The 72,089-nt window shown below is 30.6% G+C and overlaps 1 protein-coding gene across 2 annotated transcripts; it reads left to right on the top strand.

The window, feature by feature from the left end:
• The first annotated feature begins 3,486 nt into the window (after positions 1 to 3,486).
• LOC129959515 (uncharacterized) lies at positions 3,487 to 60,178 on the top strand. 2 transcript variants are annotated; one of them, XM_056072381.1, is made up of 4 exons: positions 3,487 to 3,605; positions 50,769 to 50,972; positions 56,560 to 56,859; positions 58,789 to 60,178. In XM_056072381.1, the coding sequence occupies exons 1-4, from the start codon at positions 3,563 to 3,565 to the stop codon at positions 59,418 to 59,420; spliced, it is 1,179 nt and encodes a 392-aa protein (XP_055928356.1). In that variant the 5' UTR covers positions 3,487 to 3,562; the 3' UTR covers positions 59,421 to 60,178. The 2 variants fall into 2 exon arrangements, with proteins under 2 accessions (XP_055928356.1, XP_055928357.1); XM_056072382.1 differs by having other exon boundaries at positions 56,560 to 56,853.
• Positions 60,179 to 72,089: the final 11,911 nt, after the last annotated feature.

Genomic DNA, 72,089 nt, shown 5'->3' on the forward strand with positions numbered 1-72,089 from the left:
TCTATTCGTGCAACAGATCCATTAAAAATGCTAGATTCATGCCAAAGATCGATATTGCGTAACTATTGTTCGCCAATACTGTTCCAGCCGCCTTATCCAAGTTTCACAATTTGATGGGATAAAACCTTTATTGGAGATTATACGAGAAAATTCCAGGGAGACCGCTGGTTTGGAATGATGCCTATGAACACGGCTAGAAGGATGTGTAGATTTTGGTTCAATTTTCCATTCACAGAAAACCTGTCTGTCCGAGTACAAGTGCACTTCAAAGAAAAAAAGCTAGATGAAGAAAATTGATTTCACAGATCTGGCTTATACAGTGTGGCTGTGCATCAAATCCGAGAGGGGTTACCCATCTGTCTGTCGGTACTTTCACTTCATGGTATCTTAAAAACACAGCAACTGAAATGAAATTTTATACACTGTTTCAGTCTCCAATGTATAGAAACCAAGACCATCTGTCTGTCTGTATTGAAATATACATGTAAACGAGAAACGTAATGCTTTCAATATAGGATTTAATCGCCCCAATCAAAAATTTAAAAATAAAGGCACTTGTGGCGGTTTCTATGCGGGAGTTTAGAAACTGGTTATATTTACTGATATTAATCAGGATGAGAATATTTTGATGTAACAAAATTGTCACGAAACAATCATTTAAACATTACTAAACAATATTTAAGCAGGATAAAATGATCACATTAGATCCTCTGTTATTTAGTAGAACGTATATGCAAATAAATGTTTTTTGAAGGCATATACAGTAATTTTATGTGAAAAACGCTGATATGCGAAACAATGAGAATTTAATACAGAAATTAGGTTTCCAATTTTTGGTTTCAATTTATGGATTTTTTAAAATATATCTGCGTTATAAAAACTGAAAGATAGCATCATAAGTGTGACTGAGTTCCTATTTTCTGTAGGCAACCAGAATTTAATACAGAATTAGATTTCCAATTTTTGGTTTCAATTTATGGATTTTTTAAAATATATCTGCGTTATAAAAACTGAAAGATAGCATCATAAGTGTGACTGAGTTCCTATTTTCTGTAGGCAACCAGAATTTAATACAGAATTAGATTTCCAATTTTTGGTTTCAATTTATGGATTTTTTAAAATATATCTGCGTTATAAAAACTGAAAGATAGCATCATAAGTGTGACTGAGTTCCTATTTTCTGTAGGCAACCAGAATTTAATACAGAATTAGATTTCCAATTTTTGGTTTCAATTTATGGATTTTTTAAAATATATTTTCGTTATAAAAACTGAAAGATAGCATCATAAGTGTGACAGAGTTCCTATTTTCTGTAGGCAACCAGAATTTAATACAGAATTAGATTTCCAATTTTTGGTTTCAATTTATGGATTTTTTAAAATATATCTGCGTTATAAAAACTGAAAGATAGCATCATAAGTGTGACTGAGTTCCTATTTTCTGTAGGCAACCAGAATTTAATACAGAATTAGATTTCCAATTTTTGGTTTCAATTTATGGATTTTTTAAAATATATTTTCGTTATAAAAACTGAAAGATAGCATCATAAGTGTGACAGAGTTCCTATTTTCTGTAGGCAACCAGAATTTAATACAGAATTAGATTTCCAATTTTTGGTTTCAATTTATGGATTTTTTAAAATATATCTGCGTTATAAAAACTGAAAGATAGCATCATAAGTGTGACTGAGTTCCTATTTTCTGTAGGCAACCAGAATTTAATACAGAATTAGATTTCCAATTTTTGGTTTCAATTTATGGATTTTTTAAAATATATTTTCGTTATAAAAACTGAAAGATAGCATCATAAGTGTGACTGAGTTCTTATTTTCTGTAGGCAACCAGAATTTAATACAGAATTAGATTTCCAATTTTTGGTTTCAATTTATGGATTTTTTAAAATATATCTGCGTTATAAAAACTGAAAGATAGCATCATAAGTGTGACTGAGTTCCTATTTTCTGTAGGCAACCAGAATTTAATACAGAATTAGATTTCCAATTTTTGGTTTCAATTTATGGATTTTTTAAAATATATTTTCGTTATAAAAACTGAAAGATAGCATCATAAGTGTGACAGAGTTCCTATTTTCTGTAGGCAACCAGAATTTAATACAGAATTAGATTTCCAATTTTTGGTTTCAATTTATGGATTTTTTAAAATATATCTGCGTTATAAAAACTGAAAGATAGCATCATAAGTGTGACTGAGTTCCTATTTTCTGTAGGCAACCAGAATTTAATACAGAATTAGATTTCCAATTTTTGGTTTCAATTTATGGATTTTTTAAAATATATCTGCGTTATAAAAACTGAAAGATAGCATCATAAGTGTGACTGAGTTCCTATTTTCTGTAGGCAACCAGAATTTAATACAGAATTAGATTTCCAATTTTTGGTTTCAATTTATGGATTTTTTTAAATATATTTTCGTTATAAAAACTGAAAGATAGCATCATAAGTGTGACTGAGTTCCTATTTTCTGTAGGCAACCAGAATTTAATACAGAATTAGATTTCCAATTTTTGGTTTCAATTTATGGATTTTTTAAAATATATCTGCGTTATAAAAACTGAAAGATAGCATCATAAGTGTGACTGAGTTCCTATTTTCTGTAGGCAACCAGAATTTAATACAGAATTAGATTTCCAATTTTTGGTTTCAATTTATGGATTTTTTAAAATATATCTGCGTTATAAAAACTGAAAGATAGCATCATAAGTGTGACTGAGTTCCTATTTTCTGTAGGCAACCAGAATTTAATACAGAATTAGATTTCCAATTTTTGGTTTCAATTTATGGATTTTTTAAAATATATCTGCGTTATAAAAACTGAAAGATAGCATCATAAGTGTGACTGAGTTCCTATTTTCTGTAGGCAACCAGAATTTAATACAGAATTAGATTTCCAATTTTTGGTTTCAATTTATGGATTTTTTTAAATATATTTTCGTTATAAAAACTGAAAGATAGCATCATAAGTGTGACAGAGTTCCTATTTTCTGTAGGCAACCAGCCCGTCACTGTTTAGCAAAATACTCATTTATTATTGGTACTCTAAAGAAAGAAAAAACAAATAAATACATATCTAGAAATATGATAAAGATTATTCAAAACAAAGAAACATATTTTTGATAGAAGGATTATAACAAACAATGGAGAGAAAAACTACGCTCCGTTTCTTTGAATCTTCTTTGAAATTGCGTTCGAAACCTTGATAGCGGAGATCGTTTCGGATAATTCAAAATATAAAAATTTCAGAGTATTAAAAGATGTACTTTTGTTGGATAATGATTCCATATCATATTTTTTAATTGACGAAGAAAGATATATTTTTCATGTTAATACTGAATGAATAACCATGTTCCGTTGCCAAAGAGAAGGAATCCCCGCTTTCAGTTGAAACCAATGTCATGACAATACTCCCTCTGGTGAGCAATCCAGGGAACTAAGTGCCGGGATAAAATGCAAAAGGGAAGATACTAAGAACCATTTCTGTCAGACGATTTGGAGGCTCCGCTCCTTTGGGTTTTTCACTCGAAGATAAATAATCCATTAGACTTCATGGCAGCGAAATACGTGATTCTCGTAGTATTGGCATTGACAGGTGAGTTGCTTTTCGTTTCTCCACAAGAAATATATTTCAAAAAAACTGCTGTTTGAAATTTACTTTATAAAATAACTAGAGTAGGAATTGGAAGAAAAAAAAGAATTTTATAAAAAATGCGTATATGCTGCAATAATTTGTGACTACTGGAATAAAGATGAGCATTTGGAATAAAAAGAAATTTAGACAGAAGAAATGGAAACGAGACTTTTAGAAATGGAATTTTGAAAGCAGACATGTTTTGATCATTTGGCCTAATATTTCTACGAGATTGTGAAAAAGCCGCTTCTATAATTCTAAAGCGATCAAAGTGTGAGATTTCAAATAATTCTGATTTGTATGAAATATTTTGGAATTGTGTAAAATTTCGAATAACAAAATAATCTTGATAAAAACCCTACTTTTCCATTTCTTACCACGCCATCCTTTCAATACTAAACAATTTCTTCATAGATTTTCTTCAAAATACAATGTGAAAAGTTCAAGTGAATCAGATCATTAATTAAATGACACATTTTATCAGTAGGACTAATGTATAAAGATATAAACTGTTTCAAATCATTTTATTCCTTTTGAATTCACAAGGTTTTATTATATTTTGTCATTTTTTAAAAACAATTATAAATAATTCGGGAAAAAAATTAGTTTTGGGGTAATTTGGTATAATTTACAAATTTTATAGAAATTACGAGATTTAAAAGTTATTTGATGCAACTGATAATTTGATTTGAATTAAATTTGGACTATAATAAGATTTATAGTATATAATGTATTATTTTATATAAAATATTTTTACATTAAAATATTATATATATAATTTTCAAAAAATAGTGCTTATGTACTTATTTGTTGGCATTCCATTGAGTATTAATAAAAAATATATTGTTTCCTTTTACAACATTCGATAGTTAAAAGCAGATTTGACATGTGATACTGTAGCTTTTGTAATGCTGCATTTGCTATATTGTACTTCAAATTTTGCTCCCAAGTATTATTGCATAAAGACAAAAATTAATTAAATAGTTTTTGTTAATAAAAGATATCTCGGGTATAATAAAATGATAAAAAGTAACCGTTCTAAAAGGAAGCAAATGCATAGCACCAGAACTAATGATTGCTTTTCCAATTGAATGCTTTAATACTTCTCAAATATATTCAATTCGTGCTGGTTAAAAAATGGCATATTTTTAGAAACACTGCAATAATAATAATTTTTTTTCTTAATCAAAATGCTTCCTCAACATCAAAATCCCATCAACTGAATTTTATGTGTAAAAAGATGAAGCAATTAAGTTTTGAATTGCTGCGATATGAGCAATCTTTCTCAATAGGGAAGCTTTTCACTTTTAAATTACCAAAAAAGTGCTAATATTTATTATGTTGTCAGTTCCTTAGGAATTTTCATCAACTGCTACGTCAATACTTAATTATTTTTTTTTAAATACTTTGATCTTGGTAAAACGTTATTTTTTTTAATTACCTTCTGACAATCTCATTGAATTCGCTTCGCGAGTTAAAAAGTAACTGTTTCATGATGAACTTTACTTCATGAGTTTTTCATTACACATTTTTATGACTATTTCGTGAAGATAATATAAATTTAATATCTTGATTTCTTAATATTTTTACAACTGTTTATGACATTTTCTCTCTGCGTTTATTTTATAGTATAGTCTCAACTGTAGAAGATTTCATTACTAGTTATATACAAGGCGGATTATCAAATAAGCAAAGGACACAAATACCTAGGGGTGTCCTAATATTAAAGGGCCATGAATTTTCGATATATTTATTCTTTTTGCGATATTCTTTGAATATAGATATTGATATATATTTGGGTTTATTTATTCAACAAAGACCATGCACGAATTGATTTAAATTAAAATGAAGTATCATTTAAATTTTAAAGCATTATTATAATATTCCTAATTAAATGACAATATGTTGTTTAAAAATTTCAAACAAAAAATATATTTCCTTATAACTTAAAAAGTGTCTTATTCTATAATTAGATGATCTTAGATGGTGCTCATTTTTTTTCATTATTTCCTTTCAATTTATATTTAAATTTGATTTTTTTTAAATACGAAATACAGAAATCAATTCTCTCAAAAGAGACATGTAATGAAATGTTTTTTGCTGCTTATATGGCAAATTTAATTGAATTAAAAAAATTCTTTGGTATAGGAGAGGGAGAAAGAGTGTCCTGCGAATGCACTCGACCTTTTTCAAGATCAGAATATTAAAGTTACAAGATTTAGTGGCAACCAAATGAAATTATTTAAGACTGGTGACACTAAAGATCAAATAATCTTTTCTGTACGAAGGACACATCATGGTAATCCTCCTGGGTCAGGGTTTTTTTTTTTTTTTTTTTTTTTTTTTTTTGTAAACAAGATTTGCTTTAATGCTTTATGGATGTCAACATCCATAACTGCAGATTTGAGACAAACAAATCTCTTATGTTATCCACTCAGTTCCATTGCATTCTTCTAAAGTCACCGAACAGTGAGTTTTCAGAACTGTAGTTATGGGTGTCCATTCAGGTAAAAAATGGGTCTCATTCCCACAAGAATTAGTTTATGGGAGGAAAAATCTAATATTCTACTGTAAACCATTACCCATTTTGATAACATTTTATCTAATAATTTTCCTTTTATGGTATTTCATAATGGAACTTTAATTAGGAAGATCCTGTATATTGGATTTGAATGCTATTTCTTATCATGACCTTTAGATAAATATTCGAGATCTTTTAGCTTGAAACTTCCCTGACATTTAAACACTTTTATTTAACTTGAATTGTTTTATCCTAGAGTTTTGTAAGTTGGAATTTTGTAATCGATTTTTCACTTACTTTCTAATGTGCTGGAGTTTTGAAATTTTGTATTCTTATATATTCTTGATGGTTATACGATATTTTAACATTTTCAAAACATCAGTTGTTTGATAAATTTCATTGAGGTTTTCTACCGAGAAAATTTATTTCAGGTTGCCATAGATCAGGATTAAATTAAAAATACAAAATAATTCAAATAAAAAATCTACTTCTTAGTGCATTAGTAATGTGTGCTTTTAAAAACGATTCGAATTCAATGTATTGGATGCGATCTCAGTTATTTTTAAAACGCAAGAAAACTTTATAAATTGAACGGGGCTTTTTTACTTATTTTTCTTTCATTATTAAAAAACATTTTTGATCAAAAATGTAAGTGTTTGAGTAGTTTGAACATATCCCGTCAGCTTATTTTGCCGAGATATTAAGTGCTGAAGCACAATTATTATCTCTTGCATGAAAGACAGATTCATTTTGCTTTCTTAATACTGTATCTACCCTTTTCATTGAGACATTTGAGTTGTCTTAAATATCTTACGAAACAAATTTAAAATTTTGATTCAGAATCTTTTCTCTGAAAGATTGGACTTTAATTAGGGTTTCGATAAATAATTAAACGTCAAGTAAAAGTCTTTCTTATCTAAATTCCGTAGCCGTAACCTCTTTTAGTAGCTTGACAGATTTTGAAAAATGACTCAAACTCTTTGATTTTTTTGTTAAATCTCCGTCTTCTTTTTCCTCCGTACGTAGTTGGAAGTCTCAGCTAAAACGATAATGATGCAACTGAAGAAGAAGAACGATTTGGTTTACTTTTTAGACTTCGTCCTTTTTTTAATTTCATTAGAAGTTGCAGGTCGGAGAAATATTTCAGTGTTTGTCGGAATTTTCAGTGCTTATTTTTATCATGATACTTATTTCGGTTTGAGTGGTCGCTGGTACAAATAAGTTCTTTTTAACATAATTTATTAAAATGCTTTTTGAGTGCTTCAAAAAGCAGAGCATTTGTGTCTCCTTCTGCTACTGCTGCACTTCTAAATGGAAATTTTGAATAAATAAATGTGTTAATATATGGAATAATAATTGAAGTCTATTAAGGAGAATCAGACAGAATTTGGTTTATTATTACGCATGAAGCAGACAGAATATATCCTTTCAAAATACTTGTCTAATTAAAGGGTTTCTCACTAAGTTTGGGTTCACTAATAACTATTAAAAAATTTGGATATTACTGACAAATCTCCAGGTTTAAAAGGAGTATATTAACACGTATATATATTAACATTCATAAATGCTTTTTCTCACTTACATTCAGATTAGAGATTGCAATACCGGTATACCGGAATACCGAATACCGGTATTTTGAGCCATTTGTACAATTTTGTAATACCGGTATTCACAAGTTTAAATACCGGTTTAATTAAAATTGTCTCTACTATATGTTCAGAAATCGCCAACATAGCAAAATAGTATACGTTTTTGTTTTTATGTCTCCCTAACGGGCGAAATTAATTAATTAATGGCTTAATTAATTGCTTAAATCTAAATCAGCGAAACATGGATTATCCCTGAAAGAAGATATTGTATCCATAATGACTGATGGAGCAACAGTTATGAAAAATGTTGGAAAGTTGATTGGTGCAAATCAGCAATTGTGCTATGCTCATGGAATTCAGTTAGGAGTAACCGATGTTATAGTGGGACAAATGCGTACGGGTCATAAAAAGTCAATAAATCACGCGTAGCTCTTTGAAAAAAAGGGGGTAAGGAGAGATTAGTCTAAGTTGCTAAAACATATGTTATCTGTTGGCAAGAGTATTTGGCGAGAAAATGTATTGGTATTTTAACTAAATTTTGATAAAAACAAGGAAAAAACTTTTGTCTCTATGTGTATATACTGGCTCTGAACACACCAGGCTGTCTGCCTATCAAATTTGGCAAATATATACTTTTGATGGTATTAAAGTAATTATTTGAACTTTTAATTAGAATTTTAATGAATCAAAAATTAAGAGAAATATTGACTTTTTTCCATGATAACTTTCTAAAAATTTACAGTAAAAAATAATTTACTTTCAATCATATAAATTCTCTTCATTAATCATTCACAGACAAAGTATACTAAGTATAGTTCTGAAATGAAAATCAATAAACTTTAAAGGAAAATCTGAAATAGATATTCCATCTAAAAAATGACACCTGAACTTAACTTTTATCATCACAAACGATTCCAATTGTTTTAAGATATGTGGATTATTTAAATGTGCATTTCAGCTAATTAATAACACACATCAAATCATTCCAATACCACTAACCTCATTTAATTGTACTTAAAATTTAATAAACAACTTTTTTTTAAGTTCCTATATTTAAATAACATATATTTTAATGTTCGAAATTATTGAATTCAATAAACGAAGCAAGAAGAAATTAAGCAGAAACTGAAACGCGAACTCTTTCGTTTAATGCAAAACGTTATATTTATGTAAAGTAATGCATTTATATCTAAAATCTAGAAGAAACGATTATTATTTCGAAGTGGATACACTATTTATATGAGAAGAAATGTCATTCCTCAATGATTTTTATCATACATTTTTGAATAAATACATTGAAAAGCAATCCATCTTTCATAAAAAGCAAAGTGAAAATTATTCATATAGTATTAAAACGCATGAAATTGTATTAATGAACGTATCGTTAAGTATTCGAAATTGTGTCAAACATCATGCTAACTCTTGCCAAATATGACACTTTTAGATAACGTTTAAAATGTTGTAATCTCTCCTGGAACAGACCCGTATCAGTAACACAACTGCATTGTAAATGAGATTATTGATTCACAGTTTTATGACTGGCACGCAAAGTGTACTGTACGCAATTGTCATACAACCAATAGATGTATTATACCAAAAAAAATAAAGAACAGAAGAATTCAAATACTGTGTATATAAAAACTTCGGATTCCAACTTTGAAGAGAGTGAGAGTGATATTGGCAATGAAGATAATGACAATGTAATTGTTGAAGAAGATATTGCTAATGAAGATGAAATATTAACCCATCAAGAATTGCTTCTTATAATTTATAAATTTCGAAAAATTGTTAAGATATTTAAACGTTCCCCTATAAAAGATGACATATTACTAAAATACATACTAACTGAAAATGAAACAGAATATATGTTAATATTAGATTTTAAAACACGTTGGAACCGTTTACTTCTAGCAGCACACATCACTATCTGAAAATTATATATTACATTGAAAAATCGCACAGAAGAAAGGCATATCGAAATAGAAAATGTCTTATTGTATTGACATAATTATAATGATTTTAAAAATAAAAATGAAAAAGAAGAAAAGAAAATAACTAATTCAAATCTAATTAAGTTTATAGTAAATTTTCTTAAAATTTTTTACCCACAAACCTATCCACATTTAAAAGAATTTGGTTCAGTTATCGAAGATTATGATGACACTAATGTCGATAGTGAAAAGGAATTGCCTCTTGAACAAAAATTAGAATTAGCGATAAATAAGAAAATTTCAACGAACCAAAATACAATACAGAAATCAGTTGCATCCAAAATCATCCGATAAGAAATCGATTTATTTGAAGATGAGGGATTTAGAGGTAAATACTTGGAAAAAGTATATCGCGCATTGCTAACAATACCACTAACTATCGTAGATGCCCAAAGAGCATTTTCGACTGCTGGTAATTTTTGCACAAAATTACTTTTCAGGCTTAATGACAGTGCAATTGATGCATTATCTTTTTTAAGATCACATTTCAAAAATGTGTATTAGTACCACAGACTGAATAGTGATATTTACAATTTTTTGTGATTTAAATAAATAAGTTGTTCCTTTACTTTTTTGTGATTCTTTATATACTGTTATAATTTATAAGTTACAGATTATTTTTTGGGATATTTACCCTTTCTAATAAAACTGGCAGATAAAACAAAGAAACACCTGTGTTTTCTTTCATTTTCTAAAATTTCTAATACCGGTATTAAAATCGGTATTAAGATCTAAAAAATACCGAATACCGGTATTGAAATTTGGGTCCGGTATTGCAATCCCTAATTCAGATGCTCGAAAAACTGGTAGAAACGATTTCACGCAAAATATGCACCTCTCCTCTGTTGTACCCGCCTGTTTGTATATAAAGCTATATATGAGCGTCACTTCGTGCATGAAATGATTTAAGCTGTTTTCAAAGCCGTTGAGATCATTTCGGAAATAGAAAGAAAATACACGGAGTACAAGAGTCTATCGTCATTCCGACAAATCCTTGTCAAAGGATACTGAATTCGAATGTCATTTCAAATGATAGGTGTGGAACACTCCCGTAGGGAATTCAAATCAACAAGCAAGTCTAACTGTGCTACGAGATTGAAACCATCAATGATGACTGTAGGAGGGAAATGGCTCATGACTGTAGGAGGGAAATATCATACCACTCGATGGCTGAAAACAAGCAATAGGTTCTAAAAAGTTGCCTTTACTACTGCAGCGTGTAGGAAGCATAAATCCAGTCTATGAAGAGAGAGATGGAAATACTTGAGATTTGTTTAGCTGGAAGTCATTGGGATAAATGTCCAATGGTATGCAATCATCCTTTCTGATGAAGTATATATTTTTTGCTGATATAATTAGCAAGGTTCAACAAAATCCTCCCTCTGCAAATGTCGCATTATGGATACAGAAGTATTACTCCGGGATGCGCGTTTTTTCTTCGCATACAAGTCCAAAATCTCAGGATTATAGAACACCTGTCGGGTACTACGCAGTCTACGAAAAAGAAAAATATACTACGCTTGAGTCAAATCATAGGTATGCAGCATTCTACTAGATATATAGCGTACATTATTTGTAAATTATTTGCAGGAAACCATTGTGTTTCAGCAGTTCGTTGTTCTCGCTGTGAATCTGCCAAACGTAGAAGGGATATAAGTATGCATCAATTCTTATAAATGCTATCTATCTATTGCAATGTAGCCATATGTTATTACGAGTTAGATATATAACCTAAGTTTTATTAAGAGAACTTTTCTTATTTCCTTGGAAATAAATAAAATTAAAAATAGTCAAAGGAAGCATTCTGTGAGTCTTTAAGTGGCAGACTATTACTATCTTAATCATTGGGACCTGAGCAAACGAGTAAATAAAATAAGGACAATTTATTGAACCTTCGAGTGATTTTAATGAACCTTCGAGTTTTCTTTTAACTAAAAAACGTTAATTTATTTCGAATTTTCAGATTTGACATTTGTATCGCAACGTCACAACTAACCAAGTCTCTTAATGCATTTTTTCCATGTAAGATACCAGAGAAATTTAGGCTCTTTCCATACTTCTGAAGCATAAATACGGAGTAGAAGTTTATAACATTTTCAAGTACACTTATAACTGAAACTAAAGAGTACTTACTACTGTCTGGTAATTAATAGACGTGTTTTGATTGTCAATATGTTGGAGTTTGACTATAGAATAACTGAAAGATATATGAGATTCAAAACCACCTAATAGTGTACAAGAAATTGAATAATAGTTTGTATAAGGATAATTCTAAAATTACTATAATAAAATTATATGTTTCTTATGAAATTAAAACCAAAATGGACTTAGGGAACTAAAATCTTCTGAATTCATTGATCTTTAATTTGTTTGATTTCCATTAATGATGATATCTATTAATTCTTAGGTATTTTGATTCTTTTCTTGTAAATGGATCCTTCTCATATGATCTCGAGTGATTTATATTTATATAATTGTTGAGTTTTTATATTCAACAAAGTGCGATAGTTTTCAAGAATAGGTTTTGGTTAACATTCGAGAAATTACCTTTTTAATTCAAAAAGTAAATTGTACTTAATTTTTCTCATAAATAAATTCATAATTAAGAGAATGCTAAAAGGGTGATGATAAAAACAATAAGAGAAAAACGCTAAATATATGAGCATGAAAATAAATGATGCTTTAAGTAGCAATCTATGAGTAGTTTTTAAATCCAAAAAGTAAAATATCTTTATTTTCGTACAACTATAGAAATACAAAGTTGAAAAGGTTTTAAATATCGATGATTTGATCAAGACTGAAAAAAAAAACTTTTCTTAAAATGTTGTTATACACGAATTAAAACGTTCTTCTTTCCTTTCTTAATATATACGATTATATTAATATACGAAACATACAAAGAGAAAATACTTAAATCGTCAACATTTCCGTTTCGAGATTTTGATAAATCTCTCTCTCTCTCTCTCTCTCTCTCTCTATATATATATATATATATATATATATATAGTGTGTGTGTGTGTGCATTTTACATGATGAATAAGAAAGGAAATTACATAAGGAACTTGAGCAGTTAATGAGCCGTTCATGTGTGTTAGCACTTCATTAGGAAAATTCGTATACCCAGAATACGTGAAAGGCTAATAAAGCCTCATGGCTGTCATCATTCGATGTTTAAAGAAGCTTTGTTGAAGGATCATTGGCAATGAAATTGTGCAAAGGAGATTTGATTGAACTAAACACAACCCAAATTTGTAGTGAACCAGCTGGTCTCCAAATACGGCTGTTCTAAATAAAAATAATTGATATGTACTAAAAGTAATTAACAAAATTAAGTAATAAGCATTTAAAAACGATCCTGGATTCAAAGAATTATTTTGTCCTACGGAATTCCCGTTTCATGGCTCAAGTTGATACATTAGTGGCAAAAGATTTTATCTAATAAATTTTCGTCTGATTTCATTTTTTTGCCTGGGGGATTTGAATTGCATAAAAAGTTGCAGCCGGTTCAATACAGCTTTTATATTTACTGCATTTGTGGCGAGTCTTTAAATTGAACTAATATTCGGCTTGTTAAAAATAACATTTCTTTTTCTTTTCTGTCAAAGGACCGATTATTTATTATTCAGAAAAGCCATTTCATCTCGTATTGGTGTTCAACTCGCTATTTATGAAAAACCAGTTTCACATCTTCTTGATGTATTGCTTCAAAAAGAGATTTCTGGGATGAATGGCCTTGGTGTAGTATGCAGAATCAATGACTTCTATCGTCCTTTCAAAGACAGTAGCAGGTACTTGACTCATTCGAATGGTCTTATTAAGATAATCTATACAAATATTAAAAATTCAAAAAAAATATTTCAGGATTGTTACTATTATCCATTGAAATACTCTCAAAACAGCAATAAAAAACAATGAACACTTGAGAGGTGAATCATGCTATTCATCTTGACGTTGTATTTATTCAATAAAAGTTGCATTGAAAATGCTATATATTGTACGTTGACAAAAGCTAATGACTTATTTACTAAAGTTATTATAACTTATTAAATGTTTAATTATTAATATTAACATCTGATCAATGAAGATTGTTAACTGCTAATTTATTAAAACTGTTAAAAATAAAACTTTATTGGCATTTTTAGAGTAAAAATTATTTTTTATTGTAAACAGTTTCAATGTGACATATCAGATTCGAATGAGCCAAGTTCCTTTATGATGGAGCTTATTTTCAAACACTTTCTTATAGCATTTAAAAACCAAATTTGTACATCAAAGATTTCTTTTTGAAAGAAGAAGTAGGAATTCCTGTTGTTTCATTTCTTTTCGAGTTGAGAAGGAGTTTACTCACTTCCTGGAGAAAAGAAATTTGGTATACTTGTATATTCACGATGGCAATCCATCATTTCAATATTTTCAGACTATTTGAATGACATTTTGATTCTCTACTAGTGACACTATTGAATCTGAGAAAAAAATTTATTCTCTTTACTTTCAGAGAAAATCCTTCAGTATGTTTACACTAAGCAGACGAAAAATATCAAAATCAATGGATTCGGAGTTGGAGTATTTGAGATTGAATATCAAAGGCATAAATTAGATACATTTTTTTCAACATGAATATTTAATATAGGCAAATACCTTTTATTTCAATCTTTTTAAACATCGGCTACTGATAGCGAAACCTGTACCCTCTCCATGTATATTCGTTTCTACATAGAAGGTGATCATATGTATCTAGGATTAGGATGAAATTCCCCATAGGATTGCATTCTATACTATATATATACTTACTATTATTAAATATACCTACCATTACATTTCAGACAATTTTGAATGATTTACAGAGTTATTTTGTAAAAAGCAGTTATGAAATTTTTAGGAACTAAAGAAACCAAATTTCAAACATTTTGCATTCAATATAAGTTTACATTATTAAAAATATCTATTCATCTCATTAAAATTATCCAATATCCAATTATTAACATTATCATGGTAAATGATAATGTTTACTAAATCTTTATAGAGGCATCATTGCATTTCTAGATTTGAATGCTATATTGCAAACATGATTTTATCCCTTTCGCTGTCCTCTCCTGTCCGCAAAATTTCTGATTTTCCTCTGTTTTTCGCCGCATTAGAAAAAACAAAAATAAAAACTCAAACAAGTAAACATTTACAAAGCGTTTTAAATGTTTAAAAGTTTGAAGATGTAGAAAAACGCTTGAAGCGCACCCTGCAGAACTTTCACTTGAATTCGCTGGACGACGAAGAAGTTAATGTGATGTATAATTCTCATTCAGAAAAAGCAAAGTTCATTCGTATAACTAAGCAAGTATCTGAGATTTTAGAAAACTATTAAAATCAAATTTATTTGAATAGTTAGTATTTCCATGTATATTTTATTAAAAATGGTAGCGAATATATTTATGTGATTAAGTTCCTATTATTAATAACCGAGTTAGTATTTTTTGTCAAATTTCTTATTAAATTTGACAAGAAATTTTATTCAAAAATTCCATCCACTTGAATTTTTTGGCATAGATTTTATTTAAAAGGTGTATATATGACTCATAAATTGCAAGTTTAATTTGAATGAATGATTTCGTCTTAAAATAAATTTTAAAAATATATAGTGTTAAAATTCTTTCAACGAAATTGGATCAACCGTAATAAAGTAAGTAATATTCCGTATATTTTCTTCTGGCTGCAAACTGAAGTTGTTTGGCAAATTCACAGCAACTTTTATTACGGTAATCAGAAAATTAATCTGAAACAGATTTGGCTGAAGCTTCGAATTGAATATGCAGATGAGTTACGGGCAGATAATGTTTCAAAAGTTTTCATTACATTCAAAAGATAGATATTTCAATCTAATAAACTATAAAAAAAGGAATTCAAATGGAAGGCGCAATTATTTACACCAAACGAGAAAGAAGTGGCATTTTTCATTCTTGATATTTACTGACTGATGAAGAAAACATCTTCAGTCATTTAATATAAATAAATTTAATAAAAACCGTTTCTTGAAAACTTTTATTAATGTACTGAAAGGTAGTTCTTTTTTATTTTAATGATTTACAACTTTTTAATAGTTTACTTCTATTTCATTATTATAACTACTGAGGAATGTTACAGATAGATTTATCTCAAATTCCTATGTGCTCTTTTTTCATATCTGAAAAAAATCAAAGCTGAATCTGAACGTTTACGAACTACCTAATGGGCAAAAATGACGAGCATCTGACTACATTCACTTCGACGAAAAGTGAAACTAAAGCATGGGAATTTTATTAAAAATTTCCAAGGACATTTTCTAGGTGAACTGAACATAAGGCACTGAAATTTACAATGATATCAATTCTTGTTTGAAGAAATTGTCATATATCTGTCATTTTTAGTCGACGTGAGGATGGATTTGATTCTTCTTATCAGAAAAATGGATTGCAATTCAATCCTTTTTGCATCCTTTGGGGGGCACTTTTCAAGATATTACACGTTTTATTTGTTTGATTCGTTTCATTTTTCCTCCCCACTTTTAATAAAAGTAAGTGCTGATTCGTTAGTTACAGATGGAAAAATAATCAACGTCTTAATGTATTTAATTGTCAATTGTCTTAAGAAGTCTATGTGTTAATTGTCTGTTACCTTCTTCTAACTCCTTTTATTCGAAACTCCCCATTGCAATGATTGAAGGGAACTGATAAGAAATTCGTAGTAGATGGCAGTTTTAGAGATCTTCTGATTGATATCTTTTTTCGAAATGAAAAAATCATTACATTTTAGCAATTTGAACTGAGAAAATCATATTTCCTTCCAAAATTTTCATTTTGTAATAAAATATAAAGTGCATAAAATAGAATTGAAAGTGAATCTGATCTTTATGTAATAAATTGAATTGATTCACGACTTCATTCTTCTCATCAATGAAATTCCAAGATATAGAAAGACGTTCGTTTCCTGCTCCTTTCAAAACCTAATAGCTGCAACTTCATATCCCGAACCAGTCATACTTTCGCTTCACTTTTGAATGGAAGGGAACCCTCTTTCTGACTGTATTGCTTCTTTTTTTTCTTTGGCTAACATTTAGTCAAAATGATTGCCGATAAAAATGTGACTCACTTCTCCATGTCATATTTCTTGATGATATTATTATAATAACGCACACATATCTATTTTGAAAAGTGAATTCAAATTTTTCCGTTCATTCTGTTTCCAATGATTCAAATAATTTTTATCCCTTGTTCATAGTGTTATTATATTGTACCCCTTATCATGCTACCAAAATGAAAGAAACACATTCATTTGGGGGAAAACAATGATCTATGAAGGATCAAAACTTTCCATACTGATTACCAAATCTATTGGCGTCGAACCAAGAAAGATACAATCATTGTCAATAGAGATGAAAAAAATCCATAAAGATCTCATTTACGATAGAAATATTAAATACAAAAAAATATTTCTCAAACGGATGGGAGGTATGGTCTCTTTCTTTCTAATAAAGGTGCAATTCCCCCACCTCTCGCAAAAATTGTGTGGAAGACAGAGAACAACTTTCATAGAATTGGCGAAATAATAACTTTTAGCGTTAATTAAGCTTTTTTATTGAATCCTTGGCGAGTGCTTTGGCATGCGATTAATAATATCCGAAATCGGATGGGTGTTTTTTCCCACCCGATTGAAACCAAAATTTGGCACAATTGTAGTCACAAAATCACGTACCAAATTTGAAATATTTATGTTTTTCAGTTGTTATGTTTGCATGCTTCAAAAAGCACAGAATAAAGAGATGGTCAACCCCTTGTTAGATTTGGCTGAAAATAACTCAATCTATATTGATAGATGTTTACAATATAGATATTAAATGTGTGTGCTAAATTTTAACTATCTAGCTCTCTTCGTTTGTTGTTACAGTGTTCATTTCTATTCAAACAGCTCTACAGACAGACAGCTCTTAATAGATATTGCTCAAAATTTCATAAAACTCTGCACATTCGATCTTCTCTCCAATTTGACTCTACAAAGATCATTTACCAAGTTTCATCCTTCTAGCTCAGAGCATTTCTGAGTTGTCACAGACGAACAGAGATATATATTCGGAAAATTTGTTTTTCGAACTCATCAAAATCTCGAGTTCGAATTTTTGCAATCCTTTTCTCTACATATCGTTGAAGAAAAACTGTTGAGGAATGCTTCTTTTTCCGATGATTATTAATAAAGTAATTTAATGAAAGGAAGAATTTCATGCGAGATAAGTGGATTTTATGTGAGACCTTCAGAAGACATTGAGCCTAACATTTGGAGCCTTTAACCTCCATTCGAGTCAAATCAAGAATCTGACAGAAGCTTCTTTCCCTCATTTTTCGGGACGGAAATAAATAAATTCACTCCTTATTGTTTAATTTACACACGATTGTTACTTTTCAGAACTTTTGCTCAGATCCCGTGCAACAGACTCCTAGAAGCGAGCTAACAAATTGTCATTGATTTACCTTCATTTGTTCACCGAATTTTAATTTTCAAGAAGGAAAATGACTCGTCAAAGCTACACATGAATATCATGCATGAGAATGAAAGATACTTTTCACAATAACAAACTTTTTAAAAATCTGTTATTTAACAATTTTTTTAAACATCAATTTCACTATAGAGTGAAAAAAATATGTAATATAATCTAAAGCCTGCGAATATTATAAGGAGTCTTAAAGGGTGCTTCCTTTGTAAGAATACAATCATTTATCTGTTAACCAGATATGAAACGAAATATATCACTCATTCTTTACAAAAATAGTACCAAAGGGTACATTATTCATCTAAATTTGATTCATGGGTTTAGCTACCAAACGACAAAAGAGAGCCACCCACACCCTGCCATAGCATCCATAACAAATGAACATCAGTTTTCACTATAGCTATAAGGCGGGAACTTTGATGGAGTTCTAATGGAAATCACCGACCACGGTATAATCTTTCCAGTAGGAGACATGCCCAATCGTCATCGAAGTGGGGACGACTCCACCTCACATCTTACTTTGCCCTCTAGGAACGCAAAAACCAACCCCCATATCAAAAGCTTCTTATCCTTATTTTTGAAGTGGGGACGGGTTAGCTAATCCTAATGATAAACTGCTATTCTTTGTTCATATTTTGATCTGATCCTTAGTAATAGACTATAGAGAAAAATCAATTTCAAAAGAATTTTTTTACTATAAAAGCTGCAAAAAAAGTCATTTCAAATGTTATTGAAAATAGGCAAAAAAATAAGATTCCATTTATGAATTCCTTTATTTTCAATTACTTGAGGGGTGCGATACAAACTGTATCATCATTTATTCATGTTCAAAATTTTTATTTTTGGTTAAGTAATATTTTTTTACTATAAAATTATTGATTACTAAATTTTTAAGAAAAGAATCTTTATGAAAGATGAAAATTATCGCACATCACAACAGCAATTTTTAGTCTTCAAAATTTTTTATCTTCTTTACTCATTTCTTAGTAAAGCTAAATGTAGTAGAATGTTTTCAAAATCCAAGAAAAAAAATCATACCCAATATGCAGTTGACAAAATAATTGATTATTGCCAAATATCTTTCGAGGGCTAATCACATTATTATACTCCGAAATCTCTTGCAAAAGACATTTGTTTTCATTCCAATACCAAGTGAGATTAGAAACCGGAATGTCAAATGATCTCGAAATTTGATAAGAACTGTCTTTCTCGAAAAAATGGAGCATTATTGATTCTTAAAGGAATTTGAAGGCAATACAAATGACTTCGCGCCTTTTTTGATTTCAAAATCCAAGAAAAAAAAATCATACCCAATATGCAGTTGACAAAATAATTAATTATTGCCAAATATCTTTCGAGGGCTAATCACATTATTATACTCCGAAATCTCTTGCAAAAGACATTTGTTTTCATTCCAATACCAAGTGAGATTTGAAACCGGAATGTCAAATGATCTCAAAATTTGATAAGAACTGTCTTTCTCGAAAAAATGGAGCATTATTGATTCTTAAAGGAATTTAAAGGCAATACAAATGACTTCGCGCCTTTTTTGATTTCAAAATCCAAGAAAAAAAATCATACCCAATATGCAGTTTACAAAATAATTGATTATTGCCAAATCTTTTGAGGGCTAATCACATTATTATACTCCGAAATCTCTTGTAAAAGACATTTGTTTTCATTTCAATACCAAGTGAGATTTGAAATCGGATTGTCAAATGATCTCCAAATTTGATAACAACTGTCTTTCTCGAAAAAATGGAGCATTATTGATTCTTAAAGGAATTTGAAGGTAATACAAATGACTTCGCGACAAAATTTCCATTTGAAGGGTTGTCCCAGGCACAAGCAAGGCTACTTCATTGTTGATTTTATCTCAAAATATTGAATGCTTTTGAAATCTTTAGGAGAGATCGAACGTAAAAGACTGGAATTTCTGGGAAAGTACATTTTTCTTATTTGAAGGAGTATTCTGCTGATATTTAAAGGTATCATTATTTCTGATATTTGATGGCTGAAAAGAAAGTTCAAAATCTTTGAAGAAAAATTTAAATAAAACTAAATGGTTCTAAAGCTTCAAATTTTGTTTCCCATTTCAGAATTTTATCACCCTCATTGCTTGGAAAAAAATTTGACTGAAAATCCCTTTTCCAAAATATGCCCCACTTCTGTCCCAAATTGGTTTCCTAACAGCTGCTCTCCTCGCTTCCTTCGGAAGTTCTATTTAAAGTAGACGAACAGCCCTTTTATTGCGTCTTTTATAGTGGCATGACTCGGTCGTTTCTTAACCAGTTTTTCCTGATCTTGACAAGTTTTTGGACGGTGCTATTACTGTAACGAAATATGCAACAATTTGATGGGATAATTAAAGATAATAATGGCATCATTTCTACTAGGATTTTTTCATAGGAAGTCATTATGAAATGGTTTTTCTTAAATGAGTTGAATGTCATCTTTCTTATAGGAGAGAAGGAAGTAATCATAAAACGTTTTTGATGCTTTGAAGGCATTCTTTAAAGAGTTGAATGTAAGGAATATAAAGACTTGATCGAAAAAAAGTAATTGCGTCACCATTTCATTACATTTGATTTCAAATGTAGGAAATTTACAAATTTATAAGTTCCTGATTTAGTATACAGCATACATTTTCAGGATATCATATTTATCAAAAATATTACATTTTTCAAGCTATTGTTTTTATGTTAGATTGCTTTGTATACGGAGATTCTGCCAAATGGAGGATTTCTTCTCATCGGAATTTGTATGTAATGACATGATTATCATTTCAATCATTAGCATGAATAGAGTCCATTTCAACAAGTCATTTTGCAGAAAACAAAAATGAATGATCAAAAATATTTCACAAACCCATTTAAGCACTACATTCAAAATTAAATGACAAATAGAAACAAAATTACTTTTATCTATTTTTAAGCAATGTATCATTTATTTCTTATTCTGTCTTGCGGATATGGACTCGGGCTTCGAAACTAAATTTCAAACAGAGAGAGAGAGCTGTCAAAGCATGAAGAGGCTTTCGCTGTCACAATAAATCTACGTTTATTTTAAATCAATCTATATGTATATATTTAATTCAAAATTGCATGACAGCTAGAAACAAAATGGCTTTTAATTATCTTTAATCTATATATACGAAACGCTTTAGACTGGAAGAGAACTATGAAAAACGAAAAGGCTTATTCTGTTTTTCTTCTGTTATGACATATTAATAAATTCTCATGCGCAATCTTTTTAAAAAACCTAATCCGATAGTGGAATATGAGTCCAGATTTCAAACGCCGCATTCTTGAATGAAAAGACTCATTAAATGATTTAATATTCTTATTTATTATTTCTTGTCGAAAAAATAATATCTCTGCTTTGGGGTGGCACTCTTTACCACTGTGGTAACGAAGATTGCAGTGGTATTAATTTGATGCAATAAAGCGTTTGAATGATAGCCAAATACAGCTTCAAACAGTTGACGTAAAGTTCATTTCTAATTACAACATGATTTGTTTTTATCAGTAATTCAATTTAGAAAATTTGGTGGCTCAATTTATATTAACTACATGAATGTGCAACTTTGCTCTCAATATTTCTGACATTAATAAATTCGAATTCAATTGATATTTTCAAATAATAAAACGGAGTTATCTAGCTTGAAAATTTCATCACAATTTAAGATAGATTCATTGCGCTATCGCTAATGCATTTCTAATTTTCTGAAAACAATGCACGAAATTAACGATTTTGTAAGTTTGTAACTGTTTCATCCAAAAGCTTTTAATTTAAGCAGCTTTTCTTCATATTATTCATTAAATTTTCCTAAATTTATTAACTTTTCCTATTCCAGTATATCATGATATAAAGTTCCTCTAACAAACGTTTCTTCTAAAATCTATCAGTTTTCGATGAAAATATCAATTTTTATCGTAGATCCTTTTAAAAGATGAAAAAGTGTTAATGTCAAACTTTCTGTCTCAAATAAATCTTTCAAAATGTCAATTTTATTAGATAAGATAACATTCCAATTAATATCTAAACAGAGAGAGCGGCCATCTCAGAATTGATACAGAAATATTTCTCATTCTCTGAATCTTAAATAATATTGATCAAAGCTTTTCACATCAAACGAAATCAAATTTTGAATCCCAAATGATACAGAAATGATATGTCTCCATTTCTTCAAAAGTTTCGATAAAATAATGAATTATTTGAAAACTGATAGAAAATTGGTACATTTATATTTGGATCAAAGCTTGAATGAATGATTTCAACTAATATAATACACGATCAAGATCTGGCTTGAAGTAAATTTCGACATAACCTTCATTAATATCTACCTACCAGGAACCAACTTCAAAAAATAAATTTTCATGAAATTTCACTATTTAATGAACATTTTCATCCAACACTTATTTCAGTTTTTTTTTTTTTTTTTAAATCAGTGCTTTGAATTATTTTTCCATTATCATAATATACAATTTGACTCGCAGTATGACACGAAATTTATCTACAAAATACTCAATTTAAGCGAGAAATTCATTCTAAATATACACCTCTTCATTCTCGAAATCAATTCAGAGGACTGAGATGTTTCCACATCAAGGGAAGCTGCAATTTCTTGACCTGGGAATTCTTTTTTGCTGAATTTACAAAATATAACATTGATTTTATGAAATTTCGAGATCTTAAAATACAGAATTTGTCTCTTGTTTAATACTGGTATGAAGAACTCTTTCATCAAAACAATAATAAATATAGATACATATATGAGATAATAAGTGATTTTATATCTTAAGAAGATTCGATTCTTTCTCTTACACGAATATTTGATTCTCCCTCTCTTTGATTTTAAGATATTTTTTTTATTTTAAGATTAGATTTATTAATTGTGCAGTTTCCCAACTTCTAAAGCTATAATTATTTTTCCTATGCACATTAAATAATCAAGCAAACAAAGCCACAGTTACAGAATCTTCAGAAGAAATACAAATATCATAGAAATTAAAAAGATTTGTATTTATTAAAGCTTTATACTTAATTATTCGCTTTATTTTTATATGTACTCATTGTCTTAATTTATTTTCAACGTAATATTTTGTACTTTTTAAAGAAAACTATTTCTGTTCATATAAGATTTTAATCAGTATTCTATTATCATTTATTATACTTTCAATTATTGTGGTATCCACTTTCTTACATTGAATCCGATGAAAAACAAGTCTCTGCGCACAACGTATCTCAAAGGCTCTTTAGAAAGATTCTTTTAGGAGTACCTTAATGAGCAGAATTTCTTACGTTCGGCGAAACAATATTTTCAATGTGAAATAAGATAATGCGTTTCTATTCTGAAAAAAAATATTCTAATAAATTTAGAATAATATAATTCATTATTTTTAATACATGCTTTTTTTAGAAGAAAGTTGTCTGTCAAAATTTACCGAAAATGCGATCATTAAATAAACATTTATGAAGAGGAGTATTAATGAACAGCAGTTTGACACTTAGTATACGGTTCAACAGTTTTTCATGCTTTCAGCATCTGCCATATTCATTGGTTCAAGATTGTTGTTATGCTGAGATTTCTCCGCCTTTCCTGTCGAAATCTTTTCCGCATTGTCTTGCAGTGACGCAGAATGCAGCTCCATATGCTTTTGGGTAGTCAACTTCTAGCTATGTTCTTCTACAGGCTGTAGCTATCCACCTCTACCCCCCTAATCTTGGGCAGTCATCGATTCCAGGCTCCTCAGCAGGTCCTTACTCAAACCCCATTCGTTAAGGGCTTCTTTTATGTAGATATAAAGTTTGTCTTTATCCCTCGTGTCAATGCTATGGAAGTAGTCTTCCCAAAATGCGAGATGAGTTCCTTCAAAGAACACTTCAGCATAAAGCTTTTTCAAATTTGAAATGATCTGCTAGTCCATGAGCTGCAGTAAAGGGATGGTATTAAAGAGGCATGAATTGAATCTTTTTGAATGTAAATTCTTCAAGGAGGTCATCTATTAGACCTGGAAGGAGCGTTGACCATAATAAGCAAGATACGGAGTCACAAATTTATCTTCAACGGATATTTTGTTACGGATGAACCAAATGACTGGTCCAATCTGTAAAAAGAGAATATGATTCCACCCGGGTTTTTTGGTTGCACCTTCTCATGACATTTGGGGAGCTCTTCTGGACTTTATACTTCTTGAAGGCTCGTGGATTACCCAAAGGGTAAACGAGCAGCAGTTTTAATTTTATATTCATCTCTTGCATTTGCACAAAACAACAGCGTAAGATGGTTTTTCATTGGTTTGTGGGCCGGTAATGCCTTCTCCTTTGCTCTAATATAAGCTCATTTCGGCATCTTTTTCCAGAAGAGATCTGTCAATTCACAATTAAATTCTTGCTGTGACAGAAAATTCTCAGAATTCATAAGCTTCTTGAATAAATCAATAAAGTTCTCGGTTATCTTTTTTTTTAAATTTAATTTTATTATTATTTTTATTTATTTATTTATTTATTGAGTTTGCTATTTCTCCGTGCTTTACAGAACTGTGGATGCCAGTTCGTTTCTTAATCTTTTCAAATCACTAATGGTTTGACGTAAATTCTTTTTTTTTCTTCCGTTGATAATCTTAGCATTTTCTTGATGATGTCCGCAAAAATTATTGTTGGCTTTGTATAAATTATATTTTTATTAATAGTTTCAGCTTGCTTTTGTTTCTCATTGAACCAAGTCAGAAACAATCTTTCAATCTCGTTGAGAGTTTGTGGTTGTTGCGTAGAAATTCTACTAACATTCTTTGAAGTATCAACGTTTTTAACCGTATCCTTGTTTTTTAGGATAGAGTAAATCCCTGAAGTGGATTGATGGTATGTGCGTGTTAAGTTAGCCATGCTCACATCTCATTTTCGCTTCTCAATGACTTGTGCTTGACTTTTATGGTGATTTTTTTCTTTTTCCTTTGCCATCTTATGGCTTCTTTTTTTTGGAGAGAGAGGGCAAATGTGTGAGCATATTTAAAATTTGGACCAAAAATTTACACAATAATGGTACTGAATATAGTTTTCACCAGCGATAGTAAAAGGCCATCTAAACGCCCTCTGGTGACGCCAACGAATTAATGTATGACTGGCAAACCAAAAGATTGTTTCTTTGAATGTCTGTTTAAATCTCAGTGCTGTTGTTCTCGTACATTACTGAAGTACTTCTTTCTCATATCACAATATGAAACCATGACATTTCTCAAAGTGTTTCTTTATTTTTGGATGAATTAATTAATGATATATTTTACTTCTAATTTGAAAGAAAGATGAAAATGTCACCATATAAGCTTTAAACACAGTCCAAGGATCCTGTGTGAGACGTTACGACGTCTCCTCCTCACTCTTTAACAAACGTTGAAGGAGTCTTTCTTTTAACATTTTGGTTTGCTTGTTGGACGATTCGCGCTATCCGAGGTGCTCGTTTTCAACGAAGTTCGTCTGTATTAAGATGAGAGAAAAAAAAATCGTTTTTGTTTTCATCATATTTTATTTTAGACCTGGGCTGCAGTTATTAAATTCAACTAATATATGCCACGATTTTGCACACCAGCGCACTTGCCATGCTTGCTCTGCCCTAGTTATGCCATTGTCAATAAGAAGGATGTAATGGAATATTAAAAATGGATATTAAAAATGGAATATTACATTTTCGCTATAACTTCTGAACTAATCACCATATAAACATTGCTTCAACAGCTTCTTAAAAATAAAAACAATTAACTTTATAGTGACAGTTTTAATTCCGTACAATTATTTTACGAATTTTTGTCTATGAAAATAAATATTACGAATGACTAGTATATACACTTTGCTTTCTCTTGCATTCATGTAGGATAAATAGATACCATGGATACAGCGGTTGGCTTTGAATAAAATTCTTCACAAAAATTAGAATTTATTTAAAATACACTTCAAAAAGTTTTTCCACATTTTACTAACCATTTCGAATTACTCCCCCACCAGGGGCTACATTAATCCAACTAATACCATTATTTTGACATAATATACCATAAAACATGACAACTATTTCAGAATGAAAAATGATGCTAATTCTGTTCCTACGATCTCTGATGTTTTTAAACTACAAACTGTATATTGAAAATTATTCATTCGTCAAGAAGACAAGAATTTCGGAAAAGGATTTTCTTCAAATGTATGAAAAATATATTCTTTCATGCAACTGTCTTCCAAACCCTGAACTCTAATTATTTCAATTAATATGTAATGATACCTCTTAATCTAATTTAAATCCTCATTAATTTCCTAATTTTTATTTGAAATTCGCCCATGTTACTTTATTCTAGAATTTTTTTCTTATTTTCTGATCCATATTCCACTTTTTATTTAAATATTTGTACTACGCGCGCTAAAAAATGGCTGACGCTTTTGTTTCTTACACTCCGAGCCAAGTGGTAAAAACCCTATCGCCCACGGCATAACTTCAAAGATACCTAAGATTCCTTCTCCTAAATCGACATTTGTCAAAGAAATTCCTATCAGAATCTCTTTGTAAAATCACGGGAAAAATTTCTGTCACTTTCCGCTTGTGTCCCTGTGTGAAAGAATGTGTTTTTCGCCTGGAATTCCATTTACAACTCATGCTCTCCCGTGGAAAAATATCACATTGTTGTGGTGTGGAAGCTTGGAGAAGGGTTCCCTCTCAGGTGCCATCCTTGTCATCTGACCACAGTTCAAAATTGCGAGGTACGTCCCAAAATATCCTTAGAGATGCTTTAAAACGGAATGTTAATATAACTAAACTAAACTAAGCCTGTGAAAAAATAAATTGAATTTATTTCCAAATTTGTGTTCTTTTCGGTCATGCATTTGTAAAATTATGTTACATATATTTATGTGCAAGATTAGACTCTGATGTTGTTGCTCCCACTTTTGTAATTACAAAATATTACTATGCTATTAGGAGTAATAATACTGTTGTTATTAGGAATAAATTTATTTCTTATATGATAATATTCAGTTAGAATTCCGTTAGAATGATGTGAAAAGTCTGATAATATTCTACCAATGATAATATTCTAGATAATGCTTATTTGGGCATAATATCAGTTGCGTAGCTGGCAAAACAAAGTGTATAAACTTAAGAATTCATTTCTAATTCATTTTTGTAAAGTTTTGTGAATTAATTCATCAATATTATTTTAATAAATATAATTAAACGTCGTTTGCCCTTTTCTTGAGACTGTCTTTTACAATTTTATTTCTTTTTTCTACCTGATTTCAAATAAACCTTCGGGAAATGATATGATTTTATACATAAAAAACCATCATTAAGATAAAAACAAAAGGAAAGGAAAGCTCACATGTTATTAACTGCATATTAAATTAAAATAATTAATTCATTTTTGTTTTTCAAAAGGTTTCGTAAATGAAAATAATTCAAATGAGCCGTTTCTAGTTATGAATTTCATCAACATAGGATGTAAATAATCATTATCTCAATGTTGTTCTTCGTGGCCTGAACGGTGACAGTGACCGCTTCAAGGACAGGTCTCACCACACCCGATATTCGAGTTCAATTCGTTTCCTCATTCATTTGTCACACGGAGCAACTCATGTTGATTAACGAGTTATTTTTATAACACGTTCGACTATCAAGCTGTAGCTGACTTTCTGACCTACTGGTGGCAATGGGTGCAAATAGTCTGAGCAGCTTTTCATAATCAGTCGTTTTGAAAAATCTGCGTTATTCAATAAGGAAGAAAGAATTCAATCAAGAAAGAATTATTTGCAAATGGAAGTCGAAAACTTCTTTAGCGAATCTTTTCTTATTAACAATTACAGACTTTGGTTTATTTCCACTTGGTTCATTTTCTCAAAAATGGGAATTTTTTAAATGGTTTTTTCTGATGTTTCCGAATTTTGTAAACTTGTTGTCGATAACTATATACCATTTTAATATTTTCAGAAGTTAATGATCAGATTATCGATTCATTTAATGAACTCCTCCATCTGACAGCGCATTTGTCTGTGAGAAATGCTAGATTCTCATTAAAAATCTTTATTTTGTAATTGTTGCAAGGCTTTCGCGGTCGACAGTTTGATGCGAAAGATAATATCTTTACTGGAAAGTATGCGAAAAAGTGGCAAGGAAGTCATTCCCAATGGTTATCATTGGATTCGAATAAAAGTTGGAGAAAAAATTTGGGGTGAAGTAGAAGTTGAAGTAGTTTAACCCTCTGAAATTTTTTAGAATTATTTTCATAGTTCCTTTATTTTTTTATTTTCTTTAAAATTGCTATTTTATAAATAAACTGAAAATGTCGGAGATATTTAATCAAAGCTGAAGCAGAATCCATATTGAATAAATATGCAGCTATTCTATAGAGAAAATAATAATCATTTAAAACCGCAAATAATGTATTAGATTTTACTTTGGCCTTGATAAAAACAATAATAGCTATTTTTTGGAGCAGATTGCTGTCGAATTTTGTCAAATATGCAGTTTATTCAATGCAGTTTTTTTTTGTTTTTTTTTCGTTGAAGGGTTTTTACTAAATAATACTTTGTATAGTTATACTCACAGATTTACTTTCCATATGTGAAAAATTCAGAACCTTTTCATATCTTTTATTTAACTTTTACCTGATTTTTAATGTTTAGGCAGTTTAGTGTCATAAATAAAAGAAAATTTAATATCATAAGGGTCAGGACGCAACGGGCATTTTTTTTTTTTTTTTACATCAAGATTGTAAAATAAACACACTTTGATCGCTGACAAAAGAAGTTGAAAAGGATGTTTGGTTGTTTCTTCTTAATGTAAACCAAAATTATTTTCTACTTAATGTTTTATTCAAATAAAAAATGTTATTTTTCGTCTAGCTAACTCCCAGGTAGTTAGTTCCACGTGTATGAAATGAATTGATAAATCAGTTCTGAAAGTATTAAATTTGTGTGATGTCACTAACACAAATATCAAAAATCGTGAATGTCAGGAAGTGATAGAAATCTCGATTACAAAGAATTCAGATTAAATAAAAGACTCCGAATCCAAATTTTTCCCCATTTGATAAACATTTGTTTAAGAAGAAGTTTTCTTAAAAATGAAAGGTTATTCACTCCAACTCCAGCCACAATGAACTTTTTATTGCTTGCAAATGCGGGAGGTCGCTTTTTATGGTCATTGTGAACGTCTTACCGTGCTTGCTACACCCACCGCAAGGCACTGTCAATCTTGGATTCATTGCTGTCAAGTGAAGAGAAAAACAAATAGAGTAGAAAATATGTGTGTAGGCAGGTAATAGAAACGACCTCAGGGCTCTTGAATCTCAGACCGGAAGGAATCTTTGATTATATGTGGCGTTGTTTATTAGGTAAACACAGTTGAACTAATAAACATTAGTTAATTTTCATTTCATTAAACAGTCACTTTTATAAGAGTACTAAATTATTTTTCTTAAATAATTTACTGCTAGTTAACAGAGACATTAATTGACTGAATTGCTGCACCTGTTTTAAAAAACACTCAAAAGCACACATTTATTAATGCGACAAAGCGTAGAAAATTAATATTTCGGTATATTTTTTTTTTTTTTTTACTTTTGAATCTTTAATTTATAATACCATATTATAATTAACGTGGAATCTTGGTAACAATTTTTCTAAAATCAGATGATGCCACTGGTGTGAAAATAAAATTTTATTATATTAATTATTTAAGTGATAATTAAGTTTCAAAAATATTAAAATAGCGTATTGTCATCTCGAGCATATAAGTGCACAAAATTTCAAAATTCTAGGGCAGCAAACAATGAAGAAAAACCGATTACCACATTCAGTTTCATCTTTACAAACATAAAACAATACAAGGTAAATAGGACGTAATCAGGTAATCTGAAAACTCTAAGTCAAAATATGTTAAAAGCATTGGCTATTTAAAATCAAGCGTGTTTGTAACTCTTGAAGATTTTCAGCAGTCTGCGTGGCAATTTTGAAGCTTTTAATATCATTGAATTAATGTTACCATTAGTTGCTCTGCTAGATTTTGCTTCCCTTTCGAGAACTTTGTCTTGATCTACCATGAATGCGTTTCCTATCCTGCTTTTGTATATGAATAGAAAGAAAGAGCGGGTCTTTTAAAGTTAAGTGTCGACCGCAACATACGACTATGAGAGCTAACAGGTCGTATCGTATAGTGATTTCTGAACCTGGGTTTGTTTTAGGAGGAAGGAAGCTACGTTTCCAATGGATGATGTGCAGAATGTATATAAATGACACAATTTTAACGTTTGAAAATTCCCAAGGCAAAAGACAACTTTGTGTTCAATACGATTTCAGCATCAACGTTTATAATAGCACTGGGCGGGATAATTTGATTGCCCTATACCTGCTCTAAACTGAACGTGTTGGGAGCAGTAATTAGTAATTCGCCCAATGACTATTCATTGAAACATGAGTGTTCTGTAATTTCTGGTTTCCAGTTCTTTTCGTTATTGCATTCTCTTCGTAGACTACATTTTCCTACTTAAAAATCACTTCTTGGACAATCCGTAAATTTTGTTTAAGGTTCGACTGATTTTCCTTACCCCCTCCCCGTCTCCTTTAAACTTTGATGTTGAGACATTCCTTGTTTTTAACTAATTCACATTTTAGGTATTTGCAGTCTCTATTTCACCAATAATTACCTTTTTTAATTTTATTGATTGCTGAAGATATTAAGTAAATTTTAGAATATAGTGCGAGTTTTAAATCTAAAGTACATAAGAATGGATATTTGGTGTATTTTTGGAGAATGAACTGAAAACAGATGCTCTTAATTCTTCAAAGCATTTAAAAGTATTACATGTTGTTCAAACATGTATTTGAGTATTCTTTTATCAGATTTTAAATATAAAGAACTTCCACTTGGTGAAAAGGAATCACATCTCCAAGTCACTTTTGAACTCATCTCCTTTTTTTTTTTTCTTTTTTTTTTTTTTTTGTTATATTAGTAATTTGGTTTTGGTTTCTTCCATTTTATCTGTCTGGTTTTAGCGACAAGGGATGTCAATGCCAATTGGAAATATAAAAGAGTATTTCAATTCAAAAAGATTCTTATATTGACTTCAAAAAATTATCTGAAAAAAGTGCGAATGACTGTCTTTTTCGTAATTTCACAGTCACTTTTATAAAGTACAATATGGGTAGGATTTAGCAACTTGTTTGTAATTACCTATTCTGTGTTATAATAAATAATATATTGTTCTTCGCACATCAAAATTTTTGCACTTTAACTCGTTTCACACACACAAAAAAAAGTTTTTTACGAAGAGAAGTATTAATGAGCAACAATTTAATGTTTAATAATAACTTCTTTTCCTTCCTTGACGTCCAAGAATAAGAAATCGAAAAAAAAAAATGTATATCAATCGAAAACATCATTTCAAAACTTAATCACAAAGAATCAATTCTATCAATTGAATTTTTAAACGTTATCCTAGTAGTAAAAGAATATCTGTAGAATACATGATTATTTACCAAAATTTCATATTGCGAAATTATCTCTTATGGTTTTTATTCTCTTGAAAAATAACTCTAAATTTATTCATTAATATTTTTCTTTTCATGGGTTTAAAAATTATTCAATATCTCCAAAAGCCTTCCAAAGTAAATTTCTTTTACGTAATTATTTTAAATCATAATCGTATATTTTTTTATGAGGAAATAGTACTTCTTTTAGCACCATTCAAAGAATGTAGAGAAAAAAAGTGCTATGTTTACCTACTGTCAATGAACAGTTGACACTTCTGTCTCTCAGGATTTGCCATAATCTATTACTATGTTTCTGAACTTTTTAGATAGTTTTGAAATATCGATTAATTCTACCATTTCTCGCAGAACTAAATAATCTTATGACTCCGAAATGGTTCCAATGAGTTCATGATTGCAGGCAGATAGAAACACATCGGAGAAAGCCCAGTTATGAGTAAGCTGATGTCACTTTCCCATAGTTCTAGCTTACTTTTTCCATTCGATTTTGTCCTCGCAGGTAGAATTTTCTTAAAGGGCATCAATTCTCAAGTTTCAAAGAAGTGCAGCGAGGAAAACATGATAGAGGAAGCTGGTTTGTGATCTGCATTGCATATGTAGTTTCACTGAAAATTACTTCGGATAAAGAAGTTTGATCTATGTTCATTCTTCAGTATTAAGAAAAGCCTCGGAATATTTTTCTCATAAGCAGACTAATAAACAGCACTCCCGACGATGTGTAAGAAAAGAGTTCACTTTTGAAAGATTGTTTCTCATGTATGTATCTGAACTGGTTCTATTAACTTCATTTGCAGTGTTATTTGGACAATTTTAATGTACTTTCTAATGTACTATAGTTTTAAAATTTTGTACACGTATATGTTCTTAGTGATATTACATTATTTCTTTATTTTCGAAAATTAATAGTAAGTTAATCAATTTATTTAATTAAATTTTGTTTCCATAGGTAAGGCACCATCTGATAGGGAATTTCAAAAGATTTCTCAAAATTCCATAATATTTGTAATAAAGAATTAAAAATTAAAAATCGGAAAGTAGAAAACAATTGAAATCTACTTAATAATGCAGAAATAAAAAGGTAATTTTATTAAGATAATCAACTGTAAGTCAAAGTGAAAACCTTTCCGATCTGATAGGGAACCTATCTAACCTATCTAAACCTATCGATTTAGAGTATTTCTTCCAAATGACAGAGAATCAGATTTTATTTATTTGAGGGAAATTAGCCTATTGAAACCAAAATGTCCTTCGGCTGTGATCATTAATTGAATCCAGAAACCCTCATTATGGTAATGAGTGAAATTATCTTCCTTGCTCCGAAAGAAAGAATAATTAATTAATGAAGTAAAAATAACCTTCTTCTCAGTATTTTTGAAACCAAAATCCAAGGAAAAAGATGAAAAATTGGGTTCCAAATACAGATTAAGAATTAATAACTTTTTCCCAAACATATAAAAACTACAGAATAAGATGCTTTCACATCAACTTATTCATGAAATATCATTTTTCTTCTTTTAATCGATTTAAGCACCCAAGTATTTCATTTATGTATTTATGCTTAAGTAGTCACTGCTTTTGACAGGTTTAGTCCAAGCTTTCACACAGTTTTTAATTCTAGTGATGTTTCGCTCATCTGTCCTATTCGTATGCACATAGATGGGCACACTATCAAATATCTTCCAACATTTGAGAGAAATCCACCTTTTGGATATGAAGTTATTTTGTTTTCTCTTTGAACAAAAAAGAAAAATTTAATTATATTAACGCTCGGTTTTAAAGCAACCTTAGGGCTATTTGGAATGGAACGACGTAATTTTGAACCACGACGAGATGAAGAGAATGAGCCTGGACTGACCTCTCCAAGCTTCCGCACCATACCAGCGGAAGGTGTTTGGCCTCAAGGGATTCAGCGCTTGCACGGAGGTTCTTTAGTGAAATCGGGTCTCGAATCTGGAACCTTCCGGTTCCGAAGCCACGACCTTATCACCAGGTCACCATGGCCGAATAAGAAAGGAAAAAAAAAATGCAAGTTTTCGAATAACAAAAATTACGTGTATTCCAATTCAAAACATTTCTAATTGAAAGATTCTATCGTAATTAATTAGAATATTATATCCTGATGGTGATTCGAAGTGAGCAGTGGACTGTACGTTTGCTTAAACTTCTTTATTTACACTATATACACTCCTTTTGCGGTGAGTAGTTCATATAATACATGGCTGATTGCGGTATTGCATTGCGGTTGGCTTTGCTAAGCCTTACAAACTGAAGTTGTTTACAGCTTCTGTGAGGGCTGGGGAGCCGATGCGGGTCAACGTTCTAATGAACCCCTGAAAGACTCGACCGGAAAGGCGGGTAAAGGGGTTGCCGTAATTTTAAGATTGCCAAGTTTGGCCTTAAGCTACATTCGCGTGAACATACCGCCCGACCGTGCAATGTCTCTCAAAAGTACAAAGACGTTGCTCACAGTACATATAGAAATGCAATAAATCTTAAATTGATAGTTAAATTAACAAATGCAAAATTCAATATGAAAGAATATATACATGAAGTTCAAATACACATTAAAATACAATGAAGACACTAAATACTACAGAATAACTAAATTCAAACTACTAGATATATAAGCATGCAAAATACAATACAATAAACACAATATAAATGAACATTTAGGTTTCTATTGGTAATATCGCTAATTTCGTAATTGGACGTTTATAAGTCCCTTTGACTGTTTTAACAATGCACACTCGAATAATATTATCTTTACCATAAAAACCTTGACAACACGTCCTAACAACCAAGAATTAAGAGGGACATTGTCGTCTTTGACTACTACCATGGTACCGACACTAATATTGTCCTTTTGAAAGTACCATTTTGACTTTTGCTGCAAATGATTAAGGTAAACTCTATGCCATCTAAACCACATATTTTGGGTCATTTTATTTACCCTTTTCCAACGTTTTAACACATTATCAGAAAAATCTATTAAATTTTGTTCAACAATTGCCGAAATAGGTCTACCAACTAAAAAATGTGCGGGGGTTAAAGCTTGCAAGTCATTTGGATCTGAGGAAAGCGGTGTTAATTGTCGAGAATTTAAAGTTCCTTCTATTTGATTTGCTACAGTTAGGAATTCTTCATAAGTCAATTTTAGTTTGCCTACTGCTCTTAAAAAATGAAATTTAAAGGACTTAACTCCTCCCTCCCAAATTCCACCGAAGTGAGCCGATAAGGGAGGAATGAAATTTCAATTAATTTTTTCTGAGCTTAGATAATCTGCCAACACATTATCTGGGTTACTAACTATCTTGTATAGTCTCTTCAATTCACTATGCGCACCGACAAAATTACGACCATTGTCTGTAAAAATAGTAGAAATTCTACCTCTTCGTGACATTAATCTTTTTAGGGCCTCTATGAAAGAATCTGATGTTAAGTCTGAAACAATTTCAAAATGTACTGCTCTCGTTACAAAACATACAAAAATTGAAACATACATTTTTTAAAGAGGTCCATTTTTTTGAAACTTATTTTTAATAAAAAAATGGACCACAGAAATCTACTCCAGTTATATTGAATGGTAACGAAGGATTACAACGTTCTGAGGGTAAATCACCCTTTTTTTGAATAGACAGCTGAGGATTATATCGGGAACAAGTAATACAGTTATGAACAATACTGCGAGCTATATCTCTGCCCCCAATGGGCCAATACATCTGTCTAGTTAAATGAAGTAAAGTTTGGGCTTCAATATGACAATTTTTAAGATGAATACTTTGCATAATTAATTTAGTAAGGATATGAGTTTTAGGTAAAATAATAGGAAATTTTACCTGAAATGGTATGTCGGCATTTCTAAGTCTGCTTCCTACTTTAATTAACTTAGAACCTTCTTCTAAAAAAGGGGATAAACATTTTAATTTCCTAGAAGGGTTTACCCGTTTACCACTTGCTAAGTTTTTAAAATCATCAGCAAGAACATTTTGTTGTACAAGGAAAATTAATTTAAATTCTGCTTCCTCGATTTCCTTTGAGGAGAGCGAACCCTTCATCTTCTTGTTTCTGCAGTTTCCTTGAAATCTGAGGAGAAAACTGAAAACACGTATGAATTTGTCATATTACTAATTTTGAAAAGGTTAGTAAGAAAATCTGAATTTAAAGTCACTAAGGTGTGAGTGATATTGTCCTTGAGTTCCAATATTGGGAATCTTGAGGTGCATCAATCATTTGTTGGTCAGCAGAGTTCGCAGAAACAGATAGTTCTTGAACGAAAGTTGGTCCATTCCACCATAAATAGTTGTCAATCAGTTGTTCTGGAACTAGTCCTCTTGATATCCCATCTCCGGTGTTTAAAGTGGAGGAATCATGCTGCCAAATGTTGTTCTGAATCAGTTGTTGTATTTTTCCCACTCTATTTGCAACAAATGTCTTGATACGATGTGGTGGTGTTTGAATCCAGGCTAGGGAAATAGTAGAATTTGTGTACATCACTGTGCTATCAATTTGTAGATGTAAAGCTTTTTCAACCTTGGTCTTTAGTTGAGCTGCGAGAAGACATCCACAATGTTCTAATCTGGGAATGAACACAGTCTTTAATGGGGAGATTCGAGATTTGCTGCATACAAGTCTAGATGTGACTATGTCATTGGCACTGATGCATTGTAGATAAATAATTGCTCCATATGCGGCTTCACTGGCGTCTGAGAAACAATGAAGAATTAATTTTATAGGATTTTCATTTAAAATCCATCGTGGAATTTTTACTAGCTCAAGAGCCTTAAAGGATTGAACTAAATGACTCCACTCTTTACCAATGACAGGAGGAAGGGGGTCGTCAAATGTAAGTTTTTGCAACCACAATTTTTGGAGAAAAAACTTCATTTTAGAAATAACTGGTCCCAGTAGACCCAAGGGGTCATAAAGTTTGGCAATGACTGAGAGTACGGCTCGTTTTATATGTTTAGATTCATTTTCATACTTGACTGTGAATATGAATAAATCCTTCCAATGCATGCCAAGAGCCTTTGAGACCTGCTCATCTATGGGAAAAGTGTTTTCAGGATTAGAAGTTGGAAAACTATTTAAAAGTTCCTGTGTGTTTGAAGTCCATTTATGTAAGGACATTCCTGCTCTTGCGAACATATTTATCAGCTGTTGTAGAATTTGAGCATTTTGGATATCCGGGGCACCTGCAATTCCATCCTCCATGTAAAGGTCGTGTAAAACCATTTTCGATGCTAACGGAAAGTCCGATGCTTCATCTAAAGCTAATTGTTTAATGGTGCGTATGGCAAGATGAGGTGCACATGAAGTACCATATGTCACAGCTTTTAATCTAAATGTTATTTCTTGATGGGAGTTTTCATCAAACCGTAAAATTCGTAAATAGTCTATTTGATGTGGCACAAATAAAATCTGATGAAACATCTTTTGAATGTCAAATGTAAAGGCAAACTTGTGTGTCCTGAACCTTAATATTAATTCAAAAATGTCCTCAACAACATCACCTTTACACAATAAATCATTTAATGAAACTCCATTAGAGCTAGGGGAGCTAGCATTGAAGACTACTCTTAGGGGGGTGCTTGCGGAACCTTTCCGGTAGACTCCATGATGAGGTAAAAAATAATTGGTTTCTGGTAATTCATCTTCCATTACTCTTTCCATGTGACCAAGAGCTTCATATTCCTCAATGAATTCAGAATAGAGCTTTTTCATTTGCGGGTTTTTGTTAAACCTTTTAATTAAACTGTCTAGACGATTTCGCGCTATTTGCTTTGATTCACCTAATACAGGGGGATTCTCCTTTATTGGCATTTCCACACTATATCTACCTTCCTCATTGCATTTGTATGTTTGCTTGAAATGTTTCTCACAATAAATTGAATTTTCACTTAAAGAAAATTGATTTTCATGTAATGTTTCGACTTGCCAAAATTGTTCCATTATTTTTTCTAAGTTATCATTCTGCGTAGCAAGACCACAGAATTTATGATTAAATTCTGACTCTCCTTCCCTTGCAGAGCTAGCAATAAATCCGAAACGCGAATTCAGCAAAATTAGATTATCTGAAATATATTTCCCTCGCATTAATATATCAGAATATGAAAGAAGCTGAAAGTAATATATCAATTGCCCTTTGCATAGGATCAGCCAAATTGAATCCATCAGGTAAACTTTGCTTTTCTAATTTTTTTTATTTATTGAAAGAATACATTCTGTAATTTTTGGAATGACGAGCAACTGAGCTATTGTGACGTATGATTCATCGCTATTTGAAATCTCTGCAAACACTTTTGAATGTAACTGAATCGTTTTTCCATTGATACCGGAAATCGTTACATTATTTTTATATTTTTTAAGAGCTAATTTATTCGCGACTTCTGTGGTGATAAACGAATTCTGAGATCCAGTATCACAGATGCCTCGTAAAAGTATTTTCTGACCAGCAGCGTTTATAATATAAATAATAATAGTAGGCAAAATAGATGAATTTGCATTTCTTGTCTTTCGTTGATCTTGCGAACAGAGAGAAGGAGATATTTCTGTTGAAGCTAAAGCTTTTGAGTTAGAGTCTGAAGTGTTTTGATGATCATTAGATTTATTGGTTGAGGCTTGTTGCTGTTGTTTTTTATTTCTTGTAGAAGAATCGATGTGAAGAAGGCTATTATGAAAGCCAGAACAGATCTTACAACGGTGATCGCTGCGGCAATGATTCGTTTTATGAGAATTTGATAAACAATTAGTACAATGAGTACCTTTGATCATATGCAATCTAGACACAGGATTTAATTTTAAAACTGCTTCACATTTAAATAAAGTATGTAAATGCTTATTACATGCGATACACACTTTCTTTGAATCGTTTCCTACAAAAAATGAATGTGATTTTTTTATATGATTCTTTTTACGGTTTTGATTTTGCGGTAATGCTACTTTGAATGTTTTCAAGGACAAGACACCTTTTCTCTAAAAATTCAATGAATTCGCGCCATGTAGGTAAATAAGATGACACCAAAGAAGGTTCAAATTGTCTTCTTGATTCTCTATCTAGTTTTTTCATCAAAATATTGATCAATAATGATTCAGAAAATGTTTTGTTCTAAATCCATAATTTTAAGAGCTCGAACATGTTTAATACAACTGTCTACAAAGGCTCGTAAACCTTTTGCTGAATCGGATGTATGAATTTCTAAAGCTAATATGTCATTGAAATGCCTTTGAACGCATAGTCGTTTATTATCAAAACGTTCTTTCAAAGCATCTTTCAAACTGGTATAGCTCTCTTCTACAGTCACTATTTCTGCGGCTGCACCGCTAAGAGTTGATTTTAAATAATATAACTTTTGACTTTCAGTCAATTTATCATTATTGTCAATGATATTTTCAAACTGAATTTTAAAATTCTGCCAGTCTTGGTAATGACCAGAAAACTTAGGCAGCGGAATTCCAGGCAGTCTGAAACTAATGCTTTCTGTTTTGCTTGATGCTTCATTAGAAAGAGAATTACAGTTCGAAGCAAATAAAACTTCATTATTAGAGGCTAATATTTTCTTAAGGCTTACCTCTAATCTTTCACACTGTTCTTACAATTCTTGTAATTCGGAATCCTCGGCTAAGATGAAGTACTCTTCTTTTATCTGTTCTAGTTTTTGTTTAATCCTGAGAAGATTATCCAGTGTAGTTTGATACACTGTAGAGTCCTTTGCATCATCCGTTTCGATAAAAGAGTTCAGCTTTGTTAAAGAGGATTTTATACTACCTCTCTTTCTGTTAAGAGAAATGATTTTTGCTCTTTGAGCATCAGCCATGATTATTTTTACTAGTAATTCCTCCGGTTGCACGGACCATAAATATGGTGATTCGAAGTGAGCAGTAGTCTGTACTTTTGCTTAAACTTCTTTATTTACACTATATACACTCCTTTTGCGGTGAGTAGTTCATATAATACATGGCTGATTGAGGTATTACATTGCGGTGGGCTTTGTTAAGCCTTACAAACTGAAGTTGTTTACAGCTTCTGCGAGGGCTGGGGAGCCGATGTGGGTCAACGTTCTAATAAACCCCTGAAAAACTCGACCGGAAGGACGGGTAAAGGGGTTGTCGTAATTTTAAGATTGCCAAGTTTGGCGTCAAGCTACATTCGCGTGAACAATTATATTCTTGAAGTATGGTTATGGGGAAAAAAACTGTCACGAAACCTTTCTTAAGCAGCAGCATTTGTAAACTCAAGTACTTGTAACGTAAAATTACATGATCAATACTTGAAATTAGCTGTTGATGACTGAGTGGTGTAAACATCATATTCACGCAAGTAAAAATCTATTAGTAAAAATTATCATTAAATATTAGCACTCGGCGGAACGTCAAAACACATGTTTATGAACACATTTAAAAAACTATATATAACATTTTTAATATAAAAATTTCTTTTATACAATTTATTATAACACATAAGATCCTCCGTAGTCAGCAACTTTCCTTCCAATTAATGAAAATATCAGTTACACCTAATGATTTTTAAATTCAGTCGAAATTAAATTTCTCGAAAAATAATAAATTGTACAGAACACTCCTTCGAAAGTTAATAGTTTTATTAATTATTTTTGATTAGTGATTTTTAAAATTTAAAGCGAATTTTTTAAACAATGCGAACCTGCAAGCAAACAATTACAAATCTATAAAAATGAATTGGTAAAATATTTATTAATATTTTTATTCGATAGAATTTTAACGCTATAGATGAAATGATATTTTCTCTTTATGGAATTTAGGCTTTTAATTGGATTCTTTTATGCTTTTAATTGGATAAAGAATTAATTATTTAATTAATTGTCCCTAAACCTTCACTCAAACTTTCCTTTTGTTTCATTCTAAATGTGAATACAGTTTGAAGAAAATCCAGGCATTTGATTTTTTTCTATCTCATAAAATATTTTGAATTTTCATTTCAATTCTATAGAAATATTCGTCTTCTGGACGAAATTTTCATAATTGTTCTCATTAAGTGCAAATACTTTTTGACGAATAGCCTATGTATGTATCAATAAAAAAGTGAAATATGATGATTTGATGCAAGAAAGGTATTTTGATTCCTTTTTGCAGTCGAAGAATATGAAACCGTTTCAGCACCGCTAATGATGGAATGAAGCCAAATGCTTTTTTAAGCCAACGCGGATTTTCTATTTCATTTAATAACAATGGAAGTGGCACTTGATTATGACGCGATCATAAAAATACATCTCTTTGGCCGAAAATGAAAAGCGTAGGCGTCATTCAATTAAGAGCAATCTGAAGCCACAAGTAGTATTTGTGTGTTACAGGGTAATTGAGTTAGAATAACTGATACTTTGTTCCTTTCACTGAAGAGGAAAAGCGACACTTTTTTGAGAATTTCTCTAATCATACAAGAAGAACTCTCTTACCTGGAGTAGCTGTTTTAGAACTTGAAAAACATATTGCTTCTATTTCTGGATCTAAATGAACGACATCGGACAAATTATTTCAAAGAAAAATGCATATTTTATATTTTAGAAAGATGACATGAAATAACCGTTTCCAATAACTATACATGCTGTGACATGCATTCCGTAGTAAGATGGTATGGATTTTGGAATTCTATTTGTTTACAAGATTGCCACAAGAATTTTCAAAAGGCACATTGAAACTTTATAACATCCTTTTCTCATATACACTGCTGGACAATTGCTATGTCCGGATCACAAATTACAATGTAGCATGGTATTAAGCTAGGATGGAGGCCCAGCAAGATAAAATATTGTTGCCATATTGTTCGGAAAAAAATAAAGGTCATTTATTGTTTCCGATAATATTGAAACATTTAAAATAAAATAAAAGTCTTAATTTGATGCTGTGTAAGGAAAAAATTGAAAAATGTATATGGATAGCAGCAATAGCTTTGAAAAAATTTTCATCTTCGGATATGCCCTCCTTTTTGTACAATGCAATATTCCATACATTATCATGTTTAACAACACAATATCTGATAGCAATTGCAGCAATTTATTGAGCAGCAGAATTTATAAGCAGAATTTATTGAGTCGTAAAATAAATTGTGCCAAACATGGATATCAATTAAAATCATTGGTTTGTCTCTTTGTTTGAATTAGTCTGACCGATGTCAGTTTGCTGAGACAATGTTACATGACTCAACCCACCTTAATGGGAGAGATCCCGACGTAACTAGGGATCTACATGGAATGGAATGAGATTTAGAATGTTCTGTAGAGAAACCATTTACATAGCTCCATGTAGGGACCAGACTCGTCTATATTTAATAAAAAAAACTTATTACAAAAAAGCAAAATTACCACAAAAACAGCGATTCAAGTCTGTGAATATATAGTCTTCCTTCTACCAAATGTCTGGCTTCAGTTTTTCAGAGCATCCATCTTCTGTGACAACAAGAAACTCATTTGCCACCTGCTGAACTATGTTCCTTGCAATAAAATGTGCTTCTTTGTTGCTAGCGTCGTACTTTTAATGCGGCCTCACCTGTGACGCTTGCTACACATTCCAGCTATTTTAAATGCTTTCCATAATCGTAAAGCAACATTGTGGGCGATATCGAACTCCCTGGAAACATCTCTTATTTTACATCTTTCTTTGATCATTCTAATAATACGGCGACGTATAAAGTCATTTAAATGATTTTGGGAATGTACCAAAAATTTCAAGTTTTCCATTTCAATGTTTCCAGTAAAGTTTTCATTCGGGATAAGAAATGTCCGCATGTATTTAATTCTTTAAATCTCTTATAAATTCTGTCACGGGATGATCAAACGAGGAAATTAAAATTTGGATATGCACACCTTTTCTTATTCTATCGCGCACCTAATTTAATTTTTCGCAGTTTGTTGTTATAATTTTGTAGTTGCTGTGGACAACAGTGTATCATCCTTCACTTATAATTGCCCATCAATGTAAATGAACACTGTTCTGCAAATTTTATGAAAATATGTAACCCTTTGTCTGTTTCCTTCCATGTTACTTTATAGAAACCTCGGAATCATCTTTCTTCTATCCGAGTGCATATTCTGTGTTACCCTTGCTCCATGATTATAAGTGATGAATGTTGCCCTTCATGCAATGATTTCTTGAAAACAAAATTGAATTTGTAAAATATTAACAGAGTATTTGCAAATAAAAAGACACAATTTCTTCACTCTAAATTCTGCCATTTACCTTAATTTCTATTCAAAATACAGCTAACAACATCTAGATAATTGCCGTGGCATGAAATTTCCTCTTAATCTGAGCTAAGCACATTAAAAAACCATCTGACTTGCATGAATTTACTAAATTCTTTGTATATAACAAATAGGATTTGAAATATTTCTTTAGAAGCTTCAAATCAAATTGGGTCCAACATTATCAAGATGAAGCGGATATCATCATGCAATTTACCTTTTATTTTACGATCGGGATTTGTTGGGCATCAAAAATAATATATAATAATTTATTTATTTATTATTTAACAATTTATTTTTATAAAAATTTAATAAATATTTAATAAATATTTACTTGCTGAAGGAATTATTAACCAATGCCCAGATGATTATTATTTGTGAAAGATCTTTTATCGTGCGAGAGATTTTGAATGATCCTAAGAAGCCTTATTTAGATTTGTATTAAGTTGTAATACAAAGGACAAGTGAAGGGATGCCAGATGACGCCAATCGCATGAAACCCACATTTCATTATATAAACAAATGAAATAATTATTATGTTTTGAAAATATTAAAATAGTGCATTCTCATTGAGAATACATAAATGTACGAAATTTCGAAATAAATCTGGAAGCGAGTAAAAATTCAGGCCCAAAACACCGGTTTTACAAACATGTTTGATGTATATTATATTTTCTCCGAAGATGTGATTGTAATGACTCTCAAGTTGCCTGATGCCTTCATTTGTATTTTGTTGTTGTCGTTGCTGCTCTCAATGTTCGATGTAATAGGCAGAGAGAGCTAAGTGAAATAAAGGCCCAGGTTCATCATCTGTTGAGAATCATTTGTGAAAATCGATAGAACCAGCAAAATAGAGTTAACGGGATGGTGAAAAGTGTGTGAATCTTTCTACTGTCATGGAGATTCATCTGGATATAGTAGTGCGTTTGACTTCGTGGAGATTCATTTGACTTCTTCGCTTGGTGAGATGCCGGTGTCATTCATATATAAATCATAAGAGAAAAATTGGATTCATTTTTTTTTTTTTTTTTTTTTTGAAAATGAGTGTTGCTGAATTAAAAAAGGAGGAGTTAAAAGTTGTTACATTAGAGTTAAATTTAGATGGATGCTAAAGTTTTTGAATTAAGAAATTTGATAGAGGAATGTGTGATTTTATAAAAATGATAAAGAATCATTTGAAACTGTTGTTGTTTGTGTATTAGAGTGTCAACGTGAGCAATGAAGGGTTGAAAATGAAAATAAAGAACTAGAATGTGAGCGTATTTCACTTTCACAGTTAGAAAAAGAAGTAGAAATTGCTTATCTACGTCATCAATTAAATCAGAGCGACAATTTACAGAATAGTATGCAACAAACGAATGTAATATTGAAAGTTTAATGAAGAGTATCAAAACTTGAACTTCAAAGAGAAGAGTCTTTTCATTTATTTTTTCAGTCAATTGAAAAGCTGTTCAAAACAAAACACAAAACAATGTTCCTGAAAAATTCACCCCCGAAATTTTATTAAATATTCTTGGAAAGAAAGCGTGTCTTCGGGAGGAAGATATGAATAATTACGAAAATTGAAGAGCCATGGATTTCAACCCACACTTAATGAATTTCTAAATTCATTTCAAAAGTCACAAAAATTGCCTAATGAAAGCTATGTTCATTTCGCATCTAGATAAAGTGCGACTTTTGAATATTGCGAGAAGTGAAGGATTTAAAATCAATATGTGAAGGAATAGTTTCGGAAAAAATAATTGAGACTCTCGTTAGACCATACAAGAAGAATCGTGATAGAAACCACAAGAGCGAATGTGACATTTTCATATAACCTAAAGGAAAAATTCAAAGTGAACCAAATATCTCTCCTAAACGTCAATCAAAATTCGAAACGCAGTGTTATGAAATCAAAACAGTAGTTTTCGTGGGTCAAAAAATATTTCAAATGCTTATCTGCCTTCCATTAAAAACGCGAGTTGTAAAGGAATCACATCCATTATATCTTTTTTAAGAATTGGAGTGTTAATAAAATAATGAATATCATCAGAGCAAATAGTTTGTGTTTTAAATGTTTGTTCATCTGACTGCAATATAAAATTATGTAGAGCTAAGAATTGTTTTTGTGGGAAACAGCATAATCGATTCATTCATTTTCTCAGAACAGGAAATAACTCTTTAGCCCAGACACAAAGTTTAACTGGTTAACCCATTAGGATTAAATTGAGGCACTGTTAAATTCGTGCTCTCTAATGCCACTTTCTTCAGATGGGGAAGATTTTGAAATTTTAACACTTCCTCATTTTCTTGTAGGCAGGTTTTAAACTACACTCTCTTGTAAATATTGAAAGCAACAGATTACGCCTGTGACAGAGAAGCCGTACAGAAAATTTGGAAAAAAATGGAGCGTTAATTATCTGAATAATCTGCAACAGCGTACAAAATAGGTGTTTACCAAATAAAATGTAAAAGTAGGTGATATTGTAGTTTTAAAGGAGGATAATTTAGCAGTGTGTATTTGGCCTCTTGGTCGAAATATATCACGGTAAAGATTATAAGGTTAGAGTGGTATTGGTGAAAACTAAAAATGGAATATTTAAACTTCCAATCACTAAAATTTCTGTTTTACCTTTCAAATGAGTAATAATGAGTATTCTTATTTTTACACTAAATACTGTAGTATGCAGTGTATAATTCCTTTAGTGTGTAATTGAAGGCACATCATTTTAGAACCAAGATATTATTGCTATATACTATTGTAAATTGTGCTAAAAGGGGTTGAATATAACATTCAACCCGGGGAGGGGGGGGGGAATGTTCCGTATTGTATGTTGTATATTATATCTTCTCCAAAGATGAGATCATTGCTATGACTTCTAGGTTGTCTGGTGGCTATGCCTTCATTTGTATCTTTTTGTTGTTGTTGTTGTTGCTCTTTCCCTTGAATGTTCGATGTTAGAGGCTGAGAGAGCTAAGCGATGGCGTTGAATGCATGTAGAAATAAAGAGATTTTGTTCAGGTTCATCATCTATTGAGAATCATTTGTGAAAATCAATAAAATCAGCAAATAAAGTTAACAATGATCGTATTCCTGTCTATTAATAATAAAGGAGCTTGTGTCTCTGTGTTTCAACGTATTACGCACTGAAGTGATGAAAGTCATGGCATACCTTCTATAGGACCTTCTTTTGTCCGGCGACTATGAGATAGTATGGATTCTATAAGTCATTGGAAGTCTCCTGCATTAATATTGAACCATGCTGACTCTATAGAAGCCCATAATTCCGAAAGTGTTGCTGGTGCTGGAACTTGTATACGAATTGACCTCTCGATTATGTCCCATAAGTGTTCGATGGGATTCATGTTGGACGATCTAGGTGACCAAGTCATTCGCCGGAATTATCTAGAATGTTCTTCAAACCAATGGCGAACAATTGTGGCCAGGTGACATGGCATATTGCCATTCATGAAAATTCCATCTTTGTTTGGATACATGAAGTCCTTGAATGGCTGCAAGTGGTCTTCTAGTAGGTGAATAAAACCATTTCCAGTGAATACTCGGTTCAATTACACCAGAGGACCTAGTCCATTTCATGTAAAAACAGCACTGTCCATTTATACATTTTGTACACGATACTACTGCAATTTCTAAATTTGCATATTGTTATCCCATGACTTTTGTCACCTCAGTATACAAGGATCTAAAGCTATATGTTTTTTCTTTCATTGAAAATTTATTATTTGGTTAACTTTTTGCATCTAAAAATGAACTATCTCTGCAAACATAGCAGAAAAAGATTGATTCATCAGCAACCCTCCATTTTTCTGAAAATAGTAAAAATTTTGAACCTTTTTAAATTGCATACTTTGAAATAATAATTTAATTATAATCTCGTATTGTAAATATATTGTAAGTAAACGAGATGCTAATTTAATTTTTATTCTCATGGGAATGACATCTTCATTTTAATTTTTGGAGACAAAATTATTTGTTACAGCTGTTTACTATTATTTAAACTTACTATATGAATCAATTAAGTATACCTTAATATCAGTTTCAAAGCAATTAGATGTGCCCAATGAATTGAACTAAATCTTCATATTATCTAAAATAAAGTAAAAGGAAAACAAATATTTCAATTTTAAGGTAGAAAGAAGTAAAAATAATGTTATAGCTTCATATATTTCAATAACTGAAATATCCAAAAGAGATTAAAACTGCATCTGTGCAGCTAAACAGTTGCATCAAATAACAAATTAGCATGAGAGATACAAAGGATTGATTCTTGAATTATTTACAACAATAGCTTGCATTTTGAATATTCAAATGCCTCACTCTCATAAAACGTTTCAGATTTATTAAAGATCAGCAATTGAATCGATTTATTTATAGAATAAAATGATTTTTAGCATTTTCTGACAATATTGATATAAGCACTAAAACTTTTAAAGTAAGTCAATTTGGATACACGGCGTCATTTAGAATAAAAAGTTTTAAAAAAAACTGATTTCAAGCTTTCGGAATGTTTGTAATAATGGATTTAAAAAAGAGTTTCAAATTCTGAAAAGTGGAAAAAAATTAAAATAAAAAGTCAACTTTTTTGTTCGCAAATAAAAGTGCATTTTTATTTACTTATTACTTAATATGTAAAAATGCTTTTGCATGATTGACAAAAAGGAAACAAGTGGCAATGCGAAAGAAGCAATTGGCGCCTTCAGATTCTTTCACTTTCAGATTTAACCTCTGTTCTTCCGAATAGGCTTGAAGATTCCAGATGTATGGTTGATTGTTTCTTTTCTATGCTTTTGTTCTGCAAAAGAATTCAGAGCTTTTTCTCTCTTCCAGTCGACGAGTTATTTATTTGCATTTTGTTGTTGTTATTGTTGTTGAATTAATTTGTGATTCTTTACAAGCTCAAGAATATTGTTCTTGATAAAGGTAACTTGGACAGATTCTTTTATCATTTGGTAGTTTCTTTTAAGAATGGATACAATCTAGTTTGTAACGATCAATTTTGAGAACTTAAAATAAAAAAAAAGCTTGTATTAACCTATCAAATATAACATTTCTTTGCTACAAATTTTTATTTAACTTGACCTCCTTCATGTTTGTAAACATGGAATTTTGAAATCTACTTTTCACTCATTTAAATACTTTTAAAAATATTCATAATTAAGGTCAAGAATTCCATTCTTTCTCCACAAGAAATAAAACATTCTTCTATTTCTTCAAGTTGAAAACTACAATTAATAACCAGAAAAGAAATTATACAATATTAATTTCGTATTCAAAAAATCTGACAAAAATGGTAACAAGATGAAGCAACAATTATAACAGAGCTCATTGTGAATAAAACTTTGTAACTAGCGCATTTAGCGATAGCAATTTTGTAATGTTAAATGTATAATATGTGAATTTATCAAGAAATATAAAATCAACAAAGGACTTGCTCGTATATGTTAGACATTTTCGAAAATTGAAGAGCATAGAGTAGTGGGGCTGTAATTTATACAACATTGCTCAATGATTCAGTATAATTGACATTTTGTCTTTTTGAATTAATTTTGAATATTTTAATAATCATCTGATAAAAATAATAATTATGATATTTTTTGGAAATCATGTTGGTAGATTTTTACATAGAAATTGTAGAGAGGCAATTACAGACTTTTTATAAAAATTAAACTGAATTGATTTTAATTAAAAATTTAAAAATAACACGGAAATGTAAGGCTAAAATAAATGCAGTAGTAGGTATGTTACTTTTGATAAAAAAAATCTATTGTAAAAGAATTTTAATTACTTTGTAATTATCTTATTCCCCTTTATATATATATTCAAATTTTATACTTAAGAAAAACTTTTACGCAAAGAAAAAAAATATTTAAAAGACCATTTCGAATATTTCAAGAAATGCATTTGCTAAAGAATCTTTTTCTTTTCAAAAGTCGTGCAGTCGATAATAAATCTCTCTCTGTTTCTGTAATTTAGAAAATATCAGGATATGAATTTTTATAAAATTCTCTGATTATTTTAACCAAGTCTGATATATATATTTCAAGCGCAGAACAGTTAATATTGAATGAAACTGAATCTGAACCATTCACTTCTGTTACATGCAACTTTAGTTTTCTTCAGATGAAAAAAAAAAAAAATTAATTATTATTATTATAATTTTTTTTTTTTTTTTTTTTTTTTTTGTGAGAAAGAATTGTGTCAACACTTTCTACTCAAATATATCTAGAAAATGCATTCAAAACGGCCTCTCTAAAAACGAAACTGTTAAAATTCAACATGCAAAGAAAATTTCTCTTTTCTATGGCGCTGATCAAATTTTGAGTTCGGAACCTGAATACCAAATCATAAAGAAGGAGACTATTTCTGGATGATAAACTCCTACTCTATAAGATAGTTTCTTTTCTTTTCAACTAAATGATTCATATATATCGCTAGTTGCTGAAAATTTACGGCTCTACCTTCATTTTTCTCAATATATGTAGTATTTATTCAGTTGGAAAGAAAAATATTTCTGAATAATGACCTTCAAGTTTATGTATCAATACTTAGATGAAATGTTATAGTAATATATAGCTAGTAGCATTTACTTTGTATCTACTTGACTTTCAGAGCTTGGATTAAACTTCGGATTGCAATCAGAATTTTCCCATTTGGTCGCCTTTGGTTTGGAATGTTTTTCTCTGTTGACGGCGAGGTTGTACATGTATATATCAATCTTTCTGTCTGATTTGATGGTGTTTGGATTAACCTTTCGTTAAACAAAGCTCTTCAGTGAATATCTCAAGTCATATGTTTATCTTAATCTTTCATTTTATAGTGAAATATTTCAAATATATTTATTTTTGTATATAGTATCCGATGTCCATAATTTTGCTAAAGATCTCGATCTCTTGCAAATCATCCTCACGGCAATTTTTAGGGCTCATAGTGAAAATAGGAAAGAAAGTTCTTAAGAAACTTCATCATCTAAGTTACATATAATTTGTACAAAACAATTATAATTAAAAAATATGATTGAAAAGAATAGAAAATTCGGTGAAAGTCTCTGATGATCTTGTAGAGCATTTGCATATTTCAAAACTCTGCCTTCGCATCTATAGAAATGTCTTCAGTTATTTTTCTTTTAAACACAAAGCATGAAAAAATGTGATATTTTGAAAGGTTAAAATAGGAAATATGCTTACTCTTAGTTTTGAATCCTGTTTTTAAACATTTTTGACTTGCTTCGTTTTCCTAAACAAGGAATTTTAGATTCTAATTTTCATACACACCTTCGTGTACTAATAGTGAGAAATTTTAATGATCATTTTAATATTTTCAGATGTTAATCAGTTGATTTTAATTAAACTTATGATTCCAGACGTATTTAGTCACCTGTCAGCAAAATTGAATTAAAAAAATATTAATTTATTAAATTGAATTATGAAATATATTATAAATCAAAAAATAGAAAATAATAAAAATAGAAAAAAGTTCTTAGAACGTTCTTTTAATAGTGTCCTAAAAAGTAGATAGTAATTTTTTTTCCCAAGACAAAATTGTAAAGGGTGTGACGCTGAAAACAATGAATATTATACAAAAAAAAAAAAAACTCTTAATATTCATTAAAAATAAAAGATATTACGAATGCGATTCAAATTTTCATTTGCTTAGAGTATTATGTTTTTTTAATTCCAGACTTTTGCTAAAAAAATGTTGAGCCTAATCAAAGTAACTTTATGATTTTTGCAATCTTTTCATTTTGAATTTCATTTTATTTTATTCTGATTGTAGCTCATGTTGCAATTTCATCTTGGAATAATTTGAACTGTCCAGCCCCGAGAGCCCCGGACAATGGACTGAGCTTTATCTTCCGCAATGGGGAGCTGGTCCATTTCCGCTGCCATCCAGGATATCAAATGAGAGGGACCCCTGTTGCCTACTGCGTCAAGAATGTGTGGACAAATTCTGCTCCGGAATGTATTCCAATCAGAAAATGTAAGATCTTCGCTTTTCATTTTCGATTTGCTGGAGCAATTAGTAATTATAAGATCTTCATTTTTCATTCATAAATTGTCTTGCTGGCCTTTATTTCTTTGGAATTGAAGTGATCCTAACTGCAGTTTAAAATGAGTCAATTAATTATTTCGGCAGAATGTATGCATTGTTTTTCTCTAAATGCAATGAGCATGATGATAATAATTTCCGCCCTTCATTAGGATTGTCAGACGAATCTGTCTCAACGGTAATCTAACATTTTATTAGACACTTTAAAATAGGAAACAAATGAAAATATACCGTATCTATGAGCCATTATGTTGGAAGTATAATGGGAATAATATACAAAAGAGTTTATAAAACGGATTTCCTACAAGGAAGACTTGAAAATTTAATTTTGAATCATTTAGTTTATTATCATTTAAAGTTATTGGTACGCAGCATATAGCAATCAATAATGTTATATCAAAAAACAGAAGATTTCTTTTCTTTAGAGTATTTTTTAAATTCCCGATTTTGTATATTTATATACATATATATATTACAGTTAATGAATGAATCGGCTATTAATAATAACCGACAAAGGTGATGAACTGATTTATCTCTCATTTCAATAACTGATCTCCTCAACTGATTCAGTCATCATTTACGAATGTTCTTCTGATACAAATTCCAAGCAAGAAAATTCCTTATTATTTGCTGTTCTTCGCTAATGTTGTTGAGAACAAATAGTTGGAATGAGGAATAAGATTCAAAAAGGAACGAAAGTACTTACTCTTTAAGGCATTTCAATTTGGACAATTCGGTAAATAAAATCCACTTGACGATAAAGAATCTTCCTCGGAAACTACAACAGTGCAATACTTTTGGATACAAACACGATTCATTTTCATAATATTCTTCGATTTAAAATACATAAATATAACCACCTAGCAATTTCACATTTTTCCAGAACATAAAATAGAACAGGAGTTTCATTTTCAATGGAATCGCATTTCAATTGCATACATCAATCTATACGAGAAATGATCTAACCTAACGCGCACACTGAACCTTATTTTTCGAGAACAAGAAAGTACTTGCGAGCAGGGACATACGTTATACATAAAAGTAAACGCATTGAACGTAAAATCCCTCTACTCGAAAGTATGTCCAGCTTTGTTTCCATTTCAGCCCAAATACAATCAGCTTTCAATGAATGGACAGAAATTTCAATGAATTACACGAATCGGGTTTCTTTCCTCTATCCAGGTCTACATAATACCCATTATTGATTGAAAACGGAATTCAACTTAGAATTGATTCCGTTTTTTCCGTGATTCTATTAATTTTTCAGTCAGCTTTAAGACGGTTGAACGGAAATAATAAATAATCCGCATTAACGTCTTTTCTTCTATCACAATTAATATTACATTTATATTCTCGTCATTATTATGACTTGGTTCATACTTCTAAATAAGAAATTTGGTTATTGACGTTTTTCTTACTTGAGATCTTTAATTTTGTGTATTGTCATTATGGATACACTATTTTAAGATTTAAAAATTTAACTTTCAGTTAATCGATTAATGCAATTAAATTTTGATATTGCACATAGGCTGCCCCTTGACAGTGAATTTGTCAAAAATTCAATATTTCATTATATTTCAAATAATAATCTATACTTATAATAAAGCTCAATGTGTGTGTGTGTGTGTGTGTGTGTTGGCGTTCTACATGCCAGACCATTCAACCTACAGCTACCAAATTTGGCACGTGTATACCTTGGAGGCCGGGAATGTGCACCTGAGGCTTATTTTTTCGAATTTTTAATTAGAATTTTATTTATTTAAAAATTAAGCGAAATTTTAGTGTATTTTTGCTATAACATCCGAAAATATTACCGCACAAAAAAGATTTTTACATGAAGTTAAAGATCAAAAATTTACCTTTTAAATGATAGCAATGTTTTAACCTTAAAATTAAATTTCTATTTTTAATGAATTTTTAAATAAATATTTTAACTATATTTTTCAACAATTTTTTTCGTACAAAATAAAAATAAAATTTAAGCTGCACGAGCACGTTTCGCATTCATGGGAAAAATTAGCTTTTTTCAAAGTGTTGCCATCACGTTAATTAAAGCTCCAATTAAAAATAAATTAAATCTTTTTGGAAATGAAATCTGCAAAAATATAATTTTCGGCACGTGTCTGTAGGAAATTAAACAAATATGAAATATTGTTTTTTCTAAAAAATAAATTCAAGAAAAATTATTTTATGATCTTTTACACTCTCTATATTATTAATCCAATAAATCAGTTTTATTTTAAGGCAAGTTTTGTTTAATATGAACCGGATATCCATTCAAATCAGGGCCACACAGCTAATTTGTAAACCTTTAGTAAGACACAGATCTGCTAAAATGATCTAAATGGAAAATAATTATATTTTATGTAACTTGATTCAATAAATGCTCTAATAAATAACGAATTTTTGATTTTACATAAAGCTTCTGCTGTGGAAATCATGATTAACAAAATGTTCTTGAAACAATAATATTTTAAATAAAAAGAGTTAATTTCCAATCAACTAAATCAATCACTTAAACTGACTGATTTATGAAAATTTGAATATCACTATTCAATAAAAAAAGGGATAATTTTAGATTTTCCATCGATCGTTTCAAAGAAAATACGCCAATCAGCGCGCAGGTTTCTCAAGATTAATTGGCCTAAGTTTATGAAAATGTTGAGTTTTTCTAAATTTTTAACATTCAAAACTTCATAAATAAGTCTTAGTTAATCGTGGAAAATAGAATTCCTTCCTTCATTCATTTATTTATTTAAAATTTGGTGTGTCCAGAATATTTCTCAGAATATGATACCTTACTGCATTAAATTTAGACTTCATAATTTTTGAAATATGTTTATAGGCCGGAACAAAATATTATTATTGATTTCATTTCAATCCTTTTGAAAGCAAAACTAAAAACTGAATTTTATGCTGAATTTGAGAAATTTTTGTTGAATTATTGTTTGAGATATTACATAAATTATGAAAAATATTTTGTAGTTCACATAAGACTTAAATACTGAGCGATTCTGTTTGCTCATATTCAATAATAATAATAATTAATAAATAACAATAAAGATGATAAATAAAATAAAACGCTTGGCTTCATTAAAAAATATTTTTATATTAATTGGAATTTCATCATTTCCACTTTAAATTAAAGTTGAAGTTTTACCGGAAATGACAACAAATTAGCAAAATATATATAGTAAATTGAACGAAACGATCTAAATAACAGTATAAGTTTGGTATGACTATCAAAATTTAAAGATTATAAATGTTTTGTTTGAGAATCTATTAAGATACCAGTTACTTAAAATGTTTAATTGAAAATTGTAGCGAGCGGTGATACTGGCGAACCGGCTGGTCGCCAAAGGCGGCTAGTAAATTATAAATTAAAACGAAAAAATAGAAAGTGATGAAAACACATTCCTACTTTTCACACATAAAATTGTGTTTTTAACTCTTTTACTTAAATTTCGCATGTCTCATACTTGTAAGATTGCAATTGTAATCGGTTTTTTATTCATTTCTTCATTTGCTAGATACGTTAAAATTTGTAGTTATTAATTTCCGAATATAATAGAAAAATTTAAAAAATTTAGAAAGCTCTTAATTATCAGTTAGTATATTAAACGATAATTAAACATAAGATTAATTGACATTGAATAATTTCATGTTTTTACTGTTTTATTTTGAATGAATATTTTTGATAAAACCAATTATTTTCCATAAGAAATTAAGAAAATTATAAGAGAATTAAAGTATCTATTCTTAAAATAAGAAGATTATCAATGAGACTAAAATATTTAGTGTTACAATGATATTTTATAAAACGGCTGGGAATTCAGCCGTTTGATATCAGAGTATTGCAGTGGAAATGATGATGAATAAAAAGTCTCCAAAGATTGGGTCCGACAAACGGAAAGATTTAATTTAAATACAATTTATTACGAGGAAATGGAATTGAACACATGATGAACTATTTACAGATATGACGGGGAAAACTTATAAAAACATAAACGGTCATTACAGGACCTGAGACCAATACCGAAACAAAACATCTTGCAAACATAACGACACGTATTTTTCTCATGTCTTAATTCTAAAGTTTTTATATTACAGTTGCTAGGTTACATAAATATCAGATGCGATACCGATTAAATAGTTAAATGTTTAATGTCACGTGAAGTGATTTATTCATACCAATGACGCACAAAAGCAGGTTCAAAATGCATTGCATCATTTTTTTTCAATAAAGTACGGGAGACAAAATAATTTGGAATTTATAACCTTAATGCCGAAATTTCCTAACATTTAGTATTCTAGTAAAATATTAAATATACAGCTGTGCACAAATTAGAATGTTTTTGTCCCTAGAAATCTAGAATGTCAATAAAAGACAATTTTCTTTGACTGTTTTTTATTTTATATGACTGTTTAAAATATGAATGTAAATTTAAAGAAGGCCAGCTGAATTGGTGTTCAGCGCCAACAGGGTTTCTGATAAAGCTTGGTTGATTTACGTCCTTTCCTATGTCGCATTGAATATCATAAGACTTAAAAGTCGAAAATGCTAAATACAAGAAACTCTCTTTCAAAAGAAATTGTTATTATATTGAAAAAATGCTTTTTTTTCAGTGTTTTATCACGGAAGAATAATTTTTTTATCAAAAATTCAAATGTCAAAATAAGGTGAGAGCATGAGGCGCAGAAAACAACAGGAGAAGGATAAAAGGCCACATAATTGCAAACATAAAATGCTTCATTAGAAACAAAAAATAATATCAAAACATTCATTGTCTAAAAAATGAAATATGCTATAAATTTGATTACAATTTCATTTATTTAGAGCATTTCTCTTTGCACTTCAGGTTTTGCGACTTTTGTTTTGACCTATTTTTGATTTTTTTTTCTTTTTAAATCACTGATAAAAGTGTCTTTTTTTAAAAAAATTTATCATATTTATTATCAAAAACAATTTCTACACAGTGTTATTCGATTTCATCTATTTCCTGTCTGAAAAGATGCAATTTTAAAACGATTGAAAACTAATTTGTTCTTGATAACAATACAGTATTTTAATACTTTAGGATTCCCAGTACGATATTAGAGAAATTATTAACTATCAATTAATCGTTAAGATAATTAAATTTTGATTTAATATGAGATTTGAAAAAAAAAATGTAAGATTTTTTAATATTTACAGTGATCAATTTTTACTTTCGACTTATAAAAATGTGTACTTAAAATTTGTTTTGATTATATAAATTTTTTTCCTTAAACGCTAAGTAGGCACGAAGAGATCTAAATTCATTCATATATTATTGAGTGTTTTTGATTTTTGAATAATTTCATTGAAATCATTCAATCTGGAATATTGAAAAATGCAACTGAAATTCTGATGACAATTAATATATCCATCAGCAGGGGTAAATAATAAGGCAACTTCCCGTGCGGTAGTAACTGCGTGATGGCTTTCGGAAGATTCGATGAATGAAATAATATATTAAAGGGTTTTCTCATTTTTCAGGGCCTCACCAATACAATTCCACAGTTCCACATGAGAGTCATCACGATCAGTGGAAGACCGAAAAGCAGCGACAGCTCTTCAATTGGGGCGATGAGACATCGACTGTTTATGGAGATGGACCTCGACGATTACCTCTCATCAATGGCATCTGGCCATCACAGGAGCAAGTTCTTGCTTTAGGCCCACAAAGCACACCGGGGCCGAAGATTTTGGTGAAAGAAGAAATCGATATTGCAGAGCTGAGGCACAGGCAATTGGAAGAACTGAAAAAACAACGCTTTAAAGCGGATGAAAGTACAGGTCTCACTTTTTTTTAATCATCAAATAGGATTTTTCGACTACTGATAAGAGAGTGAAACATGGAAAAAAAATTTCAATAGTAGGAAAAGTGGGTCTAAAAATGAAGGAAAGAATAGCAAAAATCGGCATTCACAGTTGATAGTTCTAACAGATAGTATATAATTAATAATTAAATTATTCACTTAACTTTAATAAATAAGTTATTATAATAAATATAAATTTTAATAATTGAACTAAATAGGTGCGTGATGGTATAGCCTTTTGATTACAATAATGTTTTAAAGTAAATAGTCCTATTCGCATTTTTCATTAGCATGATTGCATTTTGGATTGTACAGCAGCGAATTAAAAATAAATATTTTAATAGGTCCTCAGTGAATTAAGTTATAAAGCCAATGCTAATCACTTTTATCTTTGATTACAAATTAATCAGAATAAATTCGAATAATAGACTATATTTTAACACAACATTAATAGTAAATTAAAGAGACTAAGGAAAATTCGAATTATAAAGTAATTTAATTTTTGTTTAAAAACATAAATAACGAATTTTATTTGATGCCGAAGAAAACCTCTTTTTATACTTTTATTTTTATCGGCATTTATAGCACAGAATAAATTTGGGCAGTTTTAATGATTTAATAGATGCCTGAAAATGTAATTTTAATATACAACCAAAAAATGCTGTTACTATTATATTATGTTATGTTGCTATTCATTGAAATCTTTTTATAGAGCACCATATTAAGAATTATGTAAAAATCACGGATGAAATTTTCCTCCTTCTGATAAGGTAATTTTAGAATAGTTTTAAATGAATTTATGGTCTTTTAGAACCCAACATAACTTTAATAATTATTTTTTGAAAATTATAAGCTAATTAATTATATTTTTCCTAATTTCATTTCAGTTGTACCATCCAAAATTCCAATCGCTATCATCTTGTGATAACATTTTCTGTTACATAATCAAACGATGATGGATTTAATAAATGAAAATATCCCATCGAGTAACTACGTGAGGTCCTCCTCATGAGCATTCCTCCTTCAATATGAGACAAATCAACTTTTTTTCAAGCAACTAGAGTCGATTACAACAAAATTAGAGGGCTTTATATTTTTAAAAGGATTGCAACTATGAAAATAAATCTGGAAAAACGAAAATATTTTAGGATTTTGAAACTTTTAATCCTTTTATTCCTTATATGTGTTCTCCCTTATATGTGTTCTCCCCAGATGCATGCCATTTTCACGGGCTTAATTCATTGTCAGAACTGTATTCAGAATGGCTTAGTCAATGGAAAACATTTTCAAACAGGCGGTTATGGTTCGTGACTCTCGCAATATGTTGATTTCTGTAGACTTCGATTCTGTAACTTTATCTTTTTCTTTGCACTCACAACTTGCCCATAAAATAGTGCCGGAGGCTCTGGGTTATCGGTTCCATGTTTTTTTTTTTTTTGGAATGACAATTCCGTGTATTCTAAAACATAAAAGGTCTTCTGCTTATTAGTCACCCATTTGGGATAAATCTCTTATTTTCTTCACCTGCTTGCTCCCCATCTGATAGTTCGTATGAAAAAAGGAAAATAGTAAGTAAATATTTAATATATGCTTTTTCATCCCCCTAGTAGTATTGAAAAATGTAAAATTCCAAATTTTTATCATTTCCAAACCTTATGATTTTTTTATAATTATTCAGCAGATTTCTGTGCGTTGTGCCAAAGAATTTTACAAGTTTTAACATTTTAAAAGGCTTGTGGCATCATGTGGTATTTTATTGCATTTTTGAATATGAATAGTTTTCTCTAAAGTTAAGTAAATCTTATATACTATAATATATTATTATCATGCAAATTTTTAACAGAAGTATCACCAATATATTTCTTTAATATTATCTCGAATGAAGAATCTTCTTACTCTTCTACAGGAAGACGCAGGCAAGGACAAAAAAAGAATAAGAAGAATTCTGTTCTCGACGCGCCCAGAGAAACAGTTTTGTCTCTAGGTGCAACAGAGGATGGCGAAGCCTTTTCTATAGCCTTTGCAAAACCTACTAATGGCACAGACAAAGTCCATACCAAGCATCATAAAGAACGTCACCACCGTCGGCCGCGAAAACGTCAGAATTTCAATAAGAAATACTATAGAGTTCACCCAGGATACTCGAACTTCGTCACTTCAAGAAAATCCAGAGTCAACACCAGTGGTATATCACCTTATCATACAATGTACCAGTTTAATTCTAATTCCAAAAACGATGTTGCTGAACTAAGACGGAGACCTGTGCAGGAAATCCGACGCAAAAGCACAGGCTATGACACCAGCTGTGTGGAATCCATCTACAGAAGGGAAGTTCCAATGATTGCGCCACAGATACCAAATGGATTTGTTTACCGCTACGAAACAAAGAAAAACAAGCGGTATCCTTTCAATAACTACATGGAAGTGAAATATAAATGCCTGAGTGGCTTTGTTTTTGCAACTAATGCTCAAACTTTGTACTGTAAAGAAGCATCATGGGTAGGAGAGGTCCCTCGTTGCATAGCAACGAAAGTTTGAAGTTCTGTTGCAGATTTGATAACTTCTAATTTGAGTCTTTATTTGTACAGGAATGTGATTTTTTTAATGTATGAATTTTTGTATATAGAAAACATTTATTTAGCACTCATTTTTAACGATTTTTGGTTAACTCCATTTGGTTTTTGTTTTTAACATCGCATAGAAAACATTAGATTGCATCACCGTTGTCATATAGGTATTGTCATGATAATAAAAGGCTGGCTTACTCTCAATGCAAGTTGGCACTTTTTAATTAAAATAATTTATTTTGTTACAGTACTTTGCAGTGAAAGACTTGATAGTATTGCTTGTCTAAACAATATTTTGTCTCAACAAATGAGCCAAGAGAATGAATCTCAAATATACGGAAAATGCTATAGTAACGAAAAATACGTTAAATTTTTCTATCCAAGACAATATCTAGGAAACTATTTGAGCCAGCAATTTCATTTCAAATAACAGATACAAAAACTTAGATAGCACTTCTATGAATAAAAAATATAAATTAGGGAATTAATTATAAATAAACTAAATAAAAAGAATGAGTTCACTTTTAATTACTTTAGAAACATTTAATTTTCATACAAAATAAAATCTCAGATCATGAATAAACAGATACCGATCACGAGTAGTAAAAACTAATGTCTTTGATTAAAAAAAGTCTTGGATTTTCTTTTTCATATACTAACGAATCTATACATTGACGAATATTTTTTGTAATGTTCTATTTTGTATGGAATAAATATCTTTGAACTCAACTTTTGGGTTTGTTTTTGCATTAGACATGAAATAAAGATTTCAAAGAAGAAAACTTGATTCTGTCATTTGACACTAAATATAAAATATCAGTTTTTCACTTTCATCCGTAGTGTTTGTCAAATTTTTACCTTTAGAACAAAAAATGCAAGGGTGGAAGTTTATCCAACTTCACTATTTGGGAAGTTTCATTGTCTTTTATATTAATAGCGATTTTGTGTACTTTGAAATTTATGTCAATGTAGTTTATTTCAAATTTAAAAAAATAAACTGACATAAAATTAGGGTTGACCGTTTTGAAAGCCTGCTATTTTTCGCTTGATGATTTTGAAATTTCATTTTATTGTAAATAATAACCACCGTAGTTACAAAAGAGATTTAAGATATCTACTGTCATACGTGTTTCTAATTGGGACTAGTTCCATTAACAAAAGTACATGCTGGTGCTCGTCAAGTTTTTAAAGCTACGATGATTGATGATTTTCTAGTGCATGCTTTAACAGAATCCATTAGTTTATAAATAGAATGTGTGTCTCAATGGAAAGAGGGCTACTGTTACTCTATATCTTAGAGAATATTTGAATTGCAGTGGACTCGGAATATTGCACTTACATAGTGTTGCAATAATTACTAATCTTGTGCATTCTTTCTTAACATTTGTGAAGGAATTATGCTGCATCAGGGTAGAAATCGGCCAGCACAATTTTTTCTAAACTTCCTAATCTACAGTTGAACCGTTTATTCTCCAGTGATATGAAAATCACTTGAGATTGTTTGAAGACTTCCTGTGAAAGTTTTGTTAATAGGTTAGAGGACTTTCTTGTTTGGCGCCCAAACAAATGCGTGATGCTCCTTTCTCCCACCCCATTCTTTTTTGTCTTGATTTCTTTTTCTTCTCGTTTTTTATTTAGCTATTATTTGGTTTTGACTTCACAGTACCGTTGCCACGAAAGAAGCTTGTCTATTTTAATTCATATCATTTTTCTTTTATTAGAAGCCAATCATATGACACATTCACTTTTTTAGAAGATACATTGATAATTATATAAAATATAATTCGGATAATCTCAGTTAAAAATTTTGAGCTATTTAGAGGTAAAGGTTTTTCTTTATTGTACTTTAATTGTTATTCCCTTGTAAATTATTCCTTGCAGCACTAGTTGTTTATAGACATGTTTACTTTACATTATATTACACATTCATCTTTCACATCCTATCACACTTTCATCGCATTGCACATTCATTTTCAGCGATAGCTGTTTCTAGACACATTTAATTTATATCATATTGCACATTCACTTTCAGATCATATGCATTCACTTTTTTAGAAAATACATAGATAATTATCTGAAATATAATTCAGATGATCCGAGTTAAAAATTTTGGTCTATTTAGAGGTCAACCTGTTTTTATATTGTATTTTAATTGTATTCTCTTATGAATTATTTCCTACAACACTAGATGTTTCTAAGTTGAAGAATTGCCTCTGAAATGAGGTTAAACGTAGTCATTACAATGGATACATGCGCATCTCCATCTGTTTTCGAAGTTCTTACCCTACAATTTCTTTCTTTCTTTTCTTTTCTTTTTTTTTTTTTTCTTCAAGATGTCTTTCTTCGCTGTTAAATAACAGGTGTTTTTTCTCAGACAAGATATCGTAGGGAAAACCTATCTGTTCTGGTTTTCCCTTTTGATAGGCTCTTCAGAATATCCGTCTAAAATGTCGCCCTAGCCCTAATACTTTGGCCAAGACACAGATGTAGCAGTAATCCTTCGTCAAAATATATCTACGTGTCAACCTGCTGAGAGACGTTTCTTCAAACACTTTCATCAAAGAAAATTTTGTAATATTTCAAAGAGTTAAACCATTAAATATGGATGGCAGAGAGCTGATGATTCATAACCGAAATATAATCTTAATTTTGTTGCACAAAAAAAAGGTTGAAAAGCTTTTGGAAATGAACGATATAAATATTATTTATCTTCAACTGACATTGGTGTGTTTGGGTTTTTCCTGTAGAGTACAAATTCTTCCAAAATTTCCCTTTGATTTTTTTTTTTTCAATAGCTTTAAGCCACAGAACTTGATCACGATTTCAAAACTTACGCACTAAAACTGGAAGGGAGAATTCTAAGTAATGGACATGAAATGAATCTGACGAATTTGAGTCAAGGATTTTGAAGAATACTTAGTACAGCAGATACTCAGTCGCGATATTTTCGATGTATTATAATTGTAAATGTTTTGAACTCATTCATGGGAAATCTACGCTTTCCTCTATATGTTACCAATAACTATTTATCTTTGATAGTATAGATGAACGTGCTTGATGTTACCACTTCGCTCGCCGGACACCCCGCCAATATTAGCACCTAACAGAAATAAATGAAACTGTAAATCTGTAGGGTCAAAAAAGTATAGACTGTAACATCGACATGAATCTTTCTTGCATAAGAATATCAAAATGTAACGGAGAGAAAAATCATCCGGATTAGCGTAAATATGAAGATTCTCGCAGGTCATTTAATAAAAGCAGAGTTATAGACATAATGGTTGCCTTATTTCGAGTGGCATTTGAAGAGGGCTGGGTGGAACTCTAAGCAGATTTTTGTAAAATGACTCTTTTGGTACTGTTCTATCAATGAGGTTAGATTCAACTTGACACTAATTCTATCCTAAATTGGCTATTCTGGGTTCTTTAAGCTACTGCTACCGACGCTGAAGACAATGATTAGGTAAAAGCAATATTCCGTTTTTTAAACACAAAAAACACTAAGTTTCGAAAGCAATATTGTTATAAAAAAAGTGATTAAACCTCCTTTGAAAGAGGATAGTTAAAGCATTATTATGATAATAAATTTGTTTATTAGAACGTTGTTGATGAGAATTTGTTTTTCTCTTGTACTCTGAATTTCTTACTAAAGAAATGCTTTTCTATTAAAAGTATTAAATATTTCATGGTTATTCAAAATAGTTCACAATTAGATCCCATGTTCTCCAAAGGTCGGGCTTATTCAGGGTTGAGATTCATGGCTTGATTATTAATTCTAAAGTCGCTGTTTTGTTAAAAATTATAACAAAAAAAAAGCAATGCTGTGGTTAATATTAATCCATTTAATTGGTTTAGTACCTGGATTTTGCTATTTGTACCATATCATCGCTATTTTGGATGAAATAAAATAATTGTTTCTTATAAAGAAGTAATGAAATTACCTTCATTTTGAATGAACAGGATAAAAGGCCAATGGAACTACTGCAAGAATTTATTACCATACAAAGATACCTTTTTAGCGAAAAACTGCCACCGATTTATGAACTAAAAAAATGGATTAATTTATTATAGAAATTAGATGAAGCCACAATTTGCCGCCCTTTGCCAATTACACTCGAATAACCCCAAATCCGATGTTCAAACCAGGCCGGATTAAGTCCTGTAAGACAATGGCTTAGACTTAGACGCAATGGTAAGACTTAGGCAATGCAAATTTGCAAATCTTCCTTCCTTTCCCATTTCCTGGCTCCAATTTCCAAAATCAATCATTTCTTATCAATTTTTAAAAAAAATTTCTATGTAAAATGTGTTTCGATAACAAACAAGGCCGCTGTAGCCTGTTGAAAAGACTTTGGCTTCAGAAGCGGAGGCTCCAGTTTCTGAACTCGATTCCACCGAAGAAGCATCGTGTAAGTGGGTATGGTGCACATTAAATCCATCGGGGACAAATGTTCTCCCGTCGGTGTAGTATGGGAGCTTGCAGAGGGGGAATACCTACTCAGGTTTCATCCTCGTCATCTGACCGCGGTTTAAAATGACGAGGTTGATCCAAAAAGAGCTCTGATGTTGCTTTAAAGGAATGTTAATGTAGATAACCTTTTTTTAACAAACTGAAAAAACAGGTCACCTTCAAGAGAAATAGCTTCAGTATTTACACGCACGCGAGCACAGTTATAATTAAAATTAAAGTCAAATTTTAAACAGATTTCACAATATAAATATTCACATTCAAAGTTTGTTAGAACAACTGATTTGTGAAAAAATGTTAAGCACACTAATATGCAAGGAATCCGAAAACATGAAAAAAAAAAAAAAGTTTCTAAGCATAATTTTATATAATATTTTATTTTAATTTGAATGAGCTCAAAGGTACGGTTCTTCTAAATAAAAAAGCACAAATTTAAATTACTTTGAATATATAACAAAAAATTCCCAGGACTGTCTCCACCTTCGGAACTCTGTGATCTCTATTCAGGAACATCTTATCCAATGAATTAGAGCGCCACTCTCTCCCCAAGAACTTTAGAATTCTCCTTTCATTTTCATTTTGAAATAGAATATTTATTTCATTATAGTTTTAAATTTATGAAAGCAAAAATATTATGAAGACTTATAACTAGATATCCATCTGTTTTTTTTATGTTGCATAAATATGAATATCACCCCCCCCCCTCCCACACACACACACACTCCCTCCAAAAAATAAAGACCATCGAGGAGGAAATCCTAAACTCGTTTAACTTCCATTTCATTATAAGAAACTATCCAACATGCCCATGTTTGATCGGATTAAAATATTTTCATGCCTAATATTTTTATTTAAAAATTATTTTCGCATAAAAAACTACAATACGGAAAAAAAAGAAGAAAAAAACTTCTATGCTCTGAAATATTTTTAAATTCAAAAGAGAATATTAATTGAATCAAGCGATTTGATTCTCATTGTTCAAAGCTCAAAAATGCATTTACTTAGTAGAAGACAAAGATAAAGATGATAGAAGATTTCATTGGGAGAATTCTTTGATACGATCAAATAAACGCTAGATTTCTTTTTAAAAAATAATAAACGGTGCAAAAAATATGTCAAAAATAATAGAAATATCAAAAAATAAAGATAGAGTAGTTGGAAGTCTCACCATTGACTTCCAACGGAATATTTATAAATTTTCATATTTGAAAGACATTTGCATTGATTAAGTTATTAAATTTTGGGGGAATTATTAAAAATGGAAGGAAAATATGCGCGGAAATGAAATTGGAAAAGTAAGATTTTGAATTTTAAGATAAATATTTCTTGTGTTACTGAGGAAAAATGGCCCAATTTAGATTAATCATCAATTGAATATATAATGAACTTCTGCAATTTTCTTCTTCTTCTCTTTGATAATAAATTATGATTGAATTCGGTGCGGTTGTTAAACAGGAAATCTACAATGACTTTTATTAAGATAAAGTAGGTATCTGCACGCTAATTTCTAATATCATAATCATATATCAGATTAATTAAAAATATATAATACTTAGATCAGTTAAATAGGCATTTTTTAAGATAAATAAAATACAAATCGTTTATTATGTTCTTTATATTGATTAAAATATTAAGCACATTTTTGAATTCAATAAAGATATAGACTTAGATAAATAAATACTCTTTTATAATGCAACTTTTAAAATTAATAAAGCTTGCAATCGGGGTTATAGAAGTTGCTTTGCAAAATCCTATTCACAAAACTGTTATTTTTTCTGAAATTATTTTTATCGCACTAAAATTCTTATGTACGGCTCCTATAAGTCACCAAATTAAAGAATCCATTGTGCTCAAATTTGATCCTACCAATAGCGCCTATTTGATAATCCTTCCATGGGTCAAACTGATGAATGGTTTATTTTTGAACATATTCAAAAGATGGCAGCACGACATACTGCTCTTGAGACAGAAATCTGAAACGAAGTTCCGATTCGAAGCGAGGGTTATATAGTCAAAAAGTTGAAAAACAACTATAATGTTAAAGTAAAAACTTCAATTTTCGCTCATATTTTTCATATCTTTTTCATAAATTTCATATCTTTTAAGAGACTTGGATACAGACTCAAAATTATATTTGAAACCACTATATTTTAACAGGTGTGTCAAAAGTTGAAGAACACAAGACATTTATTTCTTAAAATCCAGTAAAATGAAAAAAAGATTAAGATTAGATTTAATCATGCCCATGCCAAAGAAGTAACCCTCTGGGTGTCAAGACTCGGTTTCAAAAAAGAATATGAGCAGAAAAGAAAAGAGACGGAAAGCTAAATTTCTAAAAGCCATGAATATATCTGCTTTCGCGTCTATGAAGTAATTCTGGCAATGAAATTGCTTCGATTTCAGAAGTTACAATTCAAGCTTCAACTGACGAAGAAAGTTTCTCACAAACTATACAATCTTGCAATGAAAGTGTAGAAACTGAAAATCTTTGATGGACCACATGTTTATAAACATATGATTGAATCAGAAACTAACGACGAAAATGACAATAACAAATGTGATCAAGTGCATCTAAGTGATTCAGGTTTGTGAATAACCATTATAATTGATAAGTTAAAAATGTTTTGTGTTAAAAACAGACCTGTACACAAAGGAAGAACTAAAATTGCTAAGAAATTTGAAGGTAGATCCTTTTACACTACATATTACTTAAAAAAAAAAAAAAGTGCCAAATGGCGAAATGCAGCTTGGGAGTTGGTTGATTTATTCAAAAACGAAGACTCGTTGTTTCGTTTTTGATGTACATTATTTTCCAGAAGAAATGAAAAATCTACACGATTTATAGGTGTCTATAGTAACTGGAAAAAGTTATCAACTGTAATTCAAGGTCATGAGGGCTCTATTTATTACTTAATTAATTTATTGCTAGAGAAGAATTACTGAAACGACTAAGTTTATGTTCGACTACTGATAAAACAAAACAAATGAATATAAATAAGGAAACGGAATGACTTCAATGACTATTTCAAATAATTGTAGATGGGATTCTATTCTTAGCATGTAATAACTTCAAGGAAACCAAGAAATAATAGGAATGCCTAATAATGGAAATATTTAATCAATTTATTAAATAAATACGACTTTGTGCTTATGTATCATATAAAAGAATAAAAAAATTCCAAAAATAGAATTGTGAATGATTGAGTACATCATCGCAAGAACAAACTATTCCTGCGTTAAGAAAGGAAGTTCTTGGCAAAATGAAAGACGATACAAAAATAGCCACGCATTACAGTATCTGAATGGATTCTACTTCTGATATTTCCCAAAAGAAATAAACTTGACTTTATTAATAATGCAAATTTTAAAGAGAAAAGCTTAAGTATAAATGAGTCTTTTATAGGGTTTATTGATGCGAAGTAACTGATGTGACTGAAGAAGGACTACAAAAGCTATTGGAAATATTAAGTAAGCTTGATTTAGATATTATGGATTGCAGTGGACAAGCATATGACAACGGTAACAATATGAAAGGAAAATATAAAGGTGTACAATTTAGAATAATTGTTCTAAACCCTCATGCAATTTATGCACCTTGCCTATAAGACATTTTTAATTTAATAGTTTGTGATGCCGCTTCCAGTAATATGAATAGTAATTTTTTTTGTATATTGCAACGTTTATATTGCTTATTTTCTGCATCTACAAAAAGATGGAAAATTCTACAAACTTAAAATAGCATTTCAACATTACTCTTAAACCATTATGCGACACTCTTTGGGAAGCCAAAATAGATACGGTTAAAGCAGTGTATATACACTTTGGACAAACTTGTAATGCTCTAGAAGAATTCATTGACACAAATAACAATAATATAGCGGCATCCGAAGCTAAAAGGCTCTTGGATTCAATACAAGAAATGACATTTATTTTATTTTTAATATAATGGTTTACAATATTGTTCAAAATTAGCACTATCAATAAACTATTTCAAGTATAAACGATTGTTCTCGACTGGGCTTTTAATTTAGTTAATAAAATTAAAACTAAAATCCAAAATTTAAGAACAAATTTAACTCAATTTAGACGAAGCAAAAGCGATAGCACGTCATTTGAATCTTTCGAAACATTTTCCTGAAAACGATTTTGAAAAGAAGAAAAATTATATTTCGAAACAGCAGATGATGAAATGATAGAAAACCTGGTCGAGAAATTTAGATGTTATTTTTTAACTCTGTAACTGATAGTTATTATAGAAGATAGATTTAAAAGTATTTCAAATTAATCACTGATATAAAAACTTAACAAAAACATGAATTAGAAAAATGTTCCAAAAACTTTGCAACGTTTTATAATAAAGATGTAGATGATAAACCTAATCCCAATAATTTTGCTGTGGAATTTCACTTTGAATGAAAGGGATGTAAATAACGCTCAACACATATTGCAATATATACTGGTTAATAATTAAAATAATTTATTTCTAAATATATTAAATTTGTTCAAACTTTTTTTTACTTTGCCAGTTACAATAATAAATGCTAAGTGCTCTTTCGGCAAATTAAAATGAATAAAGAATTGTCTTCGGTCAAGCATGTGTGCATAATGCTAATAACATATGCTGCTTAGTCTAATTTTCCACTTGAGGGAATTCCAGCCCGATTATCGAACTATCTTACATAACAAAGGTTTCGAAAGTGAAATGCATTTTTCTCTATTGACACACAGTCACCATCCAACACTCCTCAAAAATGCCACCATGTCATTAACGGATTTTTTTTCTCTCGAAGATCATGTCAGAAGTTTGCAAATCCATCATACCTGTCGAAATTTCATTGTTCTTTCATCGCAGAATAAGACATTCAGCGACTTATCATAAAATAACATATGCTGTTTAGTCTAATTTTCCACTTGAGGGAATTCCAGCCCGATTATCGAACTATCTTACATAACAAAGGTTTCGAAAGTGAAATGCATTTTTCTCTATTGACACACAGTCACCATCCAACACTCCTCAAAAATGCCACCATGTCATTAACGGATTTTTTTTCTCTCGAAGATCATGTCAGAAGTTTGCAAATCCATCATACCTGTCGAAATTTCATTGTTCTTTCATCGCAGAATCAGACATTCAGCGACTTATCATAAAATAACATATGCTGTTTAGTCTAATTTTCCACTTGAGAGAATTCCAGCCCGATTATCGAACTATCTTACATAACAAAGGTTTCGAAAGTGAAATGCATTTTTTTCTATTGACACACAGTCACCATCCAACACTCCTCAAAAATGCCACCATGTCATGAACGGATTTTTTTTCTCTCGAAGATCATGTCAGAAGTTTGCAAATCCATCATACCTGTCGAAATTTCATTGTTCTTTCATCGCAGAATCAGACATTCAGCGACTTATCATAAAATAACATATGCTGTTTAGTCTAATTTTCCACTTGAGGGAATTCCAGCCCGATTATCGAACTATCTTACATAACAAAGGTTTCGAAAGTGAAATGCATTTTTTTCTATTGACACACAGTCACCATCCAACACTCCTCAAAAATGCCACCATGTCATGAACGGATTTTTTTTCTCTCGAAGATCATGTCAGAAGTTTGCAAATCCATCATACCTGTCGAAATTTCATTGTTCTTTCATCGCAGAATCAGACATTCAGCGACTTATCATAAAATAACATATGCTGTTTAGTCTAATTTTCTACTTGAGGGAATTCCAGCCCGATTATCGAACTATCTTTCATAACAAAGGTTTCGAAAGTGAAATGCATTTTTCTCTATTGACACACAGTCACCATCCAACACTCCTCAAAAATGCCACCATGTCATTAACGGATTTTTTTTCTCTCGAAGATCATGTCAGAAGTTTGCAAATCCATCATACCTGCCGAAATGTCATTGTTCTTTCATCGCAGAATCAGACATTCAGCGACTTATCATAAAATAACATATGCTGTTTAGTCTAATTTTCTACTTGAGGGAATTCCAGCCCGATTATCGAACTATCTTACATAACAAAGGTTTCGAAAGTGAAATGCATTTTTCTCTATTGACACACAGTCACCATCCAACACTCCTCAAAAACGCCACCATGTCATTAACGGATTTTTTTTCTCTCGAAGATCATGTCAGAAGTTTGCAAATCCATCATACCTGTCGAAATTTCATTGTTCTTTCATCGCAGAATCAGACATTCAGCGACTTATCATAAAATAACATATGCTGTTTAGTCTAATTTTCTACTTGAGGGAATTCCAGCCCGATTATAGAACTATCTTACATAACAAAGGTTTCGAAAGTGAAATGCATTTTTCTCTGTTGACACACAGTCACCATCCAACACTCCTCAAAAATGCCACCATGTCATTAACGGATTTTTTTTCTCTCGAAGATCATGTCAGAAGTTTGCAAATCCATCATACCTGTCGAAATTTCATTGTTCTTTCATCGCAGAATCAGACATTCAGCGACTTATCATAAAATAACATATGCTGTTTAGTCTAATTTTCTACTTGAGGGAATTCCAGCCCGATTATCGAACTATCTTACATAACAAAGGTTTCGAAAGTGAAATGAATTTTTCTCTATTGACACACAGTCACCATCCAACACTCCTCAAAAATGCCAATATGTCATTAACGGATTTTTTTTCTCTCGAAGATCATGTCAGAAGTTTGCAAATCCATCATACCTGTCGAAATTTCATTGTTCTTTCATCGCAGAATCAGACATTCAGCGACTTATCATAAAATAACATATGCTGTTTAGTCTAATTTTCCACTTGAGGGAATTCCAGCCCGATTATCGAACTATCTTACATAACAAAGGTTTCGAAAGTGAAATGCATTTTTCTCTATTGACACACAGTCACCATCCAACACTCCTCAAAAATGCCACCATGTCATTAACGGATTTTTTTTCTCTCGAAGATCATGTCAGAAGTTTGCAAATCCATCATACCTGTCGAAATTTCATTGTTCTTTCATCGCAGAATCAGACATTCAGCGACTTATCATAAAATAACATATGCTGTTTAGTCTAATTTTCCACTTGAGGGAATTCCAGCCCGATTATCGAACTATCTTACATAACAAAGGTTTCGAAAGTGAAATGCATTTTTCTCTATTGACACACAGTCACCATCCAACACTCCGCAAAAATGCCAATATGTCATTAACGGATTTTTTTTCTCTCGAAGATCATGTCAGAAGTTTGCAAATCCATCATACCTGTCGAAATTTCATTGTTCTTTCATCGCAGAATCAGACATTCAGCGACTTATCATAAAATAACATATGCTGTTTAGTCTAATTTTCCACTTGAGGGAATTCCAGCCCGATTATCGAACTATCTTACATAACAAAGGTTTCGAAAGTGAAATGCATTTTTCTCTATTGACACACAGTCACCATCCAACACTCCTCAAAAATGCCACCATGTCATTAACGGATTTTTTTTCTCTCGAAGATCATGTCAGAAGTTTGCAAATCCATCATACCTGTCGAAATTTCATTGTTCTTTCATCGCAGAATCAGACATTCAGCGACTTATCATAAAATAACATATGCTGTTTAGTCTAATTTTCTACTTGAGGGAATTCCAGCCCGATTATCGAACTATCTTACATAACAAAGGTTTCGAAAGTGAAATGCATTTTTCTCTATTGACACACAGTCACCATCCAACACTCCTCAAAAATGCCACCATGTCATTATCGGATTTTTTTTTCTCGAAGATCATGCCAGAAGTTTGCAAATCCATCATACCTGTCTAAATTTCATTGTTTCGCAGAATCAGACATTCAGCGACTTATCATAAAATAACATATGCTGTTTAGTCTAATTTTCCACTTGAGGGAATTCCAGCCCGATTATCGAACTATCTTACATAACAAAGGTTTCGAAAGTGAAATGCATTTTTCTCTATTGACACACAGTCACCATCCAACACTCCTCAAAAATGCCACCATGTCATTAACGGATTTTTTTTCTCTCGAAGATCATGTCAGAAGTTTGCAAATCCATCATACCTGTCGAAATTTCATTGTTCTTTCATCGCAGAATCAGACATTCAGCGACTTATCATAAAATAACATATGCTGTTTAGTCTAATTTTCTACTTGAGGGAATTCCAGCCCGATTATCGAACTATCTTACATA

The sequence above is a fragment of the Argiope bruennichi genome, chromosome X1 (assembly GCF_947563725.1).
Source record: "Argiope bruennichi chromosome X1, qqArgBrue1.1, whole genome shotgun sequence".
Lineage (NCBI taxonomy): Eukaryota > Metazoa > Arthropoda > Arachnida > Araneae > Araneidae > Argiope > Argiope bruennichi.

Excerpts from the sequence above, each read along its gene's own strand:
- LOC129959515 (XM_056072381.1), top strand. The coding sequence starts at position 3,563 with ATGGCAGCGAAATACGTGATTCTCGTAGTATTGGCATTGACAG. Across the intron at positions 3,606-50,768 it reads CGTAGTATTGGCATTGACAG|CTCATGTTGCAATTTCATCT; the intron begins GTGAGTTGCTTT and ends TTCTGATTGTAG. Across the intron at positions 50,973-56,559 it reads ATGTATTCCAATCAGAAAAT|GGCCTCACCAATACAATTCC; the intron begins GTAAGATCTTCG and ends CTCATTTTTCAG.